The following is a 72,089-nucleotide window of genomic DNA, read 5'->3' on the forward strand; positions in this document are numbered from 1 at the left end:
TGATAATGCCCATGTTATGTGATATGAGAGCTAGGGGTATAGTTGGCATGCCAAGAGTCGAGGGTTTACCTATGTTCTACGGAACATATAGACAGTTTTACCTATGTCTTTCGAGACATATGGACAGTATACCTATGTTCTAAGGAACATATGGACAGTTTACCGAGGATCTTTATGACCTCTGGACAGTTACCGAGGATCTTTATGACCTCTGGATAGTTATCGGGGTCTGTGTGACCTCTGGATAGGTCCTTCGGGACATTTATATGAGCTGTGGTGACAGCATAGTGGTGCACAACCTCAATAGACTCACATATCTACAGTTCTCACAGGTGCACATGGGCTAATAAGAGATAACATGGAATGTAATGTATAAGATATATGTGATGTATATACTTATGGTGATATGTCATGTGTTGCTTGAATTATAATGATGTTGATAAAGATAATAATATACATGGGCAATGCAATTGGAAGACAAACGAAAAGTGAAAGTAATACAAGAAGATATGTTGCGTGTGTGTATGACATGATTATATATATTGTTATCATGCAATAGATACATGCATATTGAAATGTCATGATTCAATGGTATGAATGCACGTTTATGAATTTATTGTTATATGTTTAATTATTGCCTCACTAAGTCAACGACTTAGCGTGTGATTGTTTCACACGTAGGTTTCGAGAAGAATAAAGAGTAATGCGGAGCAAGACAGGTCAGTTCTCCTTACCAAATGTCAGATCAGAAAATGTATGTACTGTTTACAGAGTGTAGTTGGCATGTAGTCTAAAGATATAAATGGTATGAACTCTGATATCTGATGTAAACGTTTTGAAATAATTTAAATGTTATCAAAGTTTTTAAATTACCCACTATTTTATACGAATAAATGTTTGAAAAGTCAATGTGACACTTCGGACTCGTATCCGGATCGGATACGGGTTGGGGGTGTTACACTTGTCGATTGTCTTTATATTGAAAAGGCCGAGGTACTATGATCACCACCTTAGCTGGTGTTGTTACTGTCATATTTGCCTTAGGGGTAATTATCAAAGGACTACCCTTACCAAATCTTCTGTCTGATGATTCTCCGGTGGCACAAACATCTGCTTCCACAGAATCTTGAATTTCTTCATAAAATTCCAGCTCTTTTCGGTCCATCATGAGCTGGAAAATCGATCTAAATTCTGGGCACTCTTACACATTATGCCCATCTTCGTTGTGGTAACAAAAATGGTTACCATCTTTAATCCTTGTTATACGTGAATAGGTGTAAGAAGCCCCACCTTTACCATTTGCCTCCATACCCACGCTAAAGGAGCTTTAACTTTCGAAACACATGTTTTGATTCTCTTGCCATTCTCGGTGGTGATTGCGTTGATTCCTGTCTCCTGATGATTAGGCAAAGGATTTTGGGCGACGTTCGGTGCTCCGGAGTTGAAATGGATCCAATTCTTATTCCACATTCGTTGTACAAGCCTCTTGAATATAAGACAATTTTTGATTTAATACCCCTGCACACCGCCATGATATTCACAGTGGATGTTCTAGTCAAACCATTTCGGATATGGGGATTTATCAGATCCATAGGATAGGGTAACACTGCGTGAGTGTCGAAGAGCTGTTGATATAACTCTTTATACGTCATGGGAATGGGATCGAACTGCTCCCTTTCCTTTTCTTTCCTGGGTTCTCTCTAAGATTGGTTAGAAGTACCAGATGGAACATCTGCAGTTGCTTATGATCTTGAAACCGTAACACCTTTGTTGGTGCTGTAGGTATTAACATTGTTGATCTCTCGCTCTTTTTTCTTCATGGGGGGCTTTCTACTGTAGTCACCTCCCTCAATTATTCCTTGTTTTATGGCCAGTTCGACCATTTCGCCAGCCATAACCAGATCTGAGAAACTTCCCGATGTGATTGCCACCAGATGCCCAAAGTAAGGTGTCTTCAGGGTCTGTACAAACAGTTTTCTAGTTTTCTTTTCATCCAAAGGTGGATGAACTTGCACAGTCAGATCCCTCCATCTCTGTGCGTACTATCAGAAACTTTTGTTATGATTCTTTTATAGGCTCTGCAGTATAACTCGGTCTGGTCTCATATTATTGATATGCTTGTACTGCTCTAAGAAAGACTTGACTAAGTCTTTCCACGTCTTGATATGAGTTCGGCTGAGCTGGTTATACCACCGGATAGCTGAACCAGACAGGCTCTCCTGAAAGCAGTGGATCAAAAGTTGGTCATTTCCCCCATATCCCGTCATCTTCCGAAAAAACATAGTGATATAGGCCGAAGGGCAGCTGTTCCCGTCGAACTTCTCGAACTCTAAGACCTTAAACTTTAGTGGAAACACCAAATCTAGGACTAGGCTCAGCTCCATTGCGTCAACTCCATAATAATCATGGTCTCATTGGACCATCTTCATCTGATCTTCCAGCATTTTGATATTTTCTTCCATCTTTCTTACCTTATCCTCCTCGACAAAATATGGGATAGGGCAGTCGTCCGGATAACTGTCAGGATTTGCTGCAGAAGTCTGTAAATTTGTAACAGTTTTCCCTTTGGTGGCAGATGAGTCACCTTGCAGTCCAAGTAAGATCCCAGATGAGACAACCACCTGTGGGATCGGTGGTATGGTTATCCCCTCAAATGCATTTACTCCGGGTGCACTTGTTTGTTGTTGTAAACCAGATAACTTAACCACGATCTGGTCGACTAAGGACTCCGTGCTTTTCTTGATGGACTCTATGGTACTTTGACTGTTCTGAGCCATTTTGTCCTCCAATTGTTTCTACAGCTTGCCATGTTCTCCTCAATATTCTCGATTCTAGCTTCCATTTGTCTCTTTTTTGCTCTAGTATTGTGCGGGTGATGCGTGTCTAATGCTTGTGGTAGTAAGCTTGGTGTCTGAGACATGTTCTGTTAGTTAATACGAATGTAAAAACATGGAAAATATAAAAAACAAACATGAAATATAAAATGTAAAATATGCAATGTATGATGTATGCAATTTGGAGGTATTGATCCAGAAAAGTGTCCATTATTATAAATAATCCTTATTCAGACAAAAATGTTTTATCTTTTAAGATACATAAAAACATATTAAAGGTACATCCGGACTAAATCCTCTAGACCTCTAACAACTTCTAGTAGGTTGACAAGTCTTCTACCTTCATCTGTCACTGGTTGAATGCCTTGTCGAACCACTCCAGCTTCCCTTGCCAGGCCGTGAAGATGGCGGGCTGTCTTCTGTACTTGATCCAGAAAATCTCGAATGGTTGCGTCTCTGGCCCTCACCCTTTGTTGTGCTTGCTTCCAACGGAAACGCCACTGTAAACCTCCGTCGAAAGGCATTATCTGAAGCTCGTTCGCTTGCCTCTTGAACCCATCTACAATAGCTTCTAACTCAGCTATTGTCTTGCCATCCTTTTCATGTTGTTTCTCTAAATCAGCCACCCAGATTCTCAAGCGCTAGTTCTTATGTTGACTGTCTGCTAAGCGCCTCTGCGCAGTTTTTAGTTGTTCCTTCCAAGCTCTTTCATCAGGCCCCTCAAACTTCCTTTTCAAACTATGAGCTTCATCTTTCCAGTATTCAGAGGCTACTTTCAACTTGGAGTTATCTTTGACTTTATCTTGATACCCCTTTCTCAAATCTTCAAGCTCAAAACGGACTCTTTTCTGTTCTCTTTCCAGTTTGTCTGCTCTATCTTTCTGAGAGTCGGCATCTAGCTCCCATTGATAACGTTTAGCTTCAAGTTCCTTAATCATCTTCTTCAGCTCGTTATTCACAGCTTCAAACTTTGCCTTGGCTATCTCAAGTTCAGAAGGGACATGCTTGAGATGTTCCTCCATGGTCCGGGTGTCTTCACAGTCTGGCACCGGGATGTTATCGTTCTTTCTTAATCTCCGTCACTCCACATAATTCGGAGTAAGCATGTCTCTGGCAGCTACAACATTCATCCGAAATACTTTCTTCCATGAATCGGTTGTCTCCTTGATCATTTTCTTATAATTATCACTATAGTACACAAACTCTGATGTAGATAATCCATATGTAGCCGGGACGAACTGACGTGCCCCATATTGTCTAAGTGCTAATGACAGAGCATACACATCTGCACCCCAAAGTCCAAGTAAGGTCATAGTATCAGAATCCCCATACCGGAAAAGAACGTCATTGAGGAACAACCAGGGGGCTCTCCAGGTAATATCCCGGTCCTGAAGATGAGTGAAGACCTTCATCCATTTTTCCTTTGTAGCGCCTTAATGCCATTTCATAGTGATGAACTCTCCCAAAGGTGAATAGGTGGTGCTAAATCGGCGGTAGATAACCCATTAGTCTTCCAGAAGTGGTTGTGAATCCAGACTTGAAGGAGCTGAACACACCCAGTGAACCTTCTTCTGCCAATTCTTCTGCAATGATTAAGGGACCGAAAGGTCTCAGCTAAGATGGTCGGTGCTGGGTTGACTCACCTTGGAAGTTGTTCAAATAGTTCTACCACGGCTGCGTCGATGTATCCCATAGTTTTCGGAAAGATAATCAAACCGTTCAGACCTAGTGCAAAAATTTCTATAGTTTTGCATTCATCAGGGTGGTTCTTTATTAGTTGTCTTATGTGAATCCACTCGATTCCTTCCCCGTTACCTTTGTGTCGGAGTCGATCAGTCACCCATTTTTCATCAAACCCTGCAATCATAGCTAGTCCGTTCTTGAAAGGCTGACTTTTGATGTTGTTTGATATATGCCCTCTCTAGTATGATGCTTTCGCAGTGCAGTAGGGTAGTATACTCTTCGATAGTAGGCACCATGTCGTCCCGGTTAAAGGTGAAACAACTATATCCCGAGTTCTAGAATTGAATTAATGCTCAGAGCAGGGGCTCATCAGTCTTGACATGGAGTAAGAGGGCAATATCACCATATCGTTGGCTGAACTTCTGCTTTCTGTCATTCTTCCAACTATCCCAAATGTTTCACAGCTCTTTGACATCGTTCTGTTTCAGGCTGACAGAGGCGTAACTAACCAGCTCTAACACATAGTTTCCCTAAAGACTGTCTCCCTTCTCTTTCTGAGTCTTCTCGGACCATAGTCGTGCTTCGGCGTTTTCAATCTCTTGTATTACAACACCTTTGTCCATTAATTCAGATTATTTTGTGTTTAACAAATGCTTTTTAGGGATCAATAACCTCTTATTATGATGCAAATGCTAGAAAACAAGCACAAAGGTAAAAAAAAGTTAGTAAAATAAAAAATAAATAAATAAATAAAAGAATGAAAGGAAAAAACACAAAAAAGACATGGTTAGGGTAAAAAATATACTAGGTTTTGGAATGTGGTTTCGGACAGGCTCTAATTCTCCATGGTCTCCTGGTTTAGGTTTTAAAAACGATACCCGAGTTCTCCTTGCCAGTGCCCCCTTGGGCTTGCCAGACCCTTAGTCCTAAACCTATCACAAGCTTATGTGGACTAAGTTAAACTCGAGAAGACACATTCCTTTAGGACCACACGGTGAATAAATTCACACGAAGACATAAGGTATATGAATCCCGAAGGCTACTTGCTAGGCCCACACGGTGAATAAATTCACACGAAGGCGTCGCTTTCACCCCCACTTAAAACGGGGTTGGAGCTCGGGTTTAGAGCCTTAAGTGAAAAAAGCTTTGAAGGCTGAAATCATGAGAAAACAATTAGTACAACTATTTACTCGAAAATATAATCAAAAGTAAGTAAAAAATTATCGAAATTTTACCTTAAAATTTAAACTTACCATTTTCGTTAAAAAGACAACTGGAAATTACCTTAGTCTGACTCACTTACCTGTGTCCCCAGCGGAGTCGCCAAGCTGTCGTAACCGTCTTGCGGTTGGGCCCGAAATTGGGCTTCGACTTGAATAATTGGGTTAGGAGTCGCCACCGATAATTTATTTTATTGAAAATAGGCCGATCGGATACCTTATTTCTTACCTGATCTGCGTCTTACCATTGATATGTCGGATTCGAGAGTCGGTTACAGTCAAGGAAGGGTTAGCACCCTTGAACTGCCCTTTCGGTACAACGTAATTTCTAGTTGTCATTAAGTAAGAAAATTGTAAGTTTAATTTAAAAGGTAAAATATCGATCTAACTTACTTACCTATGACTAGGGGTGCACAAAAAATCCGAATATCCGATTTTGCGAAAAAAATATCCGAAACCGAATTTGGGAAAAACCGATTTTTTTTAACCGGATCTGATTTGTTTTAACCGGTTATTTTAACCGGTTTGGAGAAAAAAACCTAGACAGGTTTTTTACCGGATAAAAAACTGGTTTCAAAAAAACCGGTTTTTATCCGGAAAAAAAAAACCGGTATGGGTTTAAAAAACTAGCCGTTGGGGGGGTTTTGTGACCGTTTTTGACCGTTTTTTTCTTTAAAAAATTACCATTTTACCACCCTAAACATGTATAAATAGGTTGGGGATGTATTTGGTTGATTACAACTTTCTCAAATCTTATTACACAACACTTAAACATCTCTCAAATCTTATTTTTGTAATTTTTTGTTCATCATGAGTAACACGGCTGAATCTTCCGTCGGGGGAAACCTTGAAGTCGTGAGAGTGATCAAACACACTCGAAACAAAGATATTTGGGATCACTACGATTTATGTGAGATGTCAAATGGCTCGAGGAGGGCGCGTTGTAAACTTTGTCTAAAGTTTCTTGCATCGGAAGGAAACACAACGTTGAAGAACCATTTGACAAAATCATGCAAGGCACTTCGCTCAAGATCGGATCCTAGTCAATCGAATCTTACACCGCAAGGTGGTGTTTTTGTTTACGACAACGAAAAATTACGAGAAGCATTTACAAAGTTCGTGATTACAAAAGCATTGCCGTTCGACCACTTTGATGATGAAGATTTCACGACAACAATTCAACAACTAATGCAACCACGTTATACTCAAGTAAGTCGTACTACCCTTAGAAGAGATGCTATAAAAATGTGGCGTACGGCGAGGGAAAAAATGATTTTAGGATTCCAAGAACACCGTTATGGTGTGTCGCTTACATGTGACGTTTGGAGTTCCCCTCATAATACCGGAAATTCTTTTTTAGCCGTTACGTCACATTGGTTAGATCAAGATAATTGGCAAATGATGAAAAGAACAATCACGTTTGAATTATTCGGTGAGCCGTATACCGGTGCTAATTTATTTACACTTTTAAAAAGGGTAATTTGTCTTTATAAATTAGAAAATAAAGTTTTTCTATATCCTTTGATAATGCATCGAATAATACAAACGCGGTTCCAAGATTGAAAATATTACTTTCACCGATTTTAGACGGTGCGTTTTTTCATACCCATTGCGTTGCACACATAATTAATTTATCCGTGCAAGCCGGTTTGGAGGTTATTGAGCCGATTAGATTAGAATTTAAAACAATGATAAAATCGGTTCTTTGTAACAACAACAAAAGACTAAATGATTATAAACGATTTTGTAAGTCTGTTAATAAAAAAGCTTTGGGTCCTAATTTGGATTGTCCAACTCGTTGGAACTCAACTTGGATGATGATGCATACTGCCTTAAGGCAAAGGGAAACATTGCAAACATTTCACGATCGGCTTTTCGAGAGAGGTCATGTCCCAAACATTTATCTGGATTCGAGTTGGGAAACTATAGCCAAAATAACCGATTTACTTGAGGTTTTTAAAAATGCAACAACTTTTTTATCCGATGTTTATTACCCTACTAGCCCGTTGGTTCTTAATCAAATATTTTTGTTGGCTACCCGACTAAATGACTTTGAATTTGAAACCGAAGTTTTTCAAGAAATTGGCTTTGCAATGAAGGAAAAACTTTTAAAATATTTTAAGGAGATTCCCCCCATTTTTACTTGTGCCGCTGCTTTAAACCCAACGTTAAATGTTGGTGGGGTTGAAACACTAATTGAACAAATTGCGTTTGCTTTTAATCTAACCGATGATGAACCCAACTTTATCCAAAACCAAATAAATTATTTTAACAAATGTTTTCGAGACATGTTTGCAATTTATTTAACTAAATACGGATCAAGTAGTGTAATACACGATCAAATGAGAATGAATGCGGAATCATCTAGTAGACGTCCAAGTAACATAAATTTGAATCTTTTTAACACTCTTGTAAATTCCCAATCCAAACGATCACGTACTACCACCCCAAGTAGCGAGTTGGGAAATTACATGTCATGCGATTTTCTATCAAAAATGACATTTAAAGAGTTTGAAAGTTTGGATATTTTGGCTTGGTGGAAAGAAAAGGAAGCACAATTTCCGATTCTAGCCGCCATGGCCCGTGATTTAATAACCGTCCAAGCTTCTACGGTAGCTTCGGAATCCGCTTTTTCTGTTAGTGGCAGGGTTATATCGCAACGGAGATCAAGACTAAGTCCCGAGTCGGTGGAAGTATGCATTTGTTTAAAGGATTATTTGGATGGAGCGGCTCGTAAGCAACATATCACCACCCTAGAAGATGCAATTGATGCCGATTTGGAAGCAAACTTACACATTGAAGAAGTCGAACTTGGAATATCCCCTCCAAACGAAGAAGGCGAAGATGATGAAGAAGAGATGGCAATGTAGTTTATTTTTAAACTTTATTTCAATTATCGTAAACTTTGTTTCAATTATCGAACTTGAAGTTTTTAAGTATTTGAATTTATCGAACTTGAAAGTTTTTAAGTATTTGAATTTATCAAACTTGGAAGTATTTAAGTATTTCAATTATGTTGAGTTAATTAAGTATTTCAATTAAGTATTTGAATTTATCGAACTTGAGGTTTGATGCTTTCTCTTTGATTCTCTCTTGATTCTAGTTGCTTGATGTTTCTTGTCTTTGATCAATGGCTTCTAAGCTTGCTTAAATACACCTTGAATCACTTCTGAACGTTGGGGATGATTAGTGAAGATCATATAGCCGTTTTAGTGTGAAAACAATTAATAAAACAGTTTGGAGCGTGGGGGGAATCGATACCCCCTATGGGGAATCAGTTCCCTAAGTGTAAAATTCAAATATTTCGACCGTTTGAACAGGGGGGAATCGGTACCCCCTATGGGGGAATCGGTTCCCTCCGAGCATTCTGGAAATCTCGGAGCCAAACCATTCAGGGGGGAATCGGTACCCCCTTGGGGAGGAATCGGTTCCCTCTGAGCAATCTGGAATTTTTAACTTTGAAATGGTTCGAAATACTTTGAAAGATTATTTTGAAATTGTTTTAAGATTAAAACTTAATTTTACACTCAAGTAAGGATTAAAAATGATTTTTGAAATATTTGGAGTAATGTTTTGATATTTGAATAATTATATCGAATATACTTAGAAAATCATTTGGAAAATCTTAAAATTCATTTAACTTAATTTGTTATATCGAAATATCAAAATATTTTCAACAAATTATCGTAAACTTTGTTGCAATTGATGACGATGTAATTTTAATAATATTAAAATCGGTTTTTTTATAACCGGTTTTTTAAAAAAACCGGTTTTTTTAAAACCGAAACCGGTTACACCGGTTAGGATATCCGGCCCTCCAAACCGGTTAGAAACCGAACCAGTTATTTTATAAACCGGTTTTTTTCTATGGGAAAAAACCGGATCGATTTTTAACTGATCCGGATCGGATTGAAATCCGAAAAATGTGCAACCCTACCTCTGACTGATTGAAAATGCCCTTAAAGGATGAAAATGTTAGATTTGAGATGAAAAACCGAATTGAATTAAGGTCAAGAGAGCGTAAATATAACAATAACAATCAGAACACGAAAAGGAAGAAAGAAAAAAAAATAGACTAAATAAAAATAGAAACAAAATAAAACATAAATATAAAAGAAACAAAGACAAAAACGTAAAAGAAAATATACAAAAAGAAAGCGAATAATAGATACATACAACATATAAAGGCAAGAGGAAAATAACAAATAAATAAAAAGAAGAAAAGAAAAAAGTAATAAAAACAAACAAAATAAAGATAGTCAAAATAAAACAAATAAAAATAAAATAATAGTCAAAATATATACAATAATATAAAAAGGATAAATAAAAATAAGCATATAATATATTAAAATATTTACATAACAAAAATAATAAAAACAAAATATGTATAAAGAAAATAATACTAATAATAATATATAAAAAATGTATAAAATGAATAAAATAAGGAAAAATAATTATATGTACACTAACAGAGGACTAAATTAAAGAGAAAATAAAATAACAGAAAAATTTGAAGGAAAATCATAATTGCAACCGAAATCAAGGACCAAATTGAAGCTTTTAAAACATGAAGGGACAAAAAGCGAAGTTTACCCATTTTAAAACCAAAACACGCGGATCCTTGATGCCCATGGGTTGGGTCGTGGGCTTTAACGGGCTTACTATATATCTTAAAAAAATTAAAAGCCTCTATTTTTTATGTGAAAGCCAGAGCCACCTCCCCTTCTTCTTTCGTTTCTCTGGCTTGTTCATCCGAAGGATGAACTCGCCGCCTCGTGTTTCCAGAAAATAGGTGGCGCCACCTCGCCGGTCGCCGGTCATCAACGACGAATATTAAAAAAAAATCATTTTCCGAGAGCTTTCCTTCCCCTCTTCGAAAACCAAAACATTTTTTTTAAAAAAAAACTAGGCCTCGGGAGTAGATCTCGATTCGAAGTTTCGAGAACCTTCACCCCAAAGTCATCGGCGTTCGGTTTAAAACCAAAGAAGGAAGAAAAGAATTACATGCAAGCCACGCAAACCGAATCAAAGGTAAAAAATGTTACCTTTCTTTATTTGCTTTCGAGAAATGTTACAAAAATATCTGCTTTTCTTTTCGAAATTTTGCTGGTATTCTTTTGTGTGTAAATCATGCCTAATCCCTCTGGTAAATATTGTGTCTATTTATAATACAAAAACGCCCTATTTTTTAGCATTTGATCTCGAGTAAAACTAGGTTTTATTAGTTGATGAGAGTCCTAATATGATTATTCTTGGTTGTTTGTTGGTGATGCATGCGAAATCTTTACGCGCCGTTGGTGGTTGCCGAGAAAATCGGGCGTGGTTGAGAGGCGTGCAGCGTGGGGGAGTTGAAGGGTTTCTGGAAGTCCCTAGGTTGGCTTGTTGGGCATTGGACCACACGTGGACTTGTCTGCATTTGGGCACCAATTGGGCCTGAAAAGAAAAAAAATGTAAATAAATATACTATAAGGACGAAATTTAGTGTCTTCAGTATGAAACAAGAGCACAACAGCCGGATACAAAGGGGATGCAAATATCCTTCACAAATTTTACAGGACATGGATTAAGAACCAAGATTCTATTAACAAGAGCCAATAAATCGACAAATGTCTTGAAAACTATGTATATTTGGAACTAACTTGAATCAAGTAGCGCATCCTTATCTGGTCGACATTGTAGACTATATATTCATTGTACCATAAAGCACCCTGCAAAGGAAATACAGACGCATCTAGCAAACATGATTTTTTTTAATACAGTTTCAGAAAAAATGATTGATTTCTTACACATACCTCACGTTTTTGCTCTTTTGGTTTTCCTAGGGGAACTATGACACCATCATCAAGTGTCTCGGCTTCAGAAGGATCTGGGGCAGTTGTACCAACACCTTTTGTGATGGCAATACAGAATCAATGTCAATTAACATGTTTTAAAAAGAGTACATAATACTGATGTTTCTCTCAAATGGTACAATATAAACAGCACATTCAAAACTGATTAAGGCCGGATAAAGCTCCTCAATATTTTTAGTCGTGGATTTGGAAAATCGTAAGATATCAAAACATATAGATGAAAGTTACTTAAAAGCAATCATTCAGTTTAAATTTACAAACCTCGACTTCCCATCTGGCAACTTATCAGCATCACGTTTACCTTGTAGAAGCTCAGCCATGTCGCCCAGGGCTACCTAAGAGATAAATGGCTCATGAGAACACTTAACCACAAGAAAGGAATGATTATAACATACGCAAGGATGATGGGAAGCAGACATGCAGAGACAGATAGCAAGGGGTCAATTTCAGAATTTCCAAGAAAATTCGTATGCAAAGGTTCAATGTAAAGAGATCAATGATAGGAAACTAATTTTTTTCTAGTGAAAACCAATCAATTTGAACCATTGATACAAAGAGTATCTGGTTAATTAATCTCTGAGACAAAGAAATACTAGGATTGTAATTTCTGATATAAATATGTAACACATTTGATGGTGAAACCATCAACCATGTTCCATGGTATTACCAAAATATCATTTGAACTGATTGAATAACAACCTCACATAGAAGCAAAACCCCAGTCCTGAAGGCAGAATTAGCATAGCAATAATTTGCGATTTTGGAGAACATATCAGCAAAGTAAACCCCCTTCCCAAACATGTAACCTGTCACAGGTGCTTCAGGTGGAGCAATGCGCAAACCTGATGGATGTTAAGTACAAGATGCTGTCAGATATCCTGTGGTTATTGACAAACACATTCCATATTCCCACTCATACGCCCTTGACAACATGCATAAACAACAGAGAAAGGGAAAGACATACAGAATGCCAATCCCAAGATCTGGAAACAGGAGAAAATAGGAACACGTACTACCCACAAATCTACAGACATAATTACATTTAGAAACAAAAGAGAAAAGGATAGACCTTGGGACAGAATGCCAGTCCAGTTAGTAAGCCGAAAACCATGCCACAAAAGCGTTCTATTTTTTGTTCTAGAAAACTGCTCAGGTAAGAAGCCATAAAGTTAGACCAATAATAATTACTTGGTGGAAAGGACACCCTGCTCTTAACAGGGAAATAGCATTTTCATGGGAGGCACCTTTTAAAAGCGTTCAAGTTCACCTTCTCTCGTCACCTTGAATATTTGAGCAACATCAACCATATAATTTGAATGTGTCTTTGCATGAATATTCTGAATATACTTCACAATCTGATCAGGGGAAGGAAGAATGAATGGAGAAAATGTAAACAAGCTAGTTCCCAAATGCATGGCTAAAAATGTAATGGAAGATTAAAAATCAACAATTCTTCTGCAATTTTCTTTTACAAATTTGAGAGAGGGCCTCCAAAAGAAAACGGAAAGTTACAAATTGTTAAGTTTCACGTTTACTTCAAAATTCAAAGCTGCAAAGATGAACAAATACCATAGCAAATTCCTCGGAGTTGTTTTCAACTGGCATCTGTTCACAATGAAGCTGTTGGTAACGATAATGTAAAGGATCTTCCTAAACATTCCCCACAACATTAAATTAGAGCAAAAAATTAGTGCATAAATAATCGAATGAGAAGGAACCAAAAAAAAAATCTCAATAGTACTTTTGTGTGTATGCATACATGGACTCATTAATATAACAAATGAAGTTAGAGATGAAAGAAATGTGGGTGCTAAAATTAACTATGGCCCAAATTAAGCTCCCTATATGTAGATCAATACAATCGTATAATTTTTTATCCGTTAACTGAAGAAAAAAGAATGACAGACGGTTGGAATGTAGCTCAAAACAGTCTTAAAGGACATAGTTGTAGACTGTTGGTCATATGGCTTACAGTTGTAGACTCAGGACTCATGCGTGAATATCATGCATATGAAGACAACAATAATCAAAACTTGCAAGCAAAATACAAGCATGGGTGTTCAAGCATTTTTAGTTGTTTAGAACACACCTTTTTGTTCAGCTTATCTAAAGGATGGACTAAATAGGAGATTAAAGGAGAAGAATGTAGAAAAGAACATTAGATCTTAGAAGCAAAATACCTCCTCCAAAGTGTCATCCGCTAATAATTTTGATGCAACCTCTATTTCTCCCAGGGCTTCAACCTTCAATCACATCAGAGGAACTGAGATTACTCTTATTTAAGAAAACAACTAAGAGAAATGGCACAAACTTGTAAAACACTCGGGCATAATTACAATATAAAGTAGCTAGGTATAAATCACCATTTCCAACTTCTTTTTCAACTTCTGAGGTGTCAATGACAAAATCACCTGCCACAGATAGGTCCATGTCAGTTGTAATATTGTTATTGGGTACGGCTAGAGAAGGAGGAGGGGAAGAATTAGACTCACACATTTTTGGAAATCCAAAATCATGGGGAATCACAGTGTAAAATTCTCTGTAATTAAAAAGAAAAAGAATTAACCAACAATGAAATTCACATTTCTACAACATGAAGAGTTCATGGAAAATAAATAGAAATAGAGCACACAGCTGTAATCAACATGACATGCTATCTTGAAATAGAAAGCCAATACTATAAAGCATTACTGTTGTACATGTGTAACTAAAGTTACGGAAAAGTACTTACGAACTTAATTGCTCAAGCTTGCTCCTGTTGACTGGTCAATCACATAAGCAATTCTCTTCAAGACATCATAACCCTGAACACATGCAAGCATAATTAATTTGTTATTTTTGAAAAAAAGGCTACCATCTGACAAATGTACTCGTAACATGCCAATACTGTAGTTATTGCAAGCTTGTGAAAGACAAGCATGCAGCAGCGTGAAACTAAGACATGCCCAATAAGATTGATGCTAAGAAACCATTGTAAGACAACGCATAGTAGGAGACGGGGGCCCATAAAAGGGGTGCTCAGCCCCTAAAGTAGATTAAGGGGCATATGAAAAGAAGTTATCTGAACGATCAAAAAATTGAAAGCTGTGGCACCAAACTGTAAGTCCCTACACTTACTGACTCAATGACCAGACTAGACCTTCAATATTTAAAATTGATACTGAAAGTTATCACCACAATGGAATACCTTTTACCTTCTAAAATCTTTTGTAACTAACCAAAGATGTTTCAAAGAGAAATGTCTAGTGCATGTATTGAAAAAGTACCTTTAAAATTGTGGATTTGCTTAGCTTACCAAGAGGCAACTTGTCAGCGTTGTATCCTTGAAGACAACCACAATATTAACGGGAAATATTAGCAGCAATACAAGGATAAAAGTGAAAAGGAATTTACAAAGCCATAGAAAAACAAATGAAGCAAACATGGCCTAAAAATTGAACAAACGTATATAAATAGTTTAAAAAACAATTATAAGCTCACCTATTTCCATCATTTGTTGCTTCATCATGCTGATATTGCATATAAGAGAGATAAATTTAGCAACACGTGGTTCAAGCTTTGTTTCCCGTAATTGAGTCCCTATGGAAGAGTCTGTCTTTATGACCTGAATATAGTAATTAAGAAGTCAAAAGCAGTTCATCAGGAAACTAAAGCTCCATAGACTAGCATAGGTTATATGATGCCCCTTCTCTCCCGTAGTCCCATTCCTCTCATTTCCTTAAAGATGATTTTAGGTAAGAGAATATCTTGCTTCTTAAACATTTAAGAAAATTAGAAAGGGGAAGATAGTGGGGGAAGATGCAGGAGCTAGTATGTCATGTAATCTATTTGTGTCTGAAAACAACTCACATCAGACTCTTTTCCGCTTTCATCATACTCCATCTCCAGCAAGGCATAGAACTTGGGGTGACAAACAAAGTCTTTCCTGTTGTACCAATAGTTTCTGGTCTTGTTAAAGAACTTTTTGTTTGAAACTCATTAATTGCAGCGTGAAGTGAAGAAAGGGGCCATGTAACTTAGTTTGACCCTTACACCAACTCTACCCCATCTATTATGAACCATGTATGTCTTTGAGTCATCAGATTCTGCGGGAAAATTTGTAATTAGGAAATCATGATGAAAGCAGAACAAGCAAACATCCCAACCCGACAACCCATAAAAGGAAGTAAATTGCCTATGCAAATGAATTTAAATGAGCTTCTTTCGGCTGATGATTAAATTATCATAGGAAAACACTTGAAGCAATAAATTTGAATATCAGTTTCTGGAATTGGGATAAAATGCATTATAACAAATAACTAACCTAGAAGCTGGATCACAAAGAACTTGTTATTGTTTTCACCAACATTCGTCTGATTTAACATGGCATCATAGATATCATCACCCTGGATCACCGAAACCGAAATACTAATTCTTCTACTCTAAAAATATACAATAGAATGAAAAAATAAACCAGGCAGGCAAAATATTTTCCAAATTGGCAGGCTCAAAAATGGAATTTAAGCAGAAAAGACTAGCCTTTTGTAAAACGTGATAATGAGCCTTTATTTCATCCGGAATCCCGTGATCCAGAACAGACACACCTTTCTTTGTGCCCGTAACAATTTTCTCCTCCTTGGTACTCTCTTTCTCTTCTTCTTCTTCTTCCTCTTCCTCCTCTTGAACTACTCATGCAACAAACAAGGAAACTCCGTTTAGTCTTTCACCAATGGCACTAACAAACAAAATGAACAAATGCAACCGAAATTCAATTTACCACAGAGAGAATTTTTGTCAGCATCCTGGCGAAGCCGCTCAAGAAGTTCTTTTTTTTCCAGCAGTGGAAAGACCACGAAGTGTAGCTTGTTTGCGTAATTGCTTGACATTCATTTGTCGAAATTCCTCAATGACCTTGACTTTGTTTGGATCCTCGTTATTATCAACATCCGATTCCCTCCCTCTCTTTCTCGTGTTATTTTCGGTTGCATCATTTGCATTTCCTTCATTATCCTCTTCTTTCTTCTTCTCCTTGAGCAAAGCTTCTTCTAGTCTCTGCACCTGTTATTAACAGCTCAAAATCTAAGAAAAAAATGAGAATGGCATTTAAATTGTATTTTAAAAAAGGCAGATTAAAAAGGAGATTGGGTTCAACCAGAAAGGGCTTGGTTCTGGTTGTGTCGAGCCCCCGCTTGGCGATTTCGTGTCGGAGCTGGTCTACTTGCAGCTTACTTGCTATGTTGGGTTGTTACTCTTTTGACTTTAGATAAGCAGAGTGCGGGAGAAATCGTTTGACATTTGTAATTGCAAAATGGGGGTTAGTGTTTTATACAGTCACAGGTGGGCTTCAAAAACTATGTCGTTTTAGCAGCTTTCAGGGCACGATATTGGCTCGCGTTCTGGAATTTTTTGACTTTGTTAAAATACCGACTACTTCGTATAAAGAGGAAATAGTCACAAACACTCCTTACCCTTATTCGGGCCGATTTCTCTGGGCCCACAAGAGAAAGCCCGTCAAGGCATCCATGCGGAAAAAAAAGTAGTCCATTAGATCATTTCTAAAATTAATTATCCGCATGTGGACTACACGAGTTTATTAAAATAATATTTTTTATTCAAATTCATTATATTTTAGTGACGAATTGCAAATCACTATAAAAAATATCATAAATCTTTGAATAATTTATTTTGTATCGTATTAAACTAAATAATTATCCCATCTATAATATCAGGCGAATTTTGCCCCAAATTACATTGAAAACTAATTAGAGGGAGCGGTAGAAAGGCCCTTAATATCTCATTTGTCATTAAACTATGTGATTTATTATTATATTAAGAATTTAAAATATAAGGATTAAATTATTATATAAAATAGAAAAAAATTTGACTAAAATATAAAGATTAAATTGTAATATAAAACTAATAAATTGTAGGTAATGTCCCTGAACATAAGAAGTTATTTTGTTGAGTTTCTTAACTATTAAAAATTATAAAATGATCTTTAATTATAAAACATTGTTTTGTAAAATCCCTCAATTATTAAAAATTATAAAATAATCACCTTACTATTTATATGTTTCAAACTCGTCTTTTTTCTTTAAAAAATTTAACAATTGTTTAAATTGAACGTTAACATACTAACTGAAATATAATAAAATTATATTTTAATGGTGTATACTGACACCACCATTACTTTTAAGCACTGGTTCAACGACATAATATAAATGAGAGTTGAACAACAAAATACATATCAAATGATTTTAGGATTAAATTTTATCATATCACAATCAACAGATTAATATCTAAATCAAATGATCACCAATTTTTTAATTATTTTTTTCATCTCTTTAATTTTTTTTAAAAAAAGTTGCCTTTCTCTCTTTTGTACATTTTTCATGTAACTGAACATCTAATTAGCGTAAAATAATTTCAGTGTTATTTCTCAGAATTAAATTTATAAAAGGAAGAGAAAAAGTTGTTTACTTATCAACATAAGCTACATCTACTGGGAATTCAAGCCCGTAACCGTACACTGAAAACCTAAAACATAGCCTAAACTTATTTAACTGATGAGTACGGCCACCTAACTAAATCGATGCGGCGAATCCATTCAACCCATCGCAGTCGAATCCGCACCCACACTGTGGAGACTCGTAAAAGTTGTCAATAGGGAAGTTAGCGGACGTGATACTCACCGAGAATTGTATCTCCTCCCCATCCCGGATCACATGAACGATGTTAAGCCAAAAGAAGAGAACCTTAACGCTCACGCCCTTCAAGTTGGATATCTTCCCCGGGGAGATTACGCCTTGTATGGTGGATTTGTAACGCAATTGGTACGATTCGATCTTGAAGTCGCAGGTTTCGTTCAAATAAGCAGAGAACTCACCCGTCTCTCTGTTCAATTCGTACCCACTTACCCCCTTGGGAAGGATGCCTGCTGGGAAGTCGTACTGTTGAACAACTTGATACGCAGATAACTTCTCATCGGCTGAAGAAAATGAAGCCCACAGGGAGACTAGAATCAGAGAGATTACGCTTCCATACGCCATGGGAAAAGAAAGAGGATTCATTAATATTTGATGGAATTTGGTGGGGAATTAAAAGTGAAAAAAGCTTCCAGCCTGGGGTGATATTAATTATAGCCGCAACTGGAAACAAATAATATAAAAGCTACCAGCCACGTAGTGACTTTTTTTACCGATGACATCATCCAATGTTTTCATGTGCTCCTTCGTGCTCAAATATATGAACCGATGCTGCCTCCAGCCTGGGGTGATATTAATTATAGCCGCAACTGGAAACAAATAATATAAAAGCTACCAGCCACGTAGTGACTTTTTTTACCGATGACATCATCCAATGTTTTCATGTGCTCCTTCGTGCTCATAAATATATGAACCGATGCTGCCTGCGTCTATAAATGCATGTTCATCTATACGGTGGATGGTAACGTACCGTCCCAATGATGCTACTCGTTCATTGTAAAGTCGACCACGTATTGTAAAACAGTTGAAGAAAGAGACGTAAGAACATAAACTTGGGTGAAAAACAATTGATGAACTTCAATGTAGCTACTCATAAGCATTGCAAACATCTTGCTGAAAAGAAAATAACAAATAAAATGCAAGCCAATTTTATTAGCATCTTTATATATCACGCCTACAGAAGAGATCTAGCAACAACGACCGAGCTAAGTGAAGTAAAAGACGGCTTATGCCCTAAATATTATTAGTTCCATTTAATTTAAGTTCTTTATATATTTGAATATTAATAAAATTTAGTTTCCTATAAAAATACAATTATTGTCTTAATAATTATATAAAGTAATCACACAAAAGTATAATTAGAGAATATCCAATTTATTAACCGGCTAATCAAATATCAAATACCGTATAGATGCAAGGACTATCTAAAATTTATCTAACTAGCCTATCCAATTAAACTCATCATAAAGCAGTTGATTGATTGCCATAAGATACATTAATGTTGCAATCATGCCCAAATTTAATTGCAGACAGACCAATATGTGAAGTAATTATTTATTCCATACAAATAACCATCTACAAGATCAAAGATTTCCATCATTCTCTTCTTGAAAAAACAACTTACAATCATAATCAATTTTCGGCCGCTCTCAGATATAATCAATTCCTTAACTAGCAAGTCTACATTGTAGCGCAAAGCTAACTCCCGAAATAAATATTAAATTTATCCCAACGAAAATGAATGCACATAGAAATGTGCGTATGTATGTCTGCATCCCACAAATGCATCAGCATAAGGGAATCAACCATGTGTGATGCACCAATATTGGCTGGCATCCAATAGAGAGGAAAAAAGTACAAGCAATGAATATAGCATTTTACTTGTAGACATATAGCTATAGGTGTCATTCGACTAATAAGAAAAAATCACTCATGGCCCAAAAAGAATTTGATAAAGCTGACAGTAAAATGCTTATGAATGATACATACAAACAAAATTTTCAATACAACTAGGGAAAAAGAAAGAAAAGAGAGAACCAACTGCTCTGCTTTCTATGAAGCAAATGAACTAGCAATAATATACTAGAAATATCTGCAATTGCAATCAACAAAGGTTAAAGGCAAAAGAACATAGACTTACATACAACTCTTCGCCAAATCAGCTCACATCACGGAGTCTTTTAATCAATGCATCTAAAGATTTTTTCTTTGGATTCTGCTTGGCACCCCTGCTCCCAAAGGTTCCAAATAGCCGATCCGAAGGATCCCTTAACTTCTCCGAGATTGTCACAACTTTCCTGTAGTCCAAGGAATTGTAATTCCTCTCTCTAATTACTGGATTCAGAAAATTCTCTGGATGACTGCTCAAAAGCAAATTGATCAACTGCCTCGACTCAGCAAGTGCATTTTTCAACTGATTTGCATCACCCTCAGAAAACTGAGGTGCCAGGTTATCTGCAAATGATTCTAACAAGCGAATATCTACATCAATCCCTATAATGGCATTTACATTAAACCTCTTAACTAAATCCCCAAGTAAAGTATCAACAATTTTGTCTGATATGTGAGAAAGAACATCTTGTAAAACTCTTTTAAGAACTTGAGGTGGTAATATCTGTTGTGCAGTAGAAACTAGAGTTTCCAAATATATTAGGACTTCATTCACATATTCATTACCACCTTGTGAAGGTTCATCAGTCATCCAGTTCACATTCTCAATCAATGTCATGAAACCATCAACCTTTGTCTTGAGCGTCCCAGACAGAATTTCTTCTGCGGCAATGCAGGCTTTGCTAAGAGGAAACTGCCTCCTACCCCTTTCTGTCATTCTCAAAGGAATGCCTGAAAGTTGTGCGGCATGACGAAAGAAGAAATCACAAGCATGCTCCAATACAGCCATATTTGCTGCAACCTGCATAGCCTGAGAAGCCCCATGGACAGATGAACTGATAAGCTTCAAAAGAGCCCCATCTAAAACCTCACTCAAAAGCCGATCCAAATACTTCTTAACAACATCGTAGAAGTCAAAATGCCCACCATGAGACATAAAACTAACAGAGTCTTCAATAAAAGATCTAACAATCCGACAACAATCAGGTACAGTAGACGAAAATGGTGCAACATAAGGAAATGCCGGAACAATATCCGATGTTTGTATCTGGAAAGATAGAACATTCATCGAATACTCATACTCCTTCTTCATCAACATCTGCTCAAATTTATCAGCAGCAAGTGCTTCTGCAATCTGCTTCCGACAATCAGACAACAACAATTCATGGTACTTATCCCTATGCTTACTCAAAACATCAAGCAATGCACCAACAGCGTAGCCATACCTCCGCAATGTAACCCCTAACAAACTCACATAATCCTTAATCAGTAACAAGTGATTAGCAGTCTGCATCCTTGAAAACTGATCCTCTAAAACAGCGCACATTTTACTAACAGCAGTTTCCCACAAATTCTCAACTTCCATTTTCGAAATTAAACCCCCTCCTGTCCTAAAAACCCGATCTTCTACAATAAAAAAACCAGCAATTTGGGCGAAAAATGTTTGATGAGATTCAAGAAAGGGAGTCATAGAAGATACTTGAAAATCTGACGTTAGTTGAAGTTTCCTGTTCTCAAAGTAATACTGCTTAAATCGGTCTTCGAGTCCTAAAGTTTGATGAATATGATAAGCTCTATAAAGAGGAGTCAAATCAAAACCTAAAAAGCCGTTGTTACCGTAATTATAACCATCGTTTTCGTCTCCCCCAAATCCACCTTCATCATCAACTTCTTCTTCTAAAGCATAAACGCAATCCCTCAAACTGAGTCGACTCTGTTCCTCGGCTTGCCTTTGCTTAATTCTTAGATCCTCTTCACGTTGCCTAGCAGCTGAGGCTTGCCCGATTGCTAATTGCCCTAAATTGCGACTCACCACGCGAATCTCCACGAGCCAATCGCCGAACTCTTTGCTGGTTTTCCTTTCGATATGAGATCGAATCTCTGGAATCTTGCTCTCTAGCATCCTTTTTAAAGTAGACGATGGTGTTTTATCTTGGAACTCGTTTTCAATCGAGTCTAAACATTTCAAGGCCATGTAGAAACTGCAGTTTGAGAGGTGATGATTAGCTCTTGAGCAAAGTCCCATTAGCTTAATACACGAAGACACTGATTGCAAAGCAAAGTCCACGTTCTTCGAAACATTTTGAGCTTCGACGAAGGAATCAAGGGAAGAAAGCAGGGGACCGGCGACGGATTGTAGTCTTGAGTTGGAGTCGTAGAGAGAAGATTTGAGGGAATCGACGTCGGAGAGAAGAGATCGAAGATCATCGACAGCAAGAATAAAATCTTGGTAGTGAGCTTTGCAAACTTCTTCGATTTCCGATTCTTTCGAACGAGAAAAATGACGGAGGTTGTGAAGCAGGGTTTCAGGCCTACCAGAAGCGAAAGCTTTGCGGACAAAAGGACCGAGGTCCTCGCCGTTACAGATTGCGGAAGAAAGGAGGAGCTGCTCCTGCTTTTCGCCGGATTCTGCAGCATCGGCGGCGCCTGGAGCCACTTTGCGACGTGACATCGTTGACTGCATTTCTTTTAACGGTAACGGTGTTGGCGCCGTGATGATAGAGAGAGAGAGAGAGAGGTGAGTTGGGCTGTGAGTTTTGTGAATCGGGGGGTTTTTGAATACCCAAAAAAATGATGTGTTTGGTTGTTTTTGACGAAATTGACACTAGGGTGATGAAAGCTGATAGATGGGCTTGTTTGTAATTTCAAATTTCGGATGGAAAGAGTAAATATAGACTTTGTTTGACTTCTCTCTTACGTTAAATCCAACGGCTTGGTCGCCGGAAATACGGAGAAACGCCTTCTAAGGAAAAAAAATAGATTGCACTTCAAATTAAAAATACCAGTAATCTGATATAATTATTCTAAGCCCACCCAGCTAATCACTACATGCAAACCTTATCTCAAAATTTTAATTTGATATATTAATAAATTTAGTTTAATCTTTAATTTTGAAGTTATTTTTTTTATTTAATTAAATTCTGGATTTTTAAACAATTGTGATGTAATAATTTTGTATGATAATTTACGTGCATTTTATTAATATATATATATATATATATATATATATATCAATTTATGTCATATACTCTGCATGTAACATTGTTTTGAGTGAGTATTGGTGGACCATGTGATCTTTGAATAGGATTCGGCATTTATAGTCAACAATTTATCTTGATCAGAGGAGGATTTGTTCACGTTGGGTTATCATCTCTGATAAGCTCATAGGATTTTTGATGTTAGTTTAAATTACGAAGTATATCTTGTTCCTAGACTTTGTAATATTGTGCCACAAACTTTCGCTAAGTGGGTTTTCCATTCTGGAAATGTCTTATATTTTAACTCAATTTGTCATGAGATTATCACGACTGCTGTATCAAATGATTCTTCTTCTTTTAATACAAGATCATAGGACAGTCTTTTCCGACAAAATTAGCCCAATAATCCTAGCGTAATAATTATTTAGGTTTATAGGGCGACTCAAAAATTAATTAGACTAAATAATTTATATTTTTTTAGAATTCATCATGCTCACGTAACGAGTTTAAATAAAAAATATTATTTTGAAATTTGTCACCTCCACATGACGAGTTAACCCTTCATTGTAGTAAATATCATAGATTCTGAAATAAACTACCTTATTAGACCAAATAATTTATCCGCATGAATTATTGCCCTCTGTTTACCCTCTTTTTCCTTTATATGTTTAAAAGGAGTTTTTAATGAGATATGTTTTCTTTTTTTAATATATTATTTTGACAATAAATTAAATTAAAAATGATTTTAAAATTGTTTATCGATGAATTCCTTGATTGGTGATTAGTGATAAATTTTTACTTAAAAACAATATCTTTTTGCAGTTTTGATAAACAACATGTAGCCAAGTTTTGCTTCTTTTTCAGTAATTTTCTTATCTATTAACCAAAGCCGTTAAGATCTGATGTTACTAATTAGTATGCTTTAATGGTAAACTAACAACAAGCATCAATTGTATGAATCAAGTAGATTGAGTGGCGTTGATAATAGTACGGGATTTGGTAATTTTGGTTTGTGAAATCTCTATATCAATAAGACAAGAAAATAGATAAGATGTATCTAGAATTTATGAAACACCGAGTTTCACGGAGTGTATTTCATAATTTAGAGGTCTCCTACGGAAGCTGCTCTCAATCTGACGTTTGGGACAGACTACTATCCTACCTCTCCTTACCCATTATGAGAATGAGAGTAAGCTAAATTTTTTTAGTGATTAGTTGATACTTACTTTTCCAGCTAATTATGCTGTTATGCCAACTAAATTGACTATAAAACCTGGCCCACAAGAGTCGTCGACTTGTTGATCAAATTAAAACCAACCATTTCTTCCACAAATCCACTACGTATATATTTTTAAGATAAGCTGCAGTTGTACATACGACAGCTTAATTTAAGATTAACAAACTGTAAGAAATAGGCATAATAGAAAATATTATAAAAATTAAAATATTTTTGGTTGAAACTTTTGATTTTTTCCGACTCCCATCCAGACTCTCCTTCATAGAGATATCTATAGTCCTCCTTACGTTCCAATGAAACGCTAATGTACTAGCTTCGACCTCCTTTTCCATTCAAAAAAAATATTATGATATATAAAATATATCAACTTAAATTATAATTAAAATATAAAAAATATTTTAAGACAACTCATTAATAACATTTTATATATGAAATATTTTATTAAAAATATATATTATCAACACTTTTTAACATTTGAATTTTAAAACAATATTTTAATTATTTTGATTTAACCACAGTCACTCATTTAAAATTTAAAATGAAAAAATTAAATGATATATTTATCCTTTTAATCATTTAAAATATATATATATATATATATTATAAATAATATTTAAAAAATATTATTATATATGAAATTTATCAATTTAAACTATAATAAAAATATAAAAAATTACAACAAAAATATATTTTTTAGAATAACTCATTATTAATGTTTTTAATTTATAATTCATAAATTTTATTTAAATTTAATTAATTAAAATATATTATTAAGAAATAAATTATTTTTTAAAGATATTAATATTAAATTATTAAAATAAAATATAAATACATAATTAATAAATGAAATGAAATTTTAAAATTCTTTTTCTGGGTAAATGAGTGGAGTCCATGCATTAGTAATGTAAAAATATAAATTTGAACGCTAAAATTAAAAATGAAAAAGCTTAAGATCTCCGTTTTTATGATTGATTTGAAACTACTCTTTTCATAACATTTTTTTTTCATTTTTTATCTATTTGATATTAATTTTACTATTAAAACGAATTTTTTAGTTAAAAATACTTTTAAAAAACTTTACTCGAATGCAATTACAAAGGAAATTTGAATCATAAAGTCTACTTCAATGTTTTCTATTTTCAATCGAAAGCTAACTTGAGAAATATAGTTTGAGTTTAAGAGTCTCCACAGATTACATCCACCATATATCTGTAATTTTTATCTCAATTTTTCTCATCAAGTGAATTCAACTATATATTTTTTTCATGTCAATCAAATATTTAGCTTATTAGAAAAGAATGATCATGCATAATGTTACGAATATTTAGACGATAAATATAATAAATTACAGCAATACACAAATTTACGTAAAAAACAATAATTAATCAGTGAATCACATGATAAAAACGCTTGAATTTCTCGGTTATTTACACGATTATTACGTTATACAAACAAAAATGAAAAGAAGGTAAAATTCCATATCATATTAAGGTTTCATTGAAAGACACTCCAGTGGGTGGCAACCAGTCGTTGCCCAACAAGAAACTAGACACCGTAAAGTTAGCAGCATCGGTAGCATTAATCACATGGTAACCAGGCCATGTGACCCTGTTGGAAGTGTTGGATCCAGGTCCATTATTATCATACTCAGCATAGTATAATGTACTCAACGCAAAACTTCCATTCCAGTCTTTCCATCCAGCTGGGTCTATCAAACTGTCCATGAAACTCTGCATGTATACCGTCCTTGAATACTCCTTCCATGGCCTCCCTAGATACGTTTTGAAACTGGTATTGCTCGACTCCAAATCGTCAGCAGCCTTGATGTTGCAGACATGAATCGATGTGCCTGTGTTCTGGTTCGGATCGGTCCGCCCTTGTGCAGTGATTGCATTGAACTGACCCTTCATTGGTGTTAGGAAAATAAACCGAGTACAAGTAATTTCACTATAACCAGATTAGTGAGAATGCGAAATAAAAGTGGAAAAATAATACCCGAAAATTGATAACGGAGTTCAGCCAATTGTGCTTACGTCTCCGGGCTGCTGCAGATCTTTTATTAAGAGAGAAAATTTACAGGTGTTTACAAAACACTCACTACTCACAAGAAAACTCTCTAGTATAGGAAGAAAGAAATGTTTTGGGATGATTTTGAAGCTAAATGGGTAAGGGTATTTATAGTAGAAACTTAGGGACTAATCTTTGAAAATACCCTAAAGTGCAATGACTAAAGTGAATTTACCCATTCCTATTTTCAACAAACATCTACCAAAATTTTACCAAACTTTGAAAAACATTTTTCAAAGAAACATTTACCAAACTTTGAAAAAAACATTTTCCAAAGTTGGTTGCCAAACTTTGAAACTTTTAACAATCTCCCACTTGAAGACTGATTTTAATATGTCTTCACACCTCGATCAATGCAGCAGCATGTCTGGTCTTGTTATTCTAGCATGCCAACTGAAGTTGAACACAACTTCAGTTTATCCGTAGTCACCGTCTTTGTCAACATGTCTGCCGGATTTTGAGCTCCACTAATCTTTTCAAGTTTCAAAATCCCATCTTCCAGAAGAGACCGGATAAAATGATATCTCAATTGTATGTGCTTTGTCCTGGAATGAAAAGACGGATTCTTTGCTAGATGGATAGCACTTTGACTGTCGCAATACAAGATATTGTTTTCTTGTTTCTTGCCTAACTCTTCCAAGAAACTTTGGAGCCAAACCATCTCCTTGCTGGCTTCCGTAACAGCGACATATTCTGCTTCAGTTGTGGAGAGAGCAACTATCTTCTGTAGTTGAGAAACCCAACTCACTGCAGTTCCTCCTAGAGTATAGACATACCCTGTAGTGCTCATTCTGATGTCGACATTTCCGGCTAAGTCAGCATCTACATAGCCTGTCAGTATCATATCTCCACCTTTGAAACAAAGTGCTTTGTTTGTGGTACCCCGAAGATATCTGAGGATCCATTTGACTGCTTCCCAGTGTACCTTGCCCGGATTATTCATGTACCTGCTAACAGCTCCCACTGCATGAGCAATATCTGGTCTGGTACAAACCATGGCATACATCAGACTTCCAATTGCTGAGGCATACGGCACCTTCACCATGTGTGCACGTTCTTCCTCCGTCTTTGGTGATTGGTCTTTGGAGAGTCTGAAATGAACACCTAAAGGTGTACTTACTGGTTTAGCATCTTGCATGTTGAACCTGGAGAGTACTTTGTTGATGTACTCAGCCTGTGATAACATCAAAGTCCCCGACTTTGTGTCTCTCTTGATCCTCATCCCAAGAATCTGCTTTGCAGCGCCCAGATCCTTCATAGCAAACTGCTTCGACAATTTTTGCTTCAAGTGTATAATCTCTTGCATGTCTGAGCCTGCAACGAGCATGTCATCAACGTACAATAATAAAATAATGAAGCTGTTGTCGAACCTCTTGATGTAGCAACAATGATCTGCTTGGCATATGATAAAACCACTGCTACTCATGAAACTATCGAACTTCTTGTACCACTGTCTAGGAGCTTGTTTTAAACCATACAAGCTCTTCTTCAACCTGCATACCAGGTTTTTCTTGTCTGCCTCTATGAAGCCTTCTGGCTGCCTCATATAGATTTCTTCCTCTAAATCACCATGAAGGAAAGCTGTCTTTACATCTAACTGCTCAAGATGTAAATTCTCTGCAGCTACAATTTTCAACACCAGTCTGATTGTAGACAATTTTACGACTGGAGAGAAAATTTCATTGTAGTCAATACCTTCTTTTTGCTGAAAGCCTTTGACAACCAATCTTGCTTTGTAGCGTTTGCTCCCATCGTGCTCTTCTTTGATCCTGTAAATCCACTTGTTGTGGAGCGCTTTCTTGCCTGGTGGTAATTCAGCTAATTCCCATGTCTGATTTGACATAAGCGAGTCCATCTCATCTTTCATGGAAAACTCCCACTTGACTGAATCCTCCACTTGCATTGCTTCATCATAGCACTCTGGTTCACCATTGTCAGTCAGCAACAAGTAGTGTAAAGAAGGAGAATACCGTTGGGTTGGTTTAGGAATTCTGGAGGAGCGTCTCAGTTCTGGTGTGCCTGGTTCTTCTTGAACTGCTTCAGGATTGATCTGAACATCATTTCCAGAAATCTCCTCGAACTCAGCAAATTCCTTTGTTTCAGCTTCGGTATTACTTGATTCTGCGGTTGACCTATCTTTGTACATCACATTTTCATTGAAAATGACGTCTCTGCTTCTGATGATCTTCCGATTTTCATAGTCCCAAAACCGGTAACCGAACTCATCACCGCCATAACCAACAAAAGCACATTTGTTGGACTTAGCATCAAGCTTACTTCTTTCAGCAGAGTCTATGTGTACATAAGAAATACAACCAAACACTCTTAAGTGTGAAAGGTTTATTTCTTTCTTGCTCCAAACTTCCTCTGGTATTCTGTCATCCAAAGGAACTGAGGGCCCACGGTTGATCAAGTAAGCTGCAGTGTTGATTGCTTCAGCCCATAGAAATTTGGGCAAGCCGGCATGTATCCTCATACTTCTGGCACGTTCATTCAGAGTTCTGTTCATGCGCTCTGCTACACCATTATGTTGCGGTGTCTTGGGAACTGTTGTCTCCATCTTGATCCCATTGTTTGCGCAGAAATCTCTGAATCTACTGTCTCTGTACTCTCCTCCATTGTCAGACCTCAACCGCTTGACTTTCAAACCAGTCTCATTTTCCACCATGGCCTTCCATTTTCTGAAGATATCGAAGACTTCTGATTTCTTCTTCAGAAAATAAACCCACACCTTCCTTGTTGAATCATCGATGAAGGTGACATAATATAGTGAGCCTGCAAGAGATGGAACTAGGGATGGTCCCCATACATCAGTATGAACCAATTCTAACCTTTCTGTCTTGTGTGTCTTGCCAATCTTTGCAAAACTGACTTTCTTTTGTTTGCCAAAGATGCAATCCTCGCATAGTCCGACATCTACATTCTTTAGATCCGGCAGCTTCCCTTTTGACAAAAGTGTCTTCATCCCTTTCTCGCTCATATGGCCAAGCCTTTGGTGCCATAGGTTTGATTTTCCATCAGCATCTGCTACTGCAATGATATTCTCTAAATTTGAGGTTACATAGAGAGTACCAGTCTTCTTACCACGAGCAATGACGAGTGCTCCTTTGGTAATCTTCCATTCACAGCCTGAAAAGGTTGTGCTATATCCTTCTCCATCAAGTTGTCCAACAGAAATCAGATTTCTTTTGAGGCCAGGAATATGTCTCACTCCTGTCAGCTTCCAGGTGGTCTGGTTTGGCAACTTTAGCCAGATGTCTCCTTTTCCGACGATCTTTAAAGTTTCATCATCAGCAAGATGAACCTTCCCAAAATCACCACTGACATAGTTCTCCATGATTTCTTGGCATGGGGTGGAGTGGAAAGATGCCCCTGAATCCAAGATCCATGATTCAATCGGACTGTTGACGCTTAGAATCATGGCATCACCTGTCTCCTCTGTCATGTTGGCAGATTCCTGTGCACCGGTATCTTTCTTCAGTGCTCGACAATCTCTTTTAAAGTGACCTTTCTTGCCACAATTATAACAGGTAAAATCTTTCTTTCCCGTTCTAGATTTTTCCCGTCTGGATTTTGATCTGCCACGATTTGAATATCTTTCTGAAGTTCTTCCTCTAGACTCCGTGTGCAAGGCTGAGGAGGTTGATGCTTCACCCGATTCTCTCCGTCGAATTTCTTCACTCAGTACCAGATCCCGAACATCGTCGAATTTTAATTTGCTGTTTCCCGACGAACTGCTGACTGCTGTAACAGTAGCATTCCAACTGTCTGGTAGAGATGATAAGAGAATTAAAGCTCGAACTTCATCATCGAACTCAATTTCCACTGAACTCAACTGGGTTGTGATTGTGTTGAGTTCATTTAGGTGTTGTGCCACCGATGCCCCTTCCGTCATCCGCAAATTGAATAATCGCCTCATCAAATGAACTTTGTTTGAGGCCGATGGCTTCTCATACATACTGGAGAGAGCCGCCATAAGACCCGCCGTGGTCTTTTCCTTTGCTATGTTGAAAGCAACATTTCGGGACAACGTCAGTCGGATGACTCCGAGGGCTTGTCGGTCGAGAAGAGCCCAGTCTTCATTCTTCATGCCCTCTGGTTGCTTTCCTGAGAGAGGTTGATAAAGATTTTTCTGGTACAGAAAATCTTCAATCTGCATCTTCCAAAAGCCAAAGTCCGCACCATCGAACTTTTCAATTTTCACCTTCACTTCGTCTGCAGCCATCGCTTCCACTCGAATATGGCTTCTTTTGGATCGTTTCTGACAATTCTTGCGAACCACCGTGTATTAGAACACCACCGTCGACAAACTCGTATCGCCGACCGAAATTTCACTATTCACGAAATTCACTATTCACGTGAATAGTAATGAATAGTAACCTCGCAGAAAAATTGACAAAATTCACAACCAAAAGCTCTGATACCAGTTGTTAGGAAAATAAACCGAGTACAAGTAATTTCCCTATAACCAGATTAGTGAGAATGCGAAATAAAAGTAGAAAAATAATACCCGAAAATTGATAACGGAGTTCAGCCAATTGTGCTTACGTCTCCGGGCTGCTGCAGATCTTTTATTAAGAGAGAAAATTTACAGGTGTTTACAAAACACTCACTACTCACAAGAAAGCTCTCTAGTATAGGAAGAAAGAAATGTTTTGGGATGATTTTGAAGCTAAATGGGTAAGGGTATTTATAGTAGAAACTTAGGGACTAATCTTTGAAAATACCCTAAAGTGCAATGACTAAAGTGAATTTACCCATTCCTATTTTCAACAAACATCTACCAAAATTTTACCAAACTTTGAAAAACATTTTTCAAAGAAACATTTACCAAACTTTGAAAAAAACATTTTCCAAAGTTGGTTGCCAAACTTTGAAACTTTTAACAATTGGTTGTCGAGGATACATGTTGCAGTTCTGAAAAACAACGACAGCGTTTCCGAATATGAAAACAACGGTACCGTAGATGTCACATTCCCTATATAACTGCCTCAAGGAATGAGTATATAGAGTGTCCTGGTCAGGGCCGATTCTGACTTTTTCTTGACCCGGGGCAAAATTAAAAAAATTGGACCCTAATTTAAAAGAATATTAAAAAATATGCAATATAAAATTTTAATTAATTTTTTATTAAATTAAATAAATATTAATTCATTACAATATCAAAAAAAGTCAAAAACATATTTAAGCATATAAATACCTATAAAAAATATTGCCTTCGAGCATTTCTTGGTGCAAAATCATTGATGATAGTATTAACATCAATGTTTTCCAACATTTTTTTCTCAATATATAACATAGCTAGTCTATTCAATCTTTCTTGTAACATTGTTGACATCAAATAATTCTTCAATAATTTCTGCTTTGAAAAACTTATTTCCGCGGTTGCTACCGTTACCAGTATTGTTAATAAGATTCGATAAGCAATTGAAACATTAGGATAACAATCTCTAGTTTAAACAAACTCAAGAACTTCAAGTGCTGACATGAATACATTTGGAAAAGTCAATTGCAACACTTTATTTAAAAAAAAAAACCATCTCCATCAACATCCGACAAATTATTATGAGAAAAAATAATCTTAAAATTATTACAACATTATTTTAATAAGTCAATAAGAAATAAGTTTATGGGCCCTACTTTTAATTTAGTTTATTAATATTTATGGACCATGCTTTTAATTTAGTATATTAATATAATTTTTAACGTTATGATGAGAAAAATAAATCAATAAAAAATAAGTTTATGGGACCTCTTGTATTAATATAAGAAAGTGGTATATTAATATTTATGAGCCTTATTTTTAATTTAGTCTATTAAAATATAATAAATTAATATAAATTAAAATTATGGGCCCTGGGCGGGTGCTCCTCTGGCCCTGCCCAGAATCGGCCCTGGTCCTGGTATCCTTCGAAACTGCAACTATAGAACGTTGACAAATCAGCCCCGTTTCGAACTGCGACGGCCTGGTGCTTGATCGCTCCGGCAGTGTTCTGGAATGTTATGTTTACCGCAACAAAATTTGAAGCCGCCACAGCTGTAATTTTAAGCACAGTTTATCAGATCATTAAGCTATTATGCAGTTTCACATGTAGTTTATTGAATAACTTACCAAAGGTTGCGGAGTTAAATGTTGTCCATCCATCGACAACGCTATGGTTTCCGGTGATAATCGTCTGGTTGATTCCATCACCGACCATCATCAAGTACTTTTTGTTCTGAGGAATTGAAATGTACACTTGATAAACACCAGCAGTGATGTAAATCAAAAAGTAGCCTAATAGGCCATTGGTGTTGTTTGGTGCTGCAGATATAGCATCGTTAATGGTAGTGAAATTTCCACTACCGTCCTGACTCACCACCGTGACGTTACTGATTAAAACGTCATCGGGGGCAGTCGACTGAAGAAGCTTTCTTCCTCTTACGGTCTCGTAAATTGTAGACCGTGTCTTGCTAGACATTAACAAACGCCTATGTTTGAAATCTATATGCTTGCTACTAGGCTGCCATGCGGTCGGTTTTTTCGTCTTGGGAACCCACCCCATTGTAAAAAGAGCCAGATAAACACTGTGGAGTTTTGTGTCGTTTGACAGAGGATCCATTAGGCCGTTCCTTATGCTCCGAGCTGAATCAATCGATAGTATGCTGTCCAGACAAGTTTCCTGGTTAGTTATAGCAGCACTAAGGAAGGTCTGTATGTCATCAGCCTCCCTAGAGGTCAGAGTTTCAGTAGTGGCATTGACGGTTTTAAATGTGCTCAAAAGGAAGCCCATGTTCAGGACAGCTAGAAAGCGGCAATCCTCTAGAGCATGAATGGCGGATTCCGATAAAGACAACCGGTATTTATTTCGATACTCTTCAACGAAGTCATGGAACTTTCGGGAACGTGACAGAGATTTGCGAACGGAGAATCAACCATAGTCGTAGACATTGGCGGCTCAATTAGGGAGGATGGATATGCAATAGGCAGGGTGTGGGGTGGACTTGCAAATGGTCCCTGGTTAGACAGGATCAGATGGGGAAGCATCAGCAAGCGAAGGAGTGATAAGGAAAGGAAGAAGAACGAAGAAAGACAATGTTAGAAGATAGCAGAGCTTCGAAGCCATGGGTTTTGATTGTTTAATAAAAGAGAGGTGATCTGATTTTGCAAAGATCGTTGATGGGATCAGGAGTATTTAAAAGGAGAACATAGGTTTACTGTATGCAATTTTTTAACGTATACATATATTTATATCAGCTACATCAAACACGTATATTTAGTTGTTTATTCCCCTACACACATGCAGAGGCTGCTTACTTGTAGGAGCCTGAAAATAATTTATAAATACATCATGTATATGGTCCGAACTCCATAATATGGGTTGTGCAGTGCAATTCAAGAAATGGAAACATTGAGAAGCAAGCAAGGCGTTCGAAGATATTAAAATATTTTACAAGTTGGTTTTGTTGCTTAGGTCAACGAGCCAACTTAGAGATCACAATTCACAGCGCAAGCCAATACTTGTTGAAAATACTTTGGATCGACTTATTAGGGAACTAAAAACTCGTAAACCTACGCATTAGTTTAACTTCAAACATATGTAATGGAAGACTTGCTGAATCAATCTATCTAACTAGCCTATCCAATTAAGCTCATCATAAAGCAGTTGATGGTTGCCATAAGATACATTAATGTTGCAATCATACGCCCAAATTTAATTACAGACAGACCAATACGTGATGTAATTATTTATTCCATGAGATAATAGTTCTCCTTGGTAAGCTTTTGAAGTTTTTTTTAGCATTTCTCATGCTTCCACATTTCACATACATTGTATAAAAGCATTTTGAAGAGAAATGGTGACCTAAATAAGATTCCCGGCGTATCATATAAGCATTCAGACATTGACCTAGAGGCAAATGAGAAAGATAGATGTATGATGAGAGGATAGTTATTATGGTAACTGCGTTGGGATCCACTTATCATGCTGCTAAAGATTGAAATGGCAACATGAGCTAGGTCATTTTTAACATAGGCGGCAATCAAAGATTGAAAAGATATATCTTAGGCACTTCTTTTTCCCTTGATTAAATATCTTGGGCTCTCATCAGCCTCGAGACCGATAGGATTGTGAGGTCATCAACTTAGGAAGCCATTTTTCTTAAAATAAAATCAACTATTAATAAACTAATATTATGAGAGTAGAAGGAATTTGGAAATGAAATCTTCAGATATCCCAACTTATGACAAACTATAACCTTTTCTTGTTGTACTTGGACAAGAATGATCATAAAAGTGCCTTTGCTTTGCCAGTAGTCTTGACTGGATGGTCCCCGAAAACACATAGGATGCCCAACCTGTAGCAAATATCGGAAATCGCGCGATGCAAATAATATAATGGAACCGAAGACTACTATAAAAGCTACTGTTTCTACAGTATAACTGGTTTATATAAAAGCTTTCACATTCCAAAAGATTTTTAAACCAATGAATATTGATTTTGTTGGTCTATGCCCTTCTTGCAAATGTAAGTAAAACCGAAGATCCGTTGGATCACCTCAAATATCATAGCCATTGCCCTAATTATTTATGGTTGTGTCAACTTTTTCCGTTTCATTTGATGAGAACTGAGTAGTCCCTTCTTCGCTCTTCCAGAGAGGCACATATATGGAAAGATAGGAACATGGTGTTGCATGTAGGTGGGAAAAGGAGGATTTCAGAACACCACATGCCAATGTAACGCCAATAATATTAATAGGATTACCATTTATATATTGATGTTATATAATTTTACATAAATTAAAATATAATATATTATTTATTTTCTAAAAAAATATTATTATTCATTCCATTAATAATATATAAAATAATATTGTATATCAAATATAAATAGATATTAATATTGATGCTATCGTTTTGTGGATACTTTAGTTGATTAATAGATGAAAGTTTGAGAATAATTCCTGTTAGTCTACATGCAGTGTCCCTTTGGTTTACTAATACTCTATTTAGATTCTTATTTTTTTAATTAAAAAATTATTTAGAATCGAAATGGATAGAAAGAAAAAAAAAATGTTGTGCTAGTATTTTTAGTTCACTGCATTAGCTTATAGTCAAATTTAAATAGATATATTAATTTTATTTTGATATTTATTTTACCGTTTATATTTAAGATTTATGATTGTTTCTTTCTTAACACAATTTTTCAAACTCAAATTTAAATTCTGATCTTAAAAGTATAATATATATTATTAACTCACTTATTTAGAACTAATGACTAGATGATTCTTATTATTCTTTAAGATTTCGAATTCGAACATTGTGTATTTAAAAGTATAAAAGTTTATTATCATTTTATTAAAATTTTAAACATATACTACATTGTATTCACTCCGAATATTCACCCCGAATTATATATAAATAAAAAAACTCAATCAGTCGTGAGTTTTGAAAGCTATAAATATTTTTAAATAATATTAAAACCATAAATTTTATTTAAAATATATATTTTAGGAATTAATGATTTTTTATGATATGTTAAAAAACCTATAGAATATAAGGATAAATTTCATGTTTAATACATAAACTATTACTTTTATTCTGTTTTGGTACTAATTTTAATTTTTTTTAAATCATATCTAACGTTTAGTTTATTTTTTAGTTTAATATCAGGCGTTAAAGAATTAATAGAACTGTTGGCATGATATTTCTTTTTCAATTATGAAATGATATTACTTTATGATGACACGCCAACATCACCGCTAAGTTTTTAACAACGGATATTAAAATGAAACATGCACTAAACATTAGGTAAGGTTTTTAAAAAAATAAAGTATGTGTATCAAAATGGAACAAAAATAAAAGTTTAAGTACTAAATGTGTAGTTTACCTAAAATATAATACCTTTGAGAAATTATTTCTGCAGGTTAATATACTAACTATGGACAGTTTAGTTCTGTTTCAATAATAAAAATGGGAGGGCTGGATGGCTGCTTTTTCATATTATTATCTTTAACTACTTTCTCTTTTCGACTTTGGTTCATTTGCATCAAACACATACTGACCATTGTGCTCAGCAACATGACATGGGTCCTCCTCTTCCGCCACTCCTTTTACATAATTCAGAAAATTAAGGCCTACCCACAAGTCTAGTCTCATTCCTCTTCTGATTGGCAGCAAATTAAGGGAATTCCCCACCTAAATTATGCTGTATCGCATATGGAATACACACACAAAAAGAAAGTTCAATCACTAAAGTAGATCAAATCCCCTCCCACATGGAGAAACTCATTTTGGGATAGTATATGATATACACGATTGACACTATATAATTGTAAAAGCTTAGCCTTTCATCATGATTCCTCATGATTTACATGACGCTCCAAAGAAAGATGAAATTAGAGAACTTCAACAAAAATGGGAGGATTGCATGACCCGACATTTACAAATTTGTGAAATTATTTGGTGGGTGGAGGTGACCCGAATTCCCCATGTGCATTAGGGATATGAGTACTTGAACTTCTTTGGCCTTATCTTGAATTATAGATTCAAGGGTATGATCACAATGTACAAAACTTTCTTCTGCATGGGCACCTATCCACCCTTTTGTGACTAACTCATTGAACTCAAAAGATCAATTCGCCAGAGGTTTTTTTTTTAACCCAGGTTTCCATTCCCCATCTTTCTCCAACATAAATGTTCAGTCTTGGACATCTGATCCCATATTTTTTTTCTTTTATGTGTATGGTTCATTGTCTATTGTCAATGAATCCTGAATTTAACTAAAATTAAATCTTACGATTGGTTGCATTGTTTTTATTTATTCGGTGATCGTTGAGTCTTATTGGTTTGAATGTTCAATTATTGAATTTTGGCTAGTATTTAATTTTTTATGGAATAAGTGGAAGATTTGAAATAGAAGGAGCTTAAAGTTAAATTTTGACATAATTTTGCAATTTGGACTTGTACAAAAATTCTAACGTAAATATGTTTTAGTGATTTTATCATATCTTCAAGTCTAAACTTAATTTTGTACGTATAATATATTGTTGGAAAGCTAGAACGATACTCTACTAGCAAGGGGATCAAGTCGAAAAATGCTCTTCTTTCCTCTGATGTCTTAATTAGTCTAGTGGCATGTCATTAAAACTTTTATAGAAAGCATTTTTAATGCCATGTTACTAGGCTAATTAGACTAGTAAATTATGGCCTAGGCATGGAAACATGTATTGTGTGCCTAAATCAACATTTAATTTGAATGAAAAACTTTAGTCGACTTAAAAAGGTAAAATAAATTGAATGAGCGAAAATAGAATTAGAGAAGGCTTAAGATTAAAAGACGACAACAGATATTTGAGTTAAATGTTTGTATTTATTTTATTTTCTCATAAAAGTTATCATTACAATTGAGGTGGGAAGAGTCTCTATTTATACTTTAGTCTTTTTACAACTGATGATGTTCTAATCCAATGCTGATTCCAATTACTCCATTGATTATGAACAAAAAAATATATCCACAAGGCAAGTCCTAACACAACTCCATGTCTATATTTTATTCTTGAATCTTAATCCGACAATGTTTTTATTTACTTGATGAACTGAGTCACTTGAATATGATTTTTTTTTGGATGATAACAAGCATAATTCAATTTTTGACGACTTTTTATTTTATTTTAATGCATTACTCGAACTCCTCGTACTCCTATTTTTGCATGGGGCTTAGACCTTGATTCACATCCTATGATATTCTCTCCTACTAAATTCAGCTATGTCCTCGTTGTTTCTTTAGAATTAACTCGGGGATTTGGCCTGCTTCCAATGCCTTTGGATGGCTTGGCTTGCCCTATATCATCATGCAGCTTTGTTTGTCTTCCTAAAAATATTTTTGGTAAAGTGAATGACGATCATTATTTCAATCCCTTTCTTCGCATCTTGATGGACTAGAAAAATATATTATTTGAAAGCACCCAAGACATAAATAGAGTCAACACAAGAGATAATAATAACATTAATACGATCAATGAAGGTTAAATCAATAATAACATTAATACGATCAATGAAGATTAAATAAAGGACAAAGCCATAGTCATCTAAAGGGATCACTTTAAAATCTTCATTGCCTCTCAATTCAACAATCTATTGTTGGACTATTTGTACCTCTCCCATGGTTGGGACTTCTCCAGAATTGACAATCTTAATCCACTTGATTAACCCTTCAATCTTAGACCAAGTTTGTTAGCAATTTTTTTCTGACATGAAAAGTTCAGTTGCTCTATGTCGAGTAAAGCACTCCTCAAATGACCCTCAATATTGATGTCTACATGCATCAAGCCCTTCTTACTTTCGATCTTTTCTTGTCTTGATAAAATTAAGAATCATTGACAAGCCTTGTAACTGTTACATAAAATATGTCTATTTCTCAAAATAAATAATGAAAAAGAGATAGTATAGAGAAGTAGGGTCTATTCGTAGGGACTTTCGAGCTTCTAATTCTGAATTGTCTTGATCAAGATTTAACGAAAAATAAAAAGGAAAATGAGGTTTTAAATAAAAATAAAAGTCAAGAATGAAAATTTAAAAAAATGGTGAAAGTAAAATAAAAGTACATTTTTGAAAAGTAATCAATTAAATGAAAATAGCCGTAAACTTCGCTTTACCTCATTTCTAATTGATTATTGAAAGAGATTTCACTTCAAAAAACATGTCGGTTACGGTCTATAAGGCTCAACCCTTGTAACTTACTTTTCTCTCTGATAACTGATATTCCCAAATCTATCCCCGGAATTCAGTCCTTGATGGACTAACCACTCATCAAACAAATTATGTTAAAAAGGTTCAATTATATTAACATAGCTAGCATTAAACGTAGAGTTAGGATGCTTCATAGCCTTATAAACATCAAATTTCATCACTTCACCGTCAAACTCCATGTTGAGAATTATGCTTCTAACACCAATCATAGTCTGATCCATGCTTAGGAATAGTATTGAGAGTAAAATTGCGGAAGAGTTATTGAAACAATCATCTTCCATGTCAATGACGTAAAAATTCACTGAAAAAATCAAATCATTTACCTTTACGAACACATTCTCAAGAACTCATTCGAGATACACCACGAACCTAATGGTAAGCTGGATCGTCAAACTAGTTTCCTTCAAAGGCACAAAACTAGTAAGTTATATATTGAAAGAGGCGTGATATTAATTGATGCTACACATAGCTCATTTTATACCAACCTTACCAATATTTTAAGGGATCACAAACATACCTTGATCCTTATACTAAGGTGAATTTTACGTTGAATTACAATATAAATGTTTTCACATAAGTTTACCTTTTCATTCATGGTAAACTTTCTTTTATTCGTGCAGAGACACTTAAAAAAACTAGCATACTGTAGAATTTTTTTTTTGAAACATCAATGAGGGGTATACTTATCTCGACTTTCCAAAAACGTCAAGTATCTCTTTTTCTTTGGCTTGTTTGTCACACTTTACCAACCTTGCTGGGAAGGGAGGTAGAATGACATAAGGTGATGGAGTGGGAGGTTCTATATGAGCTTCTTATTTTTCTTCTTCTTCCGGAACTTTACGCATACATTCTCTAGGACATCAATTTTGACGATAGTGCCACTTAGAAGGGTGATAAAACAAGCACTTTGTCTTGGATTTGGTTTCGTTTAAGATGATAATTTTCCCTAGGATTCCAATTGACTCACACCTTGTGCTAGTTGGCTCATTTTATTTTTTGACTTCTTAAAAATGAGCTTTAGTCATATTTTGGAATTTCTCGTAGGATATCGCCAAAACGTTCAACAATTGATTTCAATGACGATTTTTGCGGTTGATACTGCTGAGGTGGAGGTGGCCTCAATTGATAAGGTTGATTTAAATGAGCTTTTGACCCATAACTAAAGTTTATATGATCTCTTCATCTCAGATTATAGGTGTTTGCATTATGATCATGTCGTCTCTTGAGAGGTCCCAAAAAGTTGCTTACAACATCTACGTAGATTATAGTATCTTCTTGAAGCATAAGACAACAATCCGTAAGATGATACGACATTGTACAAATTCTACATAGTTTTGCCTATAATAAGAGATTGAACCATGTTAGGTAATTTATCAAGTTTTTTCTTCTAAGGATACTTATCTCTTGAACTCGTTAAGTGGGTTCATTTGATGGATGGAATTGTTGAGCATTGGCGACCATAGTTGAAATTAAATTTTTGGCTATGGTGGGAGTCATGTTGACAAGAGCTCCTCCACTTGTTGCATCGATCATCTTCATTTCCATATGAAGCAATCCTTCATAAAAGTATTGGAGGAGGGTATGTTTGGTTAAACCATGTTGTGGATAATTAGCGCACAATTTCTTGAAACGCTCCTAATAGTCATATAATGACTCTCCATCCATCTATCGAATCCTTAAGATGCTTCTCCTCAGTTCACTTGCTTTCGTTGCAGGGAAGAACTTGTCAAAAAACAATCGAGACATATCAGCATATGTTTCAATTGATCCTAGCGGTAAGTAAAATAACCAATCCTTAGCCAAATCGACTAAGAAAAAAGGGAAATCATGAAGTTTAATTTGATCCTAGGATACTCTTTATGGTTTCATGCTTAAGCAAACCATGTGAAATTTCTTAAGATGTTTGTATGGGTTTTCGCTTTGAAGTCCATGGAATGTCGGTAAAAGATGGATTAGTCATACCTTTAACTCGAATGTTGTTTTACCATTCAAAAATGTAATGCAGAGTGGCTCTTGTTTTTTGGGTGCCACAACTAACTCTCGGATTATTTAATCAATCATTTAAATCGATTTATCATCGTCATACGTGAATAGTGCTTCAGTATATGAGATTTCTTCTGATTCTGAATCTTGTTTCGGTTGTTATTGATATTTTCTCATTCTATGAAATGTTTCTCTACGTAATCTTTAGGCATGTTCTTCGATTTTGGGTTCGTAGTTTGTTAAATTTTTTTGGAAGTGATTAGGTCATAGATAAAAAAATGAGATCAGTAACTTCACCGAAATCTACAACAACGGTGTCGATATGACAAACGTCGTAACTTTCATATAAAATATTCTTATTTCTCAAAATAAATAATGAAAAGGACATAATATAGAGAAGTAGGGTTGATCCATAGGGACTTTAGAGCTTCTAATTCTGAATTGTCTTTATCTGGATTTAACGAAAAATAAACGGGAAAATGGGGTTTTAAATAAAAAGAAAGGTGAAGAATGAAAATATAAAAAATGGTGAAAGTAAAACAAAAGTAAATTTTTGAAAAGTAATCAATAAAGTGAAAATAGCCTCAAGCTTTGCTTTGTCTCAATTCCAATTGATCATCGAACAAGATTTTACTTCGGGAAACATGTCGGTTACAATCTACAAGTCCCAATCATTGTAACTTACTTTTCTCTCCGGTAATCGATATTCCAAAGTCTATCTCCAGAATTTTGTCCTTGCTGGACTAACCACAACTATTTCAATTAGCATCAATATAACTTTAAGCACTGGAAAAGCCCAACGCGGGTTATGGTGTCTCAAATAGAATCAAACCCGATCTCAATTCACCTTAGCAGACCGATGTTAAGTTTATTCATAGAAAGTCAAATTATGATCAATTGATTCTTCCTCCAAATAGTAAATCATAACAACATTAATGTAACACCCCAACCCATATCCGACCCGGATAAGAGATCGAAATGTCATATTGACATTTCAAAACCTTTCTTCTTGTAAATAACATAACATTTGAACTTATATTAAGAAAAATACGTTCATTTATTGTTCAATTGTGTTTGTTATAAAATTTTGAGGCAAAAACGTATTTATGAACAGTTCTGTGAATAGTAATGAATAGTACCGTGAACAGTACCCTGCTACAGTACCAAATGTTAAAATTTTCTAGATTTCTGCCAGGGAACCGATTCCCCTGCTACAGAGAACTGATACCCTGCTACAGTACTGATACAGTACTACTACAGCACTTCCGTAAAATACGTATAAATTCATAAAAATCTAATCTTTCATTCGTGTAAAATTTCCATGTACAAATACACATTTAAAACATTACAAAATTCAATCATATGATTTTACAAACCGATTAGAGCATATCGGATTCAAATCTTTATTTACATGCCAACCACTATTATTATTACAAAATACATACTATTCAATTATTTTCTGATCTGATATTTGGAAAGGAGAAACTGACCTGTCTTGCATAACTTTTACCAATATTCATCTTCTTGGAACCTACGCATGAAACAATCACACGCTAAGTCATTGACTTAGTGAGGCATGAAAACATATGATATTACTCTACTCATATCAATGTATAACAATTAATACTATCATATCATATAAAAGCATATCTCCCCTTGTATAACCAATGCACACATATACATATATCATTAACATACTTATCAATACTCATATTACTATCATTAATTCCTTTTTATCATGTAAACATATATTGTACCTTTTTATACTCACAATCGGGCATCCATTTCATTTCACAACAGAGCACACATAGTATCATATCAAGTTATTTATTATCTTTAAAGATTATGTATTAGCCCATGTACACTTCTGAGAACTTAAAGTATGTGAGTACCTTGAGGTTGTGCACTATTATACTGTCACCACAGCTCGTATAATTGTCCCGAATGACCTATCCAGAGGTCATAAAGAACTTCAGTAACTGTCAATAGATCCCGAAGAACCTAGGTAAATTGTTCATATGTTCCTTAGAACATAGGTATACTGTCCATATGTCCCGAAAGACATAGGTAATTTTGTCCATATGTTTTGTAGAACATAGATATACTGTCCATATATCCTGAAAGACATAGGTAATTATGTCCATATGTTCCTTAGAATATTGGTAAACCCTCGACTCTTGGCATGCCAACTGTATCTCTAGCTCTCATATCATATAACATGGGCACTATCATTATGATTCATATCATTGCTCTTATGATCACATATTTCTTTTCTTCTTTCACATACCACATGTATGTGTAAACATCTATCTCATATCATATAACATGTATCACATATTGCATATTCATGTAGATCATGTCACATATAATAACATATACATGGATTCATGTATTCATGCACACATAAGAATCACATAACATTTTAGAAGTTACTTCTTACCATAGTAACTCTGTCACTGGCTCATCGCATGTAACATACATATTACATGTGCATATAATCACGTAGTTTACTTTCATGTAATTCATATCACTTATTGTAACATCCTCAATACCGGGTTAGTGACCAAATTGTAAAGTTTCAGAAATTGGTAATTAAAGTAGGATAATTGAATAGTTCAATGATTTATTGGAAATATGATTAAGGTTATTTAGTAATTATTGAATGGATTAAAGGGTAAAATGGTCAATTGACAAGTAAAATTTTTATATTCCTTTTATAAGATAAGGAACCACGTGGGAAAGGAGAGAATTATCCAGAGTTTTCTTTCTTCTTCTTCCTCCTCCCGTATCTCCAAGCTCAAAGGTGAGTTTCTTTGTTTATGGATTAATTTTTGATTTTAAGGTTGGGTTTTGATTATTAGATGATAACTAAGCTTAAGGAAAGCTTAAGTTATCTTAAAATCAAAGTATGATAGAGTTAGGAGGGATTAAAGATTTGAGGTTCTTGGGTGATATCTTGAAATAGAGTTCATAACTAGAGTTAGAAGTTAAACTTGACTTGTCAAGAGTCTAATTAAGAAGTTAGAAACCATATAATTGGAATTAAAACATATTTCAAAGTTGGTTTAATTCTTGAGTTGCATACGAGGAGTAGAATTTGAAGTTAAAGATGGTTTATATGGATATAAATTGGTTTAAGCATGTGTATATGAGTTGAGAACATGAAAGGGGATGAAAGATGAAGCATTTGAGTAGATTTTCGGGCTTAAAAATGAATTATGGGCTATGTGCATCGATGCACATTCAATGTGCACCGATGCATCAAGGGTAAATCTCCAAAAATTGGTCAGTGTGTATCGATGCATAGGAAGTGCATCGATACACCTCTTAAAAATGGAAACATCGAATGCAATTAGTGCATCAATGCATAAGGAGTGCATCGATGCACATGTTAAGGGATGCATCGGTACACTGTAGAATGCATCGATGCACTTCAAGGGGAAATTGAAATAGACATTTCTTTTGGTCTAAGAAATGATAGATTAGAGTATATCAATGGGATACTGATATGTATTAATGTATGATTATGTAGATATCGAACATGAACAAGTTCCGGAATGAGTATCAAGTTAAGATTCGATCGAAAGAGAGGAAATCATAAAAGTGGATTCGAACTTAGCGAGGCCAAGGTGAGTGCATATGCATAGCATGATTATAGTAGATATTCAGTTCTAGACTTGTGATAAGTCTAGATTTAATATTCTGATATATGATTCATTTCATATTATGAAACATGATATGAGTTCATACTATATACATTATGTGACATGAATATACAGGAAAAGTTATATGAACTATGTGATAAAAGTTTGGAAATGATGTGTCTATGAGATATAATAGGTGATTCTTATGTGTGTGAATATGTTTGATATGATTACATGATCATAATATGTAAACCATGTGATAAGTGATATATAAGCTATATGAAATGATCTAGGTGATTACTTGTAATATGGAATATATACTTACACATACATGTGGTATGTGACAGAAGAGAAAGAACAAGTGACATGAAATGTTATAAACGATAATGCCCATGTTATGTGATATGAGAGCTAAGGGTATAGTTGGCATGCCAAGATTTGAGGGTTTACCTATGTCTTTCGAGACATATGGACAGTTTACCTAGGTTCTTCGGGACCTATAGACAGTTGTCGAGGTTCTTTATGACCTCTGGATAGTTGTCGAGGTCTTTGTGACCTCTGGATAGGTCCTTCGGGACATTTATACGAGCTGTCTGGACAGCGTAGTGATGCACAACCTCAATGTACTCACATACCTTAAGTTCTCAAAAGTATACATGGGCTAATAAAGCAATGATATAAATATATTGTACGTGATATGTGTAGGAGTGATATGTTATGGAAAATGGATTATAAAGATTATAGGATGCTATGTGTGATTCTTGGTGATATGAACTGTATTATATGATTGATATGATGATGTGTATATGATTTGAAGGACTCATATGTTGATAAAAAAATTAGGTATAAGAAGGTATGATTAAAGGATATAAATGATAATAATGCGGATTATAGAATAAGATTAACGATGGAAATGATGAATAATGGGTATATATGTACAGTTGATTATATGTGAAATTATATTGTTGTGTATGATAGCATGAGATGATATGTACATGCATGTTTGAGTAGTTAGAGTTACTTTTATATGTTAATGCCTCACTAAGTCATAAACTTAGCGTGTGATTGTTTCACACGTAGGTTACAGAAGTGAGAAGAGTAAAGAGCAATGTGGAGCAAGACAGGTCAGTTTCCTTACCAAAGGTCAGATCAGAAGAAATGTGAAAAATATGTATTTTAATATATGAAGTTCTAGTTGGCATGTATTCAAAAGAATATATTGTATAAGCTCTGAATGGTTATGTAAATGTATGAATAAGTTATATGTATAAAATTTTTAAATTACTTACTATTTTATACAAGTAAATGTTTTGAAAAGTCAATGTGACACCTCGGATTCGGATCCTGGTCAGATACGGGTTGGGGTGTTACATTTAATGGTATTAGAGCTAAGGTTTAGCCAATTTTAGGCTTAAACCGAAGTCAAATGAGGTTTAAAAATGTGTACATGCCAACTAAAAGTGAAAATTTCTGATATGATAGTATAAGGAGTATGCTGTCTTGCTAATAGAATAAGATTTGTATGATATAATAGAAATTGATTATATAAATTATCAAAGTGAATTGATAGCTGACAAATCTGATGGTGATAACAATTCACCTGCCCTGGCCAGGCAGGATGAAGAGTGGAAACCTCAGAAAGTATCTTATAAGATTAAAGGTTGATTTCAGAAAGTTGAAATCATATTAGAATAATGATAAAAGATCTTCATTGTTTTGAATCGGAAAAGTGATATGTATTAGTTTTGTTAGTATGTGGATAAGATAGAATATGGTGAACAAGTGTCACCATAAGAATGTTAAAAAGATCAAATGACGTGGTGAGTACTTATAGAAGAGCTCAAGAATAAGTGCATAAGTGACAAGTGTATCAGATATATGGAGATAGAGTTTGTGAGTAAGAAATGAAAGGGATTAAGTTAAAGGATCATATACGATAAAGGTTATATGGAAGTGTAGATGACAATTTTGCTATAGAAGTAAGAAAAGTGTGCAAGGTGATGTTAAATGATTCTTTAAAAGTGTATGTTAATTATATTTAAAGAAGATCTAATGTTGTGTTCTCGGTCAAATGATGTTGGAAAATGAGTTGGTTATTGTTATAAGACAATTAAAGAGGGATTTATGAGGTTAAGTGATGAAAATGGATGTTACTGTCTACATGATTAGTGACATTATATGAAGTCGTAGAAATGTTCAAAGGAAAATGCATAATGGAAGGAGAGAAAAGACAGAAAGGGATTAAAGTTACTAGTTGTTGAAAACATTTTGATATTTCGATATAACAAATTAAGTTAAATGAATTTTAAGATTTTCCAAATGATTTTCTAAAGTATATTCGATAGAATTATTCGAATATCAAAACATTACTTCAAATCTTTCAAATATCATTTTTAATCCTTACTCAAAGTGTAAAATTAAGTTTTAATCTTAAAACAATTTCAAAATAATTTTACAAAGTATTTCGAACCATTTCAAAGCCAAAAATTCCAGATTGCTCAGAGGGAACCGATTCCCCCCCTAAGGGGGTACCGATTCCCCCTGAATGGTTTGGCTCGGAGAATTCCAGTATGCTCGGAGGGAACCGATTCCCCCCCAGGGGGTACCGATTCCCCCTTGTATAATGGTCGAAATATTTGAATTTTACACTTAGGGAACCGATTCCCCATAGGGGGTACCGATTCCCCCCACGCTCCAAACTGTTTTATTAATTATTTTCATACTAAAATGGCTATATTATTTTCTCTAATTATCCCAACGTTCAGAAGTGATTCAAGGTGTATTTAAGCAATCTTAGAAGCCATTGATCAACAACAAGAAACATCAAGCAATTAGAATCAAGAGAGAATCAAAGAGAAAGCATCAAACCTCAAGTTTGAGCATTTCAAGCCTATTTTTCATTCAATATTCATTTTGCTTTCAAGAACACTTATTGTGCTCAATTGTATTTATTCTTGAGTGTTATTTCTTTGTTCTAGAATTGTGCAAACATATTTGCCTTGTGAGGTTTTTCTTGTAAGTTTGCAAATTTGTATTTCTCTTTGAGAAAAGAGTGTTCTCAAGAATTGGGGTATATTCTTGAGGGAGTTGTAAGGTTATCTCTTTGGCCTCAAAAGAAAGAACAAATTAGTGAATTTGTTGGAAAATCCTTAGTGTGGATAGCTAAGGTAGTGGACATAGACTTTGGTTGATAAAGTCGAACCACTCTAAATCGCTGTGCAATTTCTTTCAATTTTCTGCAAAAGCTTCCACCAACTTTTTTAATTGCCAATTCACCCCCTCTTGGCCATATTTGTCAATCGATTAGCTCAACAATTGGCATCAGAGCCTAACTCATTTGAAGGTTTAATCACCTCTCGAGTCGATTCGGGAATAGTTATATCGATAATCAAAGTCATCAATGGCCTCCGCTTTAAACTTCGACTCCGGTCTCGACTCGATGCCTGTCAACAAGCCTCCTTTCTTAAATGGAGCTAACTATGCCTATTGGAAGAATAGAATGATGTACTTCATTCAAGCAAGTGACATGGGAGCATGGAATGCTGTAGAAGAAGGATACATCAAACCTCTCACTCATCCAAGGTTGTGGAGTGAAGGAGAGACAAGAATGTTCCAGCTCAACTCTAAAGCCACCCATATCATTTTTTGTGCTCTTGGACCAGATGAATATGGAAGAGTTTCATCGTGTACAACCGCTAAAGAAATATGGGACAAACTTCAAGTCACTCATGAAGGTACCGATGAGGTAAAGAAATCTAAAATTAGTATTCTAACGCATAGCTATGAAAATTTCAGGATGAAACCAAATGAAGATATCAAAGCTATGACGGATATATTTTCAACGATTGTCAATGGTCTCAAATCATATGGAGAGATCATTTCAAATGAAAAGCTTGTGAGGAAGTTAGTCTACTCCCTCCCAAAATCGTGGCAATCAAAGAAGACGACAATCATCGAGTCTAAGGACTTAACGTCCTTAACTCTTGAAGAGCTAATTGGGTCACTCCTCACTCATGAAATGATGCTCGAAGATGATGTGGACCTCGACAAGATTGACGAGACACTAAAGGAGAAGGAGAAGAAGAAAAACATTGGAGTTGCTCTCAAATCCACAAAAGATGAGAGTGATTCGAATAACGATGACGATGACGAGGAAATGGCATTGTTTGCCAAACGGTTCAGAAAAATGATGAGACCTTATCGAGGAAGAAAATTCAAACGAAATGAAGGCCTTAAAAATGAACCGAAAGAGAAGGACCCAATCATTTGCTATAAATGCAAAAAGCCAGGGCATGTTAAATATGATTGCCCATAATTGAAGAAAAAGGGTCAATCAAAGAATAAGCACACGGCTCATGTGGCTACATGGAGCGATGAAGAAAGTTCCGATGAAGAGGAACAAGAAGTAGCTAACTTGTGCTTGATGGCATTTGGGGAAGATTCTAAGGTAATCTCTAACTCATCCGATTTTGATGATTTATCCTATTATGAGTTATTAGAGGAACATAATGGGTTGGCTTCGGATTATGAGAAATTATTTTTAAAATATAAAAATGATGTTTCAAAATTGAAAAATAAAAACAAACTCATATCCAAAACCAACAACGATCTTGAAAGTAAAATCAAAGATTTGCAAATCAAACTAGAAGAGTTTGAAAAGAAAAATTTAGATTTGCAAAATTTACTTTCAAAGATCAATGATGATCATCAAAAGAAAATTGATGATCTTAAAACTTCTTTTGATAAAGTTGGAACAAAACATTTTGAAAAAGGTGGAAATTCAAAATCCAACTTTGTTAGAAAAAGTTTTAGAAACTACAATCATAGAGGTCCCCAAAGAACCTCTAATGGAAAAATCGTTAGAAGTATGTGGGTTCCTAAAGAACTCATTACTACTAAAGATAAAAATATCCTACACAAATGGATATCTAAGGGGACTAGGATTTTGGAAACTAATGAATATAGACCCAAAAGAATTTGGGTACCAAAAATCAAAAATTAATCTATGTTTGTAGGGAAAGGAGCATTGCTACAAGGCACGGGAAACAAATTCAAATTCATGGTACCTTGATAGTGGATGCTCAAGACACATGACCGGAGACAAAAGCCGGTTCATTGAGCTTAACGCCAAAAATGGAGGAGAAGTGACTTTTGGAGACAATTCAAAAGGTCACATTGAAGGTATTGGTACAATAGGTAATACCTCTTCCATACAAATTAAAAAATGTTTTATATGTGAATAGATTAAAGCATAATCTATTGAGTATTAGTCAATTATGCAATAAAAAGATTCAATGTCTTATTTGAAATTAATGGTTGTAAAGTCATTGACATTGCATCTAATCGGATTATGCTTGTTGGTCATAGAATAGGGAACATATACATGGTGCATTTAGATTCTTTTGATATGACTAATTTATGCTTAGTTGCTAATGATGAACATGATAGTTGGTTATGGCATAGGAAACTAGGACATGCTAGTATGAGTGTTTTGCAACGGTTAATTCAAGGAGACCTAGTAAGAGGGTTGCCTAAGCTTAAATTTGATAATGATAAAATCTGTGATGCTTGTGCTAAAGGAAAACAAAAGCGAGTTTCTTTTAAATCCATTAATGATGTATCAACTAGTAGAGTTTTACAATTGATCCATTTAGATCTTTTTGGGCCAACTAGAACTACTAGCTTGGGTGAAAAACAATATGCATTTGTCTTGGTATATGACTATTCTAGATATACTTGGGTTCTATTTTTAAATACTAAAGATGAAGCATTAGAACAATTCATCACATTTTCAAAAGTAATCCAAAATGAAAAAGGTTACTCTATAACTAGTGTTAGGAGTGATCATGGAACTGAATTTGAAAATCTTGGATTTACTGAATTTTGTAACTCTAACGGTATTAGCCATAATTTTTCAGCACCTAGAACCCCTCAACAAAATGGAGTTGTTGAGAGGAAAAATCGAACTTTAGAAGAAATGGCTAGAACCATGCTTTGTGAAAATAATTTGCCAAAATATTTTTGGGCGGAAGCCACAAATACCGCTTGTTATGTTGTAAATCGAGTAATGATTAGGCCAATTTTAAAGAAAACTCCATATGAAATTTTCAAAAATAAAAAGCTTAACATTAGTTATTTTCATCCTTTTGGATGTAAATGTTTTGTTTTAAACAACGGTAAAGAAAACCTTGGCAAATTTGATGCTAAAAGTGATGAAGGAATTTTTCTGGGTTATTCCTTAAATTCTAAAGCCTATCGTGTATTTAATAAAAGAACTTTAGTTGTAGAAGAGTCTATACATTTTGTTTTCGATGATAATCCCCTTCCGAGGAAGGATTCTTGTGTGAATGATGATGTAGGTGTTATAAATACAAATGACGTTAGACATGACGTTGGAGAATCATCATCAAAGGAAGAAACGAAAAATGAGGAAACTCATGATCCTCTTGAGAATCCAACCATTGAAGAAAGGGAAGTATCTTATCCAAGAGAGTACAACTATGTCAAGGATGGTGAAATTATAGGTGATCCATCAAAAGGGGTAACAACTCGATCTTCTCTTAGAAATATTTGTAATTATGTTACATTTATCTCATGCATAGAGCCTAAGAATATTAAAGAAGCATTAAATGATAAACATTGGATTATGGCTATGCAAGAAGAGTTAAATCAATTTGAGAGAAGTAAAGTATGAACATTAGTTGAAAGGCCTAGTAATAAATCTACTGTAGGTACTAGATGGGTATTTAGGAATAAGCTTGATGAGAGTGGTAATATAGTGAGAAACAAGGCTAGACTTGTTGCTCAAGGGTATACTCAAGAAGAGGGCATAGACTATGATGAAACATATGCTCCCGTAGCTAGGATGGAAGCAATTAGAATGTTATTAGCATTTTCATGTTTCAATAAATTTAAATTATATCAAATGGATGTTAAAAGTGCATTTTTAAATGGTTTTATAAAAGAAGAAGTGTATGTGGAACAACCTCCAGGTTTTGAAGATTCAAATTTTTCGGATCATGTTTTAAAATTGACAAAAGCTCTTTATGGTTTAAAGCAAGCTCCTAGAGCTTGGTATGAAAGATTGTCAAATTGTTTAATTGAAAAAGGTTTTTCAAAAGGGAAGGTTGACACTACATTGTTTTTGAAGCATAAAGGTAAAAATTTATTAGTAGTTCAAATTTATGTTGATGATATAATATTTGGTTCTACTAATGATGTTATTTGCCAAGAATTTTCTAAGCTAATGTAAAGTGAGTTTGAGATGAGCATGATGGGGGAGCTCTCATTTTTCTTGAGACTCCAAATCAAGCAAAGAAAAGATGGCATCTTCATCAATCAAGCTAAGTACGTCAAAGATATGCTTAAGAAGTTTGGACTGGAAAATGGGAAACCTCATGACACTCCAATGAGCTCTTCAACAAAGCTTGACTTAGATGAAGGAGGTAAATGTATAGATGTTAAATTATATAGGTCAATGATTGGATCTCTACTTTATCTAACTGCAAGTAGACCGGACATTATGTTTAGTGTTTGCTTATGTGCTAGATTTCAATCATGCCCTAAGGAATCACATTTACTAGCTGTTAAGAGAATCTTTAGATACCTTAAGGACACTCCTAGTTTAGGACTTTGGTATCCTAGAGACTCTAGCTTTAGCTTGCATGCTTTTTCTGATGCGGATTATGGAGGATGCAAATTAGATAGGAAAAGCACATCCGGTACTTGCCAATTCCTTGGAAATATGCCAATTTCTTGGTTTTCAAAGAAACAAAATTGTGTTGCATTATCTACCACTGAAGCCAAATACATTTCAGCTGGTAGTTGCTGTGCACAAGTTTTATGGATGAAACAACAACTTTTTGATTATGGAATTGAAGTAGATACCATTCCTATCAAGTGTAACAATACTAGTGCTATTTGTCTCACTAAAAATCCCATCCATCACTCTAGAACTAAGCACATTGAAATAAGACATCACTTCATTAGAGACCATGTCACTAAGGAAGATGTAGTTCTAGAATTTGTTGATATTTTGCACCAATTAGTGGATATCTTTACAAAACCTTTAGACAAGGAACGATTTTGGACACTTAGGAGAGAATTAGGTTTGACCAATCTATTTTCACTGAGTGTTTAAAATAATTTTAGCACTTTTAATAATAAATGAAAAATGCTTATAATAGTAATTTTTGATTGCATTCATTGCTATTAGTTAGGGGGAGTTTATGATTCTTGATAAAAAATTAATTTTATGTTCAAATATCGTTTAAAGATTAATTGAATTGTTTGAACATGATTAATTTTCAATATATGAGTTGCCAATACCACTAGAGGAAATTAATTTAGCATTTTGGGTGTTTAAAATTGGATTTTAGCATTTTGGTGCAGAGGGAATCGATCCCCCCTTGAGGGAACTGATTCCCCCTTTGAAGGGGAACCGATTCCCCCCACAGGGGAATCGATACCCCCCTGGGGTTCTGGTTTTAACACGGGCAGAACCCAATATTTGCTCAAACCTCTCTTATTTTTCTCTCTTTCGCCGTTCCCTCTCAACTCTCTCCCTATCTCCATTCTTGCCTCAAATCATCAATTTTAATCGGAATTAACTTCAAATATCATCTTCTAAACTTGCAATCATCATTAAAATCTTGCAAACAACATCAAAATCCACTCAATCTCATCCTTCAAGGTAAAATTTTCTAAACTCCCTATTTTATTGATTTTGAACATAGGACTTGTTTTAATTAGTTATAGGATGAACTTTAGATCGGGCATTGATTGTGTAGTGATTAGAAACTAGATATTACAACCAATTTCATCAAAAACACAAGAATTTTCCAAATTTTTTTTTAAATTTTCGAAATTCAAAAAAAAAATTGTTAATTTTCAAATTATTGTGTTTTGATTAAATTATGTTGTTGTTATGAAAACTATACATATATTGTTTCTCAAAACCATATTTTTCAAAAGTTTTTCAAAAACTTTGCCCATTAGGATTGATTTAGAGAACCTTGAAATATTGAGAACTCAATTGAGTTTTGGGATTGATTGAATTGCATACATGTGTTTTCTAAATTGCAGGTTATCAATTCTATTTCGATTTCCTAAACCATGTCCAATCCTAAACGTGCTAGGTCTTCATCTAGTCGTTCACACCGTCAACCAAATCCACCTCCAAATACTCCACCTATTCCAATTTCTAATCATAATCCTATTGATCCTAATTTGACTATCCAAAATTCGTGTTTCAATCATCCTGGTCCTATAAATCATCGTTTTTTGTATTATCAATATTTCGACTGTTACAAAATCCGGGAAGAACGTATTTCTTCTCGTCAAGCTATGTTAGCTATCAATTTTAAATATCTTCCTCTTTTACAAGAGTGGAAATTTGATAAACTCTTTGACCTTGAACCCATCATTTACCATCAACTTGTTCGTATTTTCTATTCTAATGTCGTTTGTGTTAAAAACCAAACTGAAACCGAAACCATAGGAATTCGTTCCTATCTTCTAGGACAATTCTTATATATTGACTTGGCTTACATAGCCAATACATTCGGATTAGATAATGATGGGATTTCAAATGAAAAATAGGTGTGAGGATCTCGTTATAAAAGAAGGGATAGTGCAACTGTCCTAGACCTTCATGAACGTTTTCTTCATCTAATGATTTCTTGGTGGTTTCGACCATCCAGAGGTCGTTATTCTACTCTTAGAGCCTTAGATCTTTGGTGGTTACATTGTTTCGAAAACAATATTAAAATCAACCTACCTCAGATTATTTTTGCTGAAATTGTTGAAACCGTAAATCTTGTTCCTAACAAAAAACTCTGTTCATCTCTTGTTTACGGTTGTATTTTGAGTAATCTGCTTTCCAAAGCTGTGCTTAGAGTCGGTCTAGATGTCGTTTTTCCTCTTAAGAAATAAATTAACCTTCTTTCTTTAATGAGAGCATGATGGATTAAGGATAAGGAAACCGGGGAATGGGTTCGATCTTCTACAAATACTCCAGGAGCTAGTTCTTCACAAGCTCCACCCGAAGCTGACGAAGATCTCGAGCTTGAGCAATTAATGCGAGACATCGATGAAGCCGAAGATGAACCTGAGCAACCCGAGGAGCAGCCCGAAGAGCAAGCACAACAAACGCATCCAATGCCTCCATATTTCCAATCCTTTATAGAGACATTCGATTTTCGATACGCTACTATGGATTCGCGCTTTACTTCTATAGAGTCCCATTTATCCACAATGGGAGCTCAACAATTAGAAATTCTTCGGGAAATGCGTGCAAATAATAAAGCAACCAACGCACGTATTAATGACCTCACTAACGAAATGGCCGCTATGCGAGCTCGTTTTCCTCCTCCTGATCCGGATATGTGATTCAATGTTTTGCTTTGAACTCCAAACTTGTTGTTTTAACATTTTGAATTTGTGGATTGATTGACTTTGAATTTGTTTGGATTCATGAATGGTTAGAAATTATCTATTTGGTGTGATTAAATTTATTCATTATTGCATCATTTACTTCATGATTAGATATATGACCAATTTTTCCATTTCACATTAATTATGAATATTGATTATGAAACTAATGGCTAACGTTTCTTTTTCTTGTGATCTTAGCAGCTTATATTATATATAATCAATTGGCTAAATGATTTTAAAACCTTGTTTAAATTCTTTAAAATGTCTTTTTGATTTAACAAAAAGGGGGAGAAGTGTTAAAGTGTTTTTAAATGATAAATGGGAGAAGTGTTAAAGTAAGGGGGAGTAATTTCAAAACTTGGTTTCAAAATCTTAAAATTATTAAAATGTTTTGTTATATCAAAAAGGGAGAGATTGTTGAAAACATTTTGATATTTCGATATAACAAATTAAGTTAAATGAATTTTAAGATTTTCCAAATGATTTTCTAAAGTATATTCGATAGAATTATTCGAATATCAAAACATTACTCCAAATCTTTCAAAGATCATTTTTAATCCTTACTCAAAGTGTAAAATTAAGTTTTAATCTTAAAACAATTTCAAAATAATTTTACAAAGTATTTCGAACCATTTCAAAGCCAAAAATTCAAGATTGCTCAGAGGGAACCGATTCCCCCCTAAGGGGGTACCGATTCCCCCTGAATGGTTTGGCTCCGAGAATTCCAGTATGCTCGGAGGGAACTGATTCCCCCCAGGGGGTACCGATTCCCCCTTGTATAACGGTTGAAATATTTGAATTTTACACTTAGGGAATCGATTCCCCATAGGGGGTACCGATTCCCCCCACGCTCCAAACTGTTTTATTAATTGTTTTCACACTAAAACGGCTATATTATTTTCTCTAATTATCCCCAACGTTCAGAAGTGATTCAAGGTGTATTTAAGCAATCTTAGAAGCCATTGATCAACAACAAGAAACATCAAGCAATTAGAATCAAGAGAGAATCAAAGAGAAAGCATCAAACCTCAAGTTTGAGCATTTCAAGCCTATTTTTCATTCAATATTCATTTTGCTTTCAAGAACACTTATTGTGCTCAATTGTATTTATTCTTGAGTGTTATTTCTTTGTTCTAGAATTGTGCAAACATATTTGATTTGTGAGGTTTTTCTTGTAAGTTTGCAAATTTGTATTTCTCTTTGAGAAAAGAGTGTTTTCAAGAATTGGGGTACATTCTTGAGGGAGTTGTAAGGTTATCTCTTTGGCCTCAAAAGAAAGAACAAATTAGTGAATTTGTTGGAAAATCCTTAGTGTGGATAGCTAAGGTAGTGGACGTAGACTTTGGTTGATAAAGTCGAACCACTCTAAATCGATGTGCAATTTCTTTCAATTTTCTGCAAAAGCTTCCACCAAATTTTTTAATTGCCAATTCACCCCCCTCTTGGCCATATTCGTCAATCGATTAACTCAACACTAGTTATTGTTTATATGATCAGTGACAGTAGATAAATGCATAAAGGAAAAAGGTAGTTGAAGAAATAAAGGAAGGAAAGATTAAGAAAGGAGGTAACATGAGAACAATATAAGATATGTTCTTATTGATTTGTTCAGTGAAAATTCGAGGAAGAATTTTCTTTAAAGGAGGCAAGATTTATAACATCCTCAATACCGGGTTAGTGACCAAATTGTAAAGTTTCAGAAATTGGTGATTAAAGTAGGATAATTGAATAGTTCAATGATTTATTGGAAATATGATGAAGGTTATTTAGTAATTATTGAATGAATTAAAGGGTAAAATAGTCAATTGACAAGTAAAATTTTTTTATTCCTTTTATAAGATAAGGAACTACGTAGGAAAGGAGAGAATTATCCAGAGTTTTCTTTTTTCTTCTTCCTCCTCCCGTATCTCCAAGCTCAAAGGTGAGTTTCTTTGTTTATGGATTAATTTTTGATTTTAAGGTTGGGTTTTGATTATTAGATGATAACTAAGCTTAAGGAAAGCTTAAGTTATCTTAAAATCAAAGTATGATGGAGTTAGGAGGGATTAAAGATTTGAGGTTCTTGGGTGAAATCTTGAAACATCGTTCATAACTAGAGTTAGAAGTTAAATTTGACTTGTCAAGGGTATAATTAAGAAGTTGGAAGTCATAGAATTAGAATCAAAACATATTGCAAAGTTGGTTTAATTCTTGAGTTACATATGAGGAGTAGAATTTTGAAGTTAAAGATGGTTTATATGGATATAAATTGGTTTAAGCATGTGTATATAAGTTAAGAACATGAAAGGGGATGAAAGATGAAGCATTTGAGTTGATTTGAGTAGATTTTCGGGCTTAAAAATGAATTATGGGCTATATGCATCGATGCACATTCAATGTGCACCGATGTATCAAGGGTAAATCTCCAGAAATTGGTCAGTGTGTATCGATGCACAGGAAGTGCATCGATGCACCTCTTAAGAATGGAAACATCGAATGCAATTAGTGCATCGATGCATAAGGAGTGCATCGATGCACATGTTAAGGGATGCATCGGTACACTGTAGAATACATCGATGCACTTCAAGGGGAAATTGAAATAGACATTTCTTTTGGTCTAAGAAATGATAGATTAGAGTATATCAATGTGATACTGATATGTATTAATGTATGATTATGTAGATATCGAACATGAACAAGTTTTGGAACGAGTATCAAGTTAAGATTCGATTGAAAGAGAGGAAATCATAAAAGTGGATTGGAACTTAGTGAGGCCAAGGTGAGTGCATATGCATAGCAGTATTATAGTAGTATAGTCAGTTCTAGACTTGTGATAAGTCTAGATTTAATATTCTTATATATGATTCATTTCATATTATGAAACATGATATGAGTTCATACTATATACATTATGTGACATGAATATGCATGAAAAGTTATATGAACTATGTGATAAAAGTATGGAAATGATGTGTCTATAAGATATAATAGGTGATTCTTATGTGTGTGAATATGTTTGATATGATTACATTATCATAATATGTAAACCATGTGATAAGTGATATATAAGCTATATGAAATGATCTAGGTGATTACTTGTAATATGGAATATATGCTTACACATACATGTGGTATGTGACAGAAGAGAAAGAACAAGTGATATGAAATATTATAAATGATAATGCTCATGTTATGTGATATGAGAGCTAGGGGTATAGTTGGCATGCCAAGAGTCGAGGGTTTAACTATGTCTTTCGAGACATATGGACAGTTTACCTAGGTTCTTTAGTACCTATGGACAGTTTCGAGGTTCTTTATGACATCTGGATAGTTGCCGGGGTCTTTGTGACCTCTGGATAGGTCCTTTGGGACATTTATATGAGCTGTGCAGACAACGTAGTGATGCACAATCTCAATGTACTCACATACCTTAAGTTCTCAAAAGTATATATGGGCTAATAAAGCAATGATATAAATATATTGTACGTGATATGTGTAGGAGTGATATGTTATGAAAAATGGATTATAAAGATTATGGGATGCTATGTGTGATTCTTGGTGATATGAACTGTATTATATGATTGATATGATGATGTGTATATGATTTGAATGAGCCATATGTTGATAAAAATATTAGGTCTAAGAAGGTATGATTAAAGGATATAAATGATAATAATACGGATTATAAAATAAGATTAACGATGGAAATGATGAATAATGGGTATATGTGTACAGTTAATTATATGTGAAATTATATTGTTGTGTATGATAGCATGAGATGATATGTACATGCATGTTTGAGTAGTTAGAGTTATTTTTATACGTTAATGCCTCACTAAGTCATAGACTTAGCGTGTGATTGTTTCACACGTAGGTTACAGAAGTGAGAAGAGTAAAGAGCAATGTGGAGCAAGACAGGTCAGTTTCCTTACCAAATGTCAGATCAGAAGAAAGGTGAATAATATGTATTTTGATATATGAAGTTCTAGTTGGCATGTATTCAAAAGAATATATTGTATAAGCTCTGAATGGTTATGTAAATGTATGAATAAGTTATATGTATAAAAATTTTAAATTACTCACTATTTTATACAAGTAAATTTTTGAAAAGTCAATGTAACACATCGGACTCGGATCCTGGTCGGATACGAGTTGGGGGTGTTACGCTTATCATATGATTTCATATTCATATGTCACATAGCTCATATAATTTTATTCATATCTTATTCTTATATCTCGTTTATGTTCATTCACTTAATATTCTATGTTCATATATAACATATTCATATCATTCATTATGTCAATATCATAAGCTTATGTAAACATATATATATCACTTATATCGGTTCCTATATCTTATCACACTAGCATATACTCATACAAATCATGTCACACATACAATAATATGTAACCCTTCCAGACCGATACGGGTAACCCGATCCGATCTGGAGTGTCACATTAGGGCCACAGGAGCGACCCACTGTAACAATAGCGGAAAATTTAAAACTTTTATTAAAATATGTAAATTCATAAAATCATTAATCGGTATGTAGAATCAAAACAGAATTTTAGACTTGTATATAAAACAAAATACAATTACATGCCCCCTAATCACATGTACCGTACTCTACAAACAACGCCGGAAGAACTTCCTTTACTGAAGTAGATAACTGCACTGGTACGATTCTTTTAACCTGCAATGTTGAGTAATAGAGTGTGCTTCGGAAAGCTCAGTAATACAGAACTACCAGATGATGCTGATGAACGTGCAGATACATATAAATATATATTTTCTTATTGGTTTCGAACACCTATGGATTTTCATACAGAGCAGAGATCCTACTGATATTTCAGATGGTAACAGACAATGAGCTTTCAGTTCAGATAAATACTTCGAATGAATATGTTAAGGAGATCAGAATAGGTTATCTAGTGTGTTCCCAAAAACCAGTAAAAAGATACAGGTCTTTTAAAACATATATATATATATATATATATATATATATATATACCCCCTTCCTTTCACAATCTGTTTGTGTAGGTTCCCCAGAACCATACACCCAACCCACACAACCTGTAAGGCCCTGAGCACAAAGCTTAGGAACCTGCAGAAATAATTCCTTCAACAATACCCCCCAATTAAAACATATTTCGTCCATAAACAGAGATATCAGAAATCAAAACAGAATTCAGAACATATATCAGAACAGAATCCAAATTAGAAATCAGAACATAATTCAGGTCATGTATCATAACAGAATTCAAGTCGAAAATCAGATAATATATATATATATATATGATTAGGGAACATACTAGAGTTTATAGATATTATTCAGAGGTACTGGATAATCTTAGCAGGTAGAGAAACATGGATCTTCAGTATACCAATTGAATGTCGGAATTTAGAATCACTTACTTAATCCTCAGTCATTGAGGTTACTTAGCTTATTTAGCAGTCAAGTCCATTTCAATTACTTTGAAGTTTTCCAGATTAATTCAGACGTTTCTGAATTTCGGATACATATTATACTTTCGTTCAATTCAATTTGATCTTCGTGGTCGATTCGTTTAACAAACGTCCAATTCTTAGTATTAAATGCGATCTAGAGTTGAGCTGAGCTGAATAGTTACAAAATTGTCATCGAGCTAAACTTGAGTAGACGAACACACATTCAAGTAATATCTATGCCGTACAGGTACTAACATATCATTAAGGTTGATCGGTTTACTTAAGTTGTGTTCTATAACTTTTTAAAGGTAGTCCAATACATATGCTTACTTGGATTCCTTAATTAATCCAAGGCATTTACTTAGAATATGACACAAGGGTATTTTGGTAATTTTGGTGTTCAGTTTTATTCCATTTATTTCATAGCTTAAAGATATCCAATCATTCCTGAGCTTGGTGATATTCTTGAGTAATTTCCATTACAGGGGTATTTTGGTCATTTTACAGATTCAGTGTATTTTAATCCTTTTCTTCCGTCCGATCTTACTGTTAAATTCATTCTTATCACTTATTTCAGTCATTTCGAACAATTCTGACAGCATAATACCCACGATAAATTATTCTTCCAGTATTTACTCATTACTCGAACATTTTCGGGTCAAACACCTTTTCAGATTTTACAAACGGAATATCATGAATTTTTCTGTACAAAGACAGGATCTTAACAATTAAATTTGTACTTAATCGAGTTAAGTACGAATCCTCAAAGTACTTTCTCATTCAGGGTCAATTCGGACTATTTTACCTCACAATGGCATTTTCGTAATTTCTTAACCAGATAATTTCGATATTAGCTCTTAACGAAAATAATATAATTTAGAGATCCTATGATTAATTGTTTTTCCGAACATTCTCTGATCTTGAAATGAATCCTTAACAAACTTCTAGATTCTTGCTCAAAACCCTCTTAGGTTTAAAAAAAATCGGTTCTCCATAATTTCCAAGTAAAACTAACATTTCTTATGCACATCAATAGTTTTATCAGATCAATAATTATTTTCAGATTTATTAATCCACTTCCAGGGACAATTCTTGTCATTTTCCAACATAAGGGTAATTTCGTAATTCTACCTAATCGAAATATTCTCATAATTTATCATCTAAGTACCTTTAATGAGATAAATTATAATCTATATATCCATGGCTGATTCTTTTATCACTTAATTCCAGAACTTGTAATCTAATTCCAACTGTCCTTCAATTTCTTATAATAGTCATCTAAGTCATATTCAGTTACCTACTTTCTACCGCATTCGTATCGAGTGTAGAACTTCATTAACTACCCAAATGAGACCAATATTATCTTATTCATGCATTTACCAATATTCACATGTTCCATAAACTATAAAGAGGTAGTAAAGTATTACCTCGATTTTCGTGTAATATTGATCGACCATTAAATTTCATTGGAACGCCCTCGATCTTGAAATCATCTTCCAATATTTCTTCGGATCCATATCAACAGAAATTACATCAAAAACGGAGCTTAATTATGAAAACGAATCGAATCGGATGATAAATCAGTCAAAAACAGCTTACCGGGTTCGAATTTGGTGAAACGGACTTCAGATTCGAATTCAAGACGTCGAAAGCATAAAATATGACTTTTCGAAAATTTGGAATTTTTGGTCAAAATCAAAGTTAACGGGTTTGATTGCTAATTTCGAGGCCTTCAGGTCCGAATTTCAAAAAATGGACTGCGGAATCGGATTTGGAACGTCGAAAAATGTCAGGATAGGTATACTCGGTCAAAGTCAAAGGTCGTTTAATGCCCTGTTAAAGTCGATCAAAGTTTTGGTCAACAGTGGTCAACGTCGGTCAACGAGTTGGGTCGGGTCGGGTCAACGGGTCGGGTTGGGTAAACGGGTCGGGTTGGTTTGTAACTGGTCAAATTGGTAAAAAAACCGGTCAAACAGGTCATTTGGACCATCCTCACGCGTAGTGGCGATGCGTGGGGGCCTGTGGGACCCCCTCCGGTGTCCTATAAATCACGTAAAAATTTCTAAAAATTATTTTAAATAATTTCGAGGCACTTGCAAAGCTCGGTTCACAATTTGAACGACGAAGAGCTTGATTTCAACAAATCGAAAACTTTGACCGCTTCACCTCCTCACGCGCCGCCGCCGTCGGAGACCAAGGATGACATCAGCGAACTCGGAACGAAACAAGGAACACGATGGTGCGGGAGGTGTCATAAACGGATGATCGGATCGTCGTGAATCGACGAAAAATCAATTGAAATTAAGTTATTACCGAAGATACTTCCGACTGAAATTAACGACGAACGGCGACGATTCAGGACGAAAGGTTTGAGGAGTTTTGTTCCTTGGTCGACAACGAACACGATGGTGGTTTTGGCTCGTCGATCGGAGGTCGGACGGCGAGTAGATCGGAGTTGAAAGGAGGGTTGTTGGAGAGGAAAATCTGGGAAACAATCTGTAGAAACGCACGGGAAATGGGTGTTATAATTCATCCCATAAAAAATGGGTAAACCATTAGTTTAGTCACTGAACTTCGTGCACTTCTTAAAACGGTCTGTCAACTTTGTAATTTTACAATTTAATCCACTGTTTCTTTCAAAATACCAATTAAATCCACCACTTTATAATTTCATAAATTTAGCCCCTAAATTGAGGTGTTACATAACATAAGTACAATTTAAATTGCACTCACCTTAGCCTTGCTTTGATTTAATACTAATTCTTTGATTGTTGCGAAACTTGTTTAGGCTCAATATCTACATAAACATAATTTCTGGAATGATTATCAGAAGCCTAAACCTTATAACTTATGTTAACAACTTAAGCTAGTTTAATGAATCAACATTCCATTTTTTTCTTTAGGGGGGAATCGATACCCCTAGGGGGTATCTGTACCACTTGCATAATCTAGAATTTTACCCATAAATTAATGTTCAACTACGAAAATTCACTATTTCTAACTTCAATTCTTCATATTTCATCCCCTTTTATATTCTTAACTCAAATACACATACTTAAACTAATTTATAACATTTATCTCATCTTAAACCTCAAAATCCCATCTTTAATATGGAATCAATAATCATACCCAAATTTTCAGTATGTACTAATTTCAATTCTATCACTTCATATCTCTTAATTAAGCTAATGACAAGTCAAATTTAGCTTCAAATTCAACTTATCAACTCTTTTACAAAAATTTATTTAAAAACTCCTTCACTTAAATCTTTCATAACTTCTTCATCTTTTGATTATAAGATAACTTAAGCTTTCCTTAAGCTTAGTTATCATCTAATGATCAAAACCCAACTATAAAATCAACAAATAATCAACTAAATAGAAAACTCACCTTTGTTCTAGCTTGGCACACGTGAAGAAGAGAGGAGAAGAAGAATAAGACAGTTTTAAGATAACTCTCATCCCTCAACGTGATTCATGCTTATAAAAGGGAAAAAATATATTTCTTGTCAAATGACCATTTTGCCCTTTAATTCCTTTAATAATTACTAACAACTTTCAGGAAATATTTCCAAATAAATCATTGAACTATTTAACTATTCTACTTTTATCACCAAATTCTAAACAATTACGATTTAGTCACTAACCCGTAATTTGGGATGTTACAATTAAAGCCAACAAAAACTTTTTAAAATGAAAGACCGATTGTCAATCCAAGTTCTCAGAAAATCAAGAATGTCATTCGAAAATATGAAGTGCTTTTCAATTCTCACAACAGGAATTGAGTCATTGCTAAGCCCTTAGCTAATTAAAAGTTTAGCTAAGCATGATTACAATCATATTTAGCATTTTTTTGAAAAGAAAATAAAATCTTAAAGTTGAAACAAAAATAAAACCTGAGAGAATTTTTATAAATCAAAAGAAAAAAAAAGTACATCTTCAAGTTTTACCCTAAGTGGTGTTTATTGTATTGAAATATTTTAAAGATAAAACAAAGATTCAAAATAAATAAAAACATCCTAAAAATAATCAAAGAGATAAATCCTAAAGTATTTTCAAATTCAAACTTAAAGCTTCTTAAGATAATTATGCTGGTTAGTCTTCTAAAAGAGGATGAGTGGATTATCTTTTAGAAATTATTGCTAGCTGGACATTTCGAATGTGCCACATCAAAAATCGTCGTGCTCATGATTCTAATCACGATTTTAGAAATAAAAAAATACAAAAACCACCCTTTCACTATTGATTCTGAAAAAAATAAGTTTCTGCATGAAAATAAGCAAAACAAATAATTGTATAAAATCAACAATGAGAAATAATTGTTAACAAAATAAATGTAAATTTGAATCCCCATCAATCATCGACTTGAACTTTGTAGTTATATTACTCTCGAGTTTGTTCTTACTGTGGGATTGACTTGACTTGAACGCACATTCCTCTTACATGGCATCTTGTTGTGGTTGTACTTTTATTGTTTCATCTTGACCATCAGATTGATAATTTTAACCCTTTTAATCATATTAAGCGTCTTCAATTATACCTTAAAAAAGTGTCATCAATTCTCCCGACTTGTCATCGCTGTTGATGATAGTGGCAAGCCGATTTTATTTCAGATAGTCCCTTCTTAAGTAAAGACCATCTCAAAAGTAGTTCTTCAATGGTTTTCGTTCTTTAATGGCAAGCTGATTTTATTGGAGATAGTTCCTTTGGGGTATAACTTTAAGGTTCTGTTTGGTTCAAAGAATGTTATATTACCGGGAGAATAGAATCCTTATTCCTTCGTTTGGTTGGGCAGTAATCTCATTCCCGGTAATCTTTTATTACCAACAGTGGATTTTTTGAGGTATATTATCGGGAATGTGATTACCCATTCCCTTAGGTATTGTTGGATTATCAGCGTTTTGGACTAAAATGCACTTAATTTTTTTTCCCAAAAATATCATTCTTCTGTCATTGAATAATAAAAATTTTACGAAGGTTAAATTACAAATTTATCCTTAAACTATTTTAGATTTACAAAAAAATCTATAATTAAAATTTTATATAAAGTTCAGGGGTTAAAATAAATTTTTACTCTTTCATTAAACCTATTTATCTTTTCAATTTTGTAAAAAAATATATAAATTTTATGAATTTAATTTTTTAAAGAAAATATATAAATTAATTATAGTAATATTATAGTAGAATTCATCTTGTTAAAAAAATAAATATATAATAAGGATAATTTAGTTAAATATACATTCCAATAATCTTTTATTCCTTTAACCAAACACAATAATCTTACATTCCTGCTAAACCAACCAAACACAAAATACAACATTCACAGTAATCTTATTCTCTGGTAATCTTTTATTCCCACTGGTAATCTTACATTCCGTGAACCAAACGCACCCTAATTGACACATATACTTCAGATTCTCCTATCTAGAATGATCTTCATCTTAAATATATTCAAAGAAAAATGTGCTATATTCATCAAAATCATTTTATTTTAAAATTTTAAAATTGTTATATTTGTTGAACCATGCTTTGAGATTTTGATATAATAAAGTAAATATTTTTTAAGAAATTTTAAGATTATTTTATAATATGATTTTCAAATTTATATTCTATTCAACCATAAATTTATATTCTATTCAACCATTCAAATATAAATATTATTTTGAAATCAAAAACTCTCTCTTTACTCCTTACTTTTTTGGAAACACAAGCCATATACTCTGAAAATAATTTTCAAACATTTTACAAAAGGTTTTAGATTTTAATCGAGTCATAAATCAAATTTTAACACTAAAGTATCGATATTGCAGAACAGTACCGATATTGTTCAAGTGGTACCAATACAGGTATCGATACCAATGTGTAAAAATACACTATAGTACTAATACTGGTAATGATACTAGTGTGTAAAAATATACTAAAGTACCGATACTCCTATTAATTTTTTGACAAACACGATACCAGTAGACTATTTTTGTACCGATACTCTATGAGTATTGATATGGGTATCGATACTCTCTATGGATTATCGATACTCCTCTCTCACCAACGGCTAGATTTTTGTATTTAATGCAGGTAGTATCGATGCTCCAAGCTCGAGTATCGAAACTTAAGACGTTTGGACAACATTTATTGCGAGAAAATCCATCCCAAACGACTCTATTAACTCCCATAACAACCCAAATGATTAGAATTGAATGAAGATGTATAAAAACAAGATTTCAAGTCACATGTGAAGACAAGAGATCATATAGAAAGCCAAAGTAATCAATTTGAGCCAAAATCAAGTTAATATTCTTCAATATTCTTTTTGCTTTCAAAGAATACTTTTGTACTTATTTGTTTCATTTTGTTGAGTGTTCTTATTTGTTCTTGAATTGTGCAAACACATCCTAGTGAGGTTTTCTATGTTTGCTATCTGTTATTTTTTCTTAGGAAGGATTGTACATTTGAGACTTTGGGGTATAACTCTAAGTGTGTTATAAGGTTACACCTTATCCTAAAAGGTTTGAAAAAATTAGTGAATTTGTTGAAATCCTTAGTGTGGAAACTAAGGTTGTGAATGTAAACTTCATTGAGGAAGTTGAACCACTCTAAAATTACTTGTGTCCGATTTTTCATTTTCTTGCGATAAGCTTCTATCAATTTTTTATTTTGCAAATCCAGCCTCTCTTGGCTATTTCATCGGTTCGATTAACTCAACAATATTTAACAAGTAAAACAATTATGAGATTAAATTAAGTTTAATGCACTATTTAAACATTTTAAACTATAACATAATGGATGGGCATTTCATATCACTTAGGGATATCACATCATATTGTAATAAAAATATCATATTTTGAACTAATCCCATATAATTTAGTTAAATTCATCTCATGAAATTAATTATTTTCCATTCAGATATTAAAAAAACAGTGAAAATTTCTAATCATTGCAAAAGTAAATCAAAATGCAATCTACATGGTAATGACCTGTACAATACTCTTATTGTTGTTTATTTTTTAAATATATTATTTGCAAATCTGATCCGGTGATGAAGAATGTGAATGGATTTCCATTCTTTTCTTTTGAAAACAATATTTTCTCTCCTTGGAACATCCTGTGCAGACTAGCCAGTTGTAGGTCGTGGAAAAATAGTTCCTGACAGTACTTACATGTCATAACACTATTGGGAAAATTTCCAAGAACATTTTAACAAAACGTTAATTAATGTAATCAAAACACCCATGTGACCACTGGAAATTTCTGTTATCAAAACCCTCTTGCCTGCTTGCATGCCCGTATTTCTGGGCAAATGAACACTGAATTCAAAAGGGTATCTATGGTTCAATAAATTAATCCAGAAAAACCTTGGGGGGAAATCGAGTAAAATTCATGAGCATGGGTAGATGATACTAGCTAAACAGTGAGTTATTTGAAATTGCTTCCATTAAAATTTGATTAATATTTAAATTGAATTGATTTATATTGAATTTGAACTCGAATCAAAATTTTTAACTAGACAAGTAAGCTACTTAACTCGAAAAATAACGAGAAACTTGAAAAATAATATATTAATTTTTTAGATTAATAGTATTAATTGTGGTTTTAAATACAATATAAGACTTTCATGTATTTAATGTTTATGCTCGAGTTTGATATTCAATCAAGCAAAGTCAAAGAATATTTCGAATTTGAGTTTTTTTAGCTTTAATTTTTTATTTCGAATCGAACTTAAAAATTTTAAGCTCGAGAGCTTTTGAATCGAGTCGAGTTTTAAATATTTTCAAATAAATTTATACTATATTTTACTTTTCTTTTCAAATCGAATTGCACTTAATAATATTCATGCTCGACTCTATTGGTTTGCAATTACAGCCCTGTTTATGAGACAATGTCTACCACCTGATAGAGAATGTGGGTCTAATTATTGTTCTAACTGGTAACATGTTAAAAAATAAATAAATAAAAGAGCAAAAAGAGTGAAGTGATAACTTGTAGCCAGTAGCCAGCAGCCAAGCGGGAAGGTAAAGGAGCAGCAGCTTTTGCTATATAAACAACGAAGGGGAGTAATCTGCTCTGCGGCTTACAGCAGATTGGTTGGTTGGGGCTTGGGGCAGCCTGGAAAAATGGGTCTCTCTCTTTCCCCTTTGGTTCTCATACTTCTTTTAGCTTGTTTCACTGGTTCTTTTCTTCAATGTAATGGCAACCCTTTTCGCAAATATCACCACAGTCGCATTGCCAAGCATAACTATAGAGATGCACTTTCCAAATCTATCATATTTTTCGAAGGCCAAAGGTCAGGGAAGCTTCCCTCTAACCAGAGGGTTACTTGGAGAAGAGACTCTGGCCTCTCAGATGGTGCTGCCATGCATGTAAATACGCAAAACCAGCTCTCATTTTCTTTTTGAATAGTCTGTTTCTTGCATGTTTTTATTGGTTTTTTCTTTCAAGTTGGGTTGCCATGTGATATTTTGAGTGTGAAACATGAAAAATGCAGGTTGATCTGGTGGGAGGATACTATGATGCTGGTGATAATGTGAAGTTCGGGTTCCCAATGGCCTTCACCACCACCATGCTTTCCTGGAGTGTGATTGAGTTTGGTGGACTGATGAAAGGAGAGTTACAAAATGCTAAACAAGCCATCCGTTGGGCTACTGATTACTTGCTCAAAGCTACAGCACATCCAGACACTGTCTATGTTCAGGTTTCCCAACTCTTCAAAATTTCTACTTTTTTTCTTCTTCATAAAACAGGGTATCTGATGTTGGCTCTGGGTTTTTGTGTAGGTTGGTGATGCAAACAAGGACCATTCTTGCTGGGAAAGACCCGAAGACATGGACACCCCGAGAAGTGTTTTCAAAGTAGACAAAAACACTCCCGGTTCTGATGTAGCCGGGGAAACTGCTGCTGCTCTTGCTGCTGCCTCTTTGGTCTTCAGAAGAAGTGACCCCACTTACTCCAAGCTTTTGGCTGGGAGGGCTATCAGGGTAAAAAATCTCATATATTCTTACAAAACATTTGCGAAATGATCCCTGCTCTGTTCTAAATTTCCTCAGAAAATTGAAAATTGGCCTTGTCCCTGAGTAACAGGTGTTTCAGTTTGCTGATAAGTACAGAGGACCCTATAGCAATGGGTTGAAAAAGAATGTGTGCCCGTTCTATTGCTCTTATTCTGGATATCAGGTGCGTTGATGTTCCTAAAGATTTTTTCTTTTAAGTGTTGTTTGGTTGATGTAATGTGAGTGTATGCCAACCTAATTTATTTGTGGTTAATGTTAGGATGAATTGTTGTGGGGGGCTGCTTGGCTACACCGAGCCACCAAGAACCCGGCCTACCTAAGCTACATTCAGGTAAATGGGCAGATACTTGGAGCTGCAGAGTTCGACAACACTTTCGGATGGGATAACAAACATGTTGGAGCAAGGATTCTTCTTTCCAAGGTTCCATTCTTTTCTGATCCTGTTCCTCGACATTCAAGTTAAATTGATTCATGTGGTCCTTGGTACTTTCAGGCATTCCTTGTCCAGGGACTGAAATCTCTCCATGATTACAAGGGACACGCAGATAATTTCATTTGCTCAATCATTCCAGGAGCCCCATTCTCTTTATCTCAATACACTCCAGGTCCCTACTTCCCATCTAGCTTTCTTGAATAAATGTAAAATGCCAATATTTTTTCCTCTTTAATGTCGTTTCTTTAAACAGGTGGGCTGTTGTATAAGATGAGTGACAGCAACATGCAATATGTTACCTCCACTTCTTTCCTGCTTCTCACTTATGCCAAGTACTTAACTTCAGCCCACCAGGTTGTTAACTGCGGTGGCACCAGGGTCACCCCGAAAAGGCTCCGAACCATTGCCAAGAAACAGGTCATTGTTGGGCTTCATTTTTCATTTTTGAGTTAGTTTTTTTTTTAAACTTATAACCAACTTTCATAAATGTGTTATTATCAGGTGGACTATCTGCTAGGAGACAACCCCTTGAAGATGTCCTACATGGTAGGATACGGTCCAAGGTACCCACAAAGGATTCACCACAGGGGCTCATCTTTGCCATCGGTTGCAAATCACCCAGCCAAGGTCCAATGCTCCGCAGGCTTTAGTTTCATGAAGTCCCAATCTCCCAACCCCAACATTCTGGTAGGTGCAGTCATTGGCGGTCCAGACCAGCGCGACAGGTTTCCAGATCAACGGTCGGATTATGAGCAATCAGAACCAGCAACTTACATAAACGCACCCCTTGTAGGAGCGTTAGCTTACCTTGCTCACTCTTTTGGTCAGCTTTAAGGGACCCTACAAGTCTCCACCACTACCCCTGTTTAGGGTTATAAGCAACTTTAACATATTTAGGTATCCGTAATGTCTTAAAAAAATGTTAAAAAGTTACAGTAGCATTATATTCCTCGGGGAAGTGCACAAAGCTTCGAGGCAAATAGGGTCCAGACCTAATGCTCGAGCCCCAAATCTTGAAGGCTGAAGCACAATTGTCAAGAATGAAGGAGGATGTTTTTTTTTTTTATTATCTATAAACAGTATTTAGCCTCTGTATTAGTGGCGTCCCAAGAACGGCGTTTATTGTAATGGCAAAGCTCACGCTATAAGAATTTTGGGCTCCAACAAGTAATAGTACGTTTTGGGGATTTGCTTTTTCTACTTTTCAATGCTTTCTTTATGTTCTTGTGGAACCTGTAATTTGTCTTCTCTACTTGCACAACGGTTACTCCTTTCTGCTACTCGCGGTGTTTTAGTTGGGATCATTAATGTAATAGTGGAATGTTGCGTTGCATGCAGAAATTGAATATTATACCGTTGTAGCTTTAATGGGAAAACGATATTTGACCGTTGAAAAAATGTTGTAGAGGGAAAAGTGATAACCTGATGGAGATAAAAGCAAAAATTGGTCCGAACCAACAGCTACACGTGATAGACATTGTTAATATTAGAAAAAGCTGGTATTTTTAAGGAGATTGTGTCACAGGCCACAGAGTTGGGCTCAGGACATTGGTGCAAGTGTCCGACTAAGAGCTTCTAGATGGAGTATTGGGCTTATCAAGACCATCAGACCTATCCCATCACTTGAAGAATGTTATGGAGTATGTTCACACTGGCCGTGCAAAAAAAGAAAGTGGCACCTTATAAGACTGTGTCCACACATGCAACACATATATAACAAGAGACAACAAATCAAAAGAAATTGTGGGGGAATCTTACCATATCAAGTGTGATCAGCCATCAAAGTAAAGAATTAGAACAATTGATGTAATGAGATGGTGGTTTGGGTATCTTCCCTTAAATAGGGGATTTGATTGATGGAGTTTCCTTATATACAAAGATTTGTAATTAATTGGGATCATCTTATCTGTTGATGTAAATAGATCTAGGCCATTGATTTAGAGGGAGCTTAACTATAGATAGAGAGTCTCCCTCCTCATTTGTAGCATC

General features: G+C 34.8%; 3 protein-coding genes and 2 pseudogenes across 3 annotated transcripts; 1 reads left to right on the top strand and 4 right to left on the bottom strand.

Moving 5' to 3' along the window:
- Window positions 1–11,261: 11,261 nt before the first annotated feature.
- LOC120135265 lies at window positions 11,262–16,810 on the bottom strand (annotated as a pseudogene).
- Window positions 16,811–18,122: 1,312 nt separating this feature from the next.
- On the bottom strand, window positions 18,123–18,653 carry LOC120135314. The gene has a single exon (XM_039151598.1). It carries the CDS (start codon window positions 18,636–18,638, stop codon window positions 18,153–18,155), a length of 486 nt encoding a protein of 161 aa, XP_039007529.1. The 5' UTR covers window positions 18,639–18,653; the 3' UTR covers window positions 18,123–18,152.
- A 1,333-nt stretch (window positions 18,654–19,986) lies between these two features.
- LOC120135353 (exocyst complex component SEC15B-like) lies at window positions 19,987–22,641 on the bottom strand. The gene has a single exon (XM_039151629.1). It carries the CDS (start codon window positions 22,624–22,626, stop codon window positions 20,212–20,214), a length of 2,415 nt encoding a protein of 804 aa, XP_039007560.1. The 5' UTR covers window positions 22,627–22,641; the 3' UTR covers window positions 19,987–20,211.
- Window positions 22,642–25,820: 3,179 nt separating this feature from the next.
- On the bottom strand, window positions 25,821–33,550 carry LOC120135298 (annotated as a pseudogene).
- Window positions 33,551–68,722: 35,172 nt separating this feature from the next.
- LOC120135283 (endoglucanase 17-like) lies at window positions 68,723–71,167 on the top strand. Its single transcript, XM_039151569.1, has 8 exons — window positions 68,723–69,019; window positions 69,145–69,351; window positions 69,434–69,634; window positions 69,738–69,830; window positions 69,927–70,088; window positions 70,161–70,272; window positions 70,354–70,517; window positions 70,602–71,167. Exons 1-8 carry the CDS (start codon window positions 68,774–68,776, stop codon window positions 70,932–70,934), a joined length of 1,518 nt encoding a protein of 505 aa, XP_039007500.1. The 5' UTR covers window positions 68,723–68,773; the 3' UTR covers window positions 70,935–71,167.
- Window positions 71,168–72,089: the final 922 nt, after the last annotated feature.

The sequence above is a fragment of the Hibiscus syriacus genome, unplaced genomic scaffold, assembly GCF_006381635.1.
Source record: "Hibiscus syriacus cultivar Baekdansim isolate YM2019G1 unplaced genomic scaffold, ASM638163v2 tig00110607_pilon, whole genome shotgun sequence".
NCBI lineage: Eukaryota > Viridiplantae > Streptophyta > Magnoliopsida > Malvales > Malvaceae > Hibiscus > Hibiscus syriacus.

Coding starts and splice junctions, on each gene's coding strand:
- LOC120135314 (XM_039151598.1), bottom strand. CDS start 18,638: ATGAATCCTCTTTCTTTTCCCATGGCGTATGGAAGCGTAATCTCTCTG.
- LOC120135353 (XM_039151629.1), bottom strand. CDS start 22,626: ATGCAGTCAACGATGTCACGTCGCAAAGTGGCTCCAGGCGCCGCCGAT.
- LOC120135283 (XM_039151569.1), top strand. CDS start 68,774: ATGGGTCTCTCTCTTTCCCCTTTGGTTCTCATACTTCTTTTAGCTTGT. Junction 70,089..70,160: donor CAAGGATTCTTCTTTCCAAG/GTTCCATTCTTT, acceptor TGGTACTTTCAG/GCATTCCTTGTCCAGGGACT. Junction 70,518..70,601: donor GAACCATTGCCAAGAAACAG/GTCATTGTTGGG, acceptor TGTTATTATCAG/GTGGACTATCTGCTAGGAGA.